Raw genomic sequence first — 69,463 nt, 5'->3', positions numbered from 1 at the left:
TCTCTGAGTAGCCTAGCACTCTCTGCCACGCACACCCTGCCCTGCCCTGTCATCCCTTAGCTCTGAGACATCTGGGCTCACCCAGGACTTTCTGCTCAGTAATCACGTAGACCAGGAGAAAGAGAAAGGACTACAGCAAAGCAAGAACAGCCCTCAAAATATGTGTCTTTTTTGTTTGTTTGTTTTGTTTTTTGTTTTTTGGTTTTTTTTTTTTTTTTTGAGACAGGGTTATCTCTGTAGCTTTGGAGCCTAACCTGGAACTAGCTCTTGTAGACCAGGCTGGACTCGAACTCACAGAGATCCCCCTGCTTCTGCCTCCCAAGTGCTGGGATTAAAGGTGTGCACCACCACCGCCTGGCGTGCCGTCTTAACCGGTGGCTAGCCTGGGGTTTGCCATCAGTCAGCAAGATCTCTTGATGCATCGCTCTGAACACACTTCTGGGAGAAACTTGCCCATTCTGAGATCTACACGGGTGTTTTCCATTATGGGATGTTAGATACGAATTACAGGCCACTGATTTTGCTGTTTTGGTTTGGTAGGTTTTGAATGAAGAGCTTCTCCAGTGCTAAGCACATGCTCTACCACTGAGCCACATTCAAGCCAGGGGTCCACAGTTTTGGACAAAGGGGCTCCAACAGGCCAGCCTAAAAGTTAAAATGGAGCAGGGAGGTGGTGGCGCACGCCTTTAATCCCAGCATTTGGGAGGCAGAGACAGGTAGATCTCTGTGAGTTCGAGGTCAGCCAGGTTTATAGAGTGAGTTCCAGGACAGGTTCCAACGCTAGACAGAGAAACCCTGTCTCCAAAAAAATAAATAAATAAATAAAAAATAAAAAAAAATATTAATTTACAAGCCACCCACACTAAAGTTCCACAGTCACCGAGTGAAACCCCATATGTTTATATGACTTTCCAAGAAATTAGGATTAGAGAGATTAGCTGATTTTCCAGACCAACAGGTTTCAATCAGTGTGGTAAGGAAGTTCCCTCTGTCTCAATCCTCTCACAGGAGTAGCCCTAGACAGCCTGCTGTTGGCTCAGCAGTTATTTCTCTGCTGTGTCACCCTGTCCCTGCCTTACGAGGAGCAGAGCTAAATGACCAATCCATTTCTTGGTTTGCTTGTTTTCCTCTGCTGTCTTCAGGCTTCTTCTGTTTACAAAACCAACTTTCTTTGTTTGGACCACACAAAACTTACACTGCGTTTTGAAGAATGAAGTCTTGTTTGTTTGTTTGTTTGGCTTTGGTTTTGTTATTGTTGTTTTGAGACACTGTTTCCCAGTAGCTGTGGAACACGTCCTGAAACTCTCTCTGCTGTCCTTGAACTCACAGAAATCCTGCCTTTGCCTCCTGAGTGCTGGGATAAAGGCGTGCGCCACCGCTGCCCAGCAGTTTGCTTGTTTTTATTTACTTTTTGATTTGTTTCAAGGCAGAGTCTCGTGCAGCATAGTCTGGCTCCTAACTAGTGGCTGAGGATGACGCTGAGTTCCCAATCCTCCAGTCTCTGTCTTGGTGTACACCACCGTGCCCTGCTTGCACCACCGCACCCTGTGGGCACCTGCTTTTGATGGTGGCAGTGTTACTTGAGTGAACCCAGGGCTTTGTGAATGCTGGAAGTGCTTTATGACTGAGCTTCCACCCAGTCCTCATTTTACTTTTTGTGACTCAGTTTCATCAAATTGCCTAACCTGGTCTTGAATTCTAGGCCAGCTGTGGGCTAGTTTCAAAAGAAAAAAAAAAAAGGCTGGGGGTGGCAGTGCACGTGTGAATTGCTGATAGTAGGGAACAGAGAAAAAAAACTTTCCCCAGTTCTGGATACAGGTTTTTATCAATATAAACACCAGGCCCTGCCCCCAGGACCTGTGAGAGTAAACACGTCTCTTCAGTTTATACACAGGCTGCACATTTGCGTGTTCCTAACCCCGTGTGGTCAGTGCACAAATCATACCTAGAACCAACATGCTAGGGTTACTAGATTGCAGGTGGCTTTCTCTACTCCAGAATGCTTAAGCCTATTGCAGAACAGGGCGGGGCAGGGCAGGGAGGGGGCAGACTATCCCCTGCAATTCTCCTGGTCCTTGAAGGCTGCCAGTCTCTGACTAAGGGTTCTGGATCTTCCCCTGCTGGTCCCAGTCCACAATGAGCCATCTGCTAGGAGACTGCAGTCAGAACATCCTGATACAATGGCTACCTAGAATTACGATTCTCCCTATGAGGTCCTGATACAACAGCTACCTAGAAATTACGCTACTCCCAATGAGGTGATTGTCTTTTTTTTTTTTTAGATGGATTTATTATGCATACACTGTTCTGTCTGTTTGTGTGCTTGTAGGCCAGAGGAGGACACCAGACCTGATTACAGATGGTTGTGAGCCACCATATGGTTGCTGGGAACTGAACTCAGGACTTCTGGAAGAGCAGGCAGTGCTCTCAATCACTGAGCCATCTCTCCAGCCCGAGATGATTGTTTTTTGAGATAGCATCTCAGTACGCAGCCTAGACCCTCTTTTCTTTTCAGTTTTTCAAGACAGGATTACACTGTGGAGCTCTGACTGTCCTAGAACTTGCTCTGTAGACCCAGTTGGCCTTAAAATCAGAGTAGCCCACTGTGTTCTGGAACTCACTATGTAGACCAGCCTGATCTTGAATTGAAAGAGGTCTACTTGCCTCTGTCTCCAGAGTGCTGGGATTAAAGACCTGCACCACCATGACCATTTCAAGTTGTCCAGACTCTGGATTCTTCTGTCTTAGTCTCTGAGGTGCTAGGGTCACAAGTGTGAACCATTGTATATTATTTACACTTGAACAATAAAAGAAAAATAGAAAACACGTAAGATTGTGCTTTTTAAGCTGTGACTTCAGCTGATGAAATTGGGGAGATAAAATTGTCTTTCATCTAAATCCCAGTTATATTGCTATAACAAATTCTTATTTGTGAATTGCTTTTGTAATTCTTTCAAATCTTAAGGAAACTTAAAAATAAATTGGCAAAGATTATAAAGGTTTATTTTGTTTGCTTGTCTATTTTGTTTTGTTTTTTGAGACAGGGTTTCTCTGTGTAGTTCTGACTATCCTGGAACTCCTGCTTTAGACCAGTTTGGCCTTGACCTCACAAAGATCTCCTGCCTCTTCCTCCTGAGTGCTAGGATCAAAGTGCACTACCACCACTGCCTGGTAAAGTTTGTTTATTTGTTTGTGTGTTTCTTTTTGAGATAGGGTGTTACCATGTAATCCGGGGTAGCCTGGAACTCACAATGTAAACCAGGCTATCCCCAACTCATAGAGCTCTGCATACCTATGTCTCCTATATCCTAGGACCACCTATGTCCAGCAAAAGGGATATTTTTATAATTTAAAATGGCAGAATCAAACTATTAAATTGCCAAGGTTGTGCGATGTCACACCTTCGGAGTCACAGCTCTTGTGAGGCAGAGACAGGCAGCAGATCCTCGGAGCTCGCTGGCCAGTCAGCCTAGCTGTATCAGTGCTAGGCCAGTGAACGAACTTCAGAAAGTAAGGTGGCTAACTCCTGAGGACCAACATCCATGGTTGCCCTCTGACCGCCACACACACATGAACATGCACACCCACTCACACACACAAGAGAAAGTTAAATAGAAAAGGAAATCTGAAGGTGGAGAGGACTGGTAACGAGAATCTTTTCATGATCCCTGGATAAGGGGTCTCAGGCTTGTACCTGCACTGTTACAGCTTTGTCAAAATGCATCCTCTGTAGGTGAGGTCTCATAGGGCGAGTCTGGGTTATCTAGCTCAATTATACTTTTCAAATTATAAAAATTCCCTTTTCTGCTTCACCTTTCCTTTCTTTGCTGTGTTAGGATGGACCCAGGGTCTCCTAGATGCTAAGCACAGAAACCTCCCTCTTTTAAACACGAGCTGATAGGCCATCCCTAAAACACATTCAGGCGAGCTGCTGACCTTTGGAAAGCAAAGCAAAGACTATATTGAGAAAGGACTGCAACCAGCCTTGGCTGCCATGGGAGCTGTTTAGAACACAACCGCTTGCACAGGGGCCACAGGGGTCATTGGGACATGCCGACAGCTGCTGTGTTCTGGGCACAGGAGGATGTGCACCAAGCTAGGGCCTGGGAAGGAAGCCATGGAACTTCCTCACAGGCTGCGCCAGGCAAGCACATGCCATTCAAATAGATCACTGCTCCATGCGGCTAAAAAGTAAAGCTGATGCTAAATGGGTTCACATCACCTGGCTCCAATTTCCAGAAGGTACAAAGAAACAAAATTCAAAATGCGACTGGCCGATGGTGGCGCACGCCTTTAATCCCAGCACTTGGGAGGCAGTGGCAGGTGGATCTCTGTGAGTTCGAGGACAACTTGGTCTACAGAGTGAGTTCCAGGACAGGCTCTAAAAGCTACAGAGAAACCCTGCTTCAAAAAACAAAAACAAACAAAAAAAATCAAATTGTGGTGTATTTTAAGAGTTTATTATGTTACTGTATTATTTTATTTTATTTTATTTGTTTTCAAGACAGGGTTTCTCTATGTATCTTTGACTGTCCTGGAACTCACTTTGTAGACTAGGTTGACTGGCCTCAAACTCAAAGAGATCTGCCTGCCTCTGCATCCCAAGTGCTGGGATTAAAGGCCTGCACCACCATGTCCGGCTATTTTTGAGATAGTCTCTCTATGTAGCACTGACTGGCCTGGAACTCAATACACACATACACACACACATACACGTACATATACATATGTGTATATACATATACCTATATATGCGTGTGTGTATTGAGTATATTGTATATACATATATACTTGTGTGCATATATATATATATTTTTTTTTCAAATGGGGGCAGCCTGTATATGGCGGTTCTATTGAACTTATCCATATTGGGTTTCATGATCTAAGGTGATGAGGACGACTGATTGACCAGACCTCTTCCTCAAGATCTCATTACAGATGGTTGCTGGGAATTGAACTCGGACCTTTGGAAGAGCAAGCAGTGCTCTTAACCACTGAGCCATCTCTCCAGCCCCCATACATATACATGCATACATATATACGTATATCAGGTTAGCCTCACTTGCAACAGTCCTCTTGCCTTTGTCTACTGAGTGCTGGGGTTACAGGTGAGACAGTTTCCATTGTCCTGGAGCTGACTCAATAGCCTGTCTGGCCGCAGAGCTCTAGAGAGCTGCTTGCCTCTGTCTCCCCAGCCTTGGGATCATAGATACTCAGCACTTGTGACTGGGAAGCAGAACTCAGGTCCTGGTGCTTGCATGGAGATCACCTTACTGACTGTGCCACCTGCCCAGCCCCAAGAGTGTTCTTCTAAAGAAAATCAATTTGATAAAGATAACCAATTTATATACATATATATATATTCCTTTTTGGAAATAAAATTAAGATGGGAGAGAAGATGAGATTATCTAGTTATATTTTTATCGGCAGATTTTTCACCTTGTGGTCCAGGCTGTCATTGCACTAAGAGCAATCCTCCGCCTCACCCTGCCAAGATCTAGTATTACAGGCATGAGCCACCGCATCTGACAAGCGTGTTTTTAAATAGTATATTAGCTATCGTTTCAAACAATACATTCCTTTTGGAGGGTGCTCAGTACTGAACAAAAGCTGCCAGGCACGTGCTCTGTCACTCACCTGCCTTCCCAGCACCGGGGATTTTTCTTTAATCTCTAGCCACCTTTCTAGTTAAAGCACATCAGATTTTAAGGGGATAGCACCGAGTAGTAGTTTAAAACATTACAATAAACACAGAATACAGTGTTTTATTATGGACTCTAGAGTTGCTATGTGCAGTATACACTAGGTGTCGGTTTGAAAAAAGAATGCAAATTCAAGGTAATATGAGAGGCATCTTCTTTGATAGTACTTTGAGTGAGTCCCTGACTCGCGAACACCCTTGTGTGGGGAGCATGATCTTAGAGAACACAGTCTGGCCACCTGCCCGCGGCAGCCCCTGCAGTGGGAAACTGGAGCTACAAGGAGCCAGTGGAGGCCGTGACTCATAACGAAAGGACCAGGTGGAAGCTGCAGTTGATGTGTTGTTTGGACTCTGAGCTATATCCTCCATAGCAGGTGGGAACAGTACTAAAGCCTTCCCAGGGCGGTGGAGGTTAGCCAAGTTAACGCATAGAAACGCCTTTAGCCTGGAGCGCTCCATGTGTGTGGCTCAGACGTTTGCGTTGTGGACTCTCTCCCCTGACTGGACTCTGGTGATTTTGGATGATGTTTGTGAAAAGACATGCTGATTATAATTGACAGTGGGTGACAGGCATCGTATCTCAGTCTTCTTAACTACTTTTTCCTTTAAGCAAGTGTTGGATAGAGCTTCTCAGAACAGGCCGGGAGAACAGAGCTGGACAAGCTTAGAGACAAGGAGCTAAGAGACAGGTCCTGACACGCAACACGTCAAGGCTTCATCCGAAGGTCAAATAGGCCACTACTCCTTCAGACTTTGCCCCTCTTTCCTTTCTTACACCGCCATATGACTTTCCTTCTGTTCCTAAGGGCCAAGTGGAGTCTTTGTCAAGGAGACCTTTCACCCCTTTTTGCCTTTGGACCCTCTTCCTAGACATTCCTCCCAGGCTGTCTGTGTGACTAACTTGCTCGCACCAGTTTGGTCTCCCCAGAGTTGTCTACTTGTGTTCCAGTGAGCTACCAGGGCCTTTTGCTTTACTTAAAGAGCAACTGTAGAGTCAGAAGAACTTTCCTAGTGAAGCAATGTGAGCCCTGGAGTGCTGAAATCTCATGAGCTGAACTGACAGCTCCAAGCTTGAAGGCTTAGAGACTTAATGCTTCAGCTGCTCTGGGTTTCACTGGTCTGCCGAGACCAGCAGTCAGTAGCTCATGAACCCCAAGTTGCTGTAAGCCGCAGCAGGTACAACTAGCATCTCAAATGTAGGACCCCGGAAATTTCTTCTCTCTCTCTCTCTCTCTCTCTCTCTCTCTTTCCTTCTCTTCTTCCTTCCTTCCTTCCTTCCTTCCTTCCTTCCTTCCTTCCTTCCTTCCTTCCTTCCTTTCTTTCTTTCTTTCTTTTTGAGACAGGTTTTCTCTGTTTAACAGTCCTAGCTGTCCTGTAACTCTCTTCATTGGGCCACCACCACTAGGCAGGACCCTGAATCTTAAAGGCTCCAGTGAACTCTCTCTGCTATTTGACCAATGCCTCTCTCTGCCCAGCTGAAAAGTCTTAGCATCGGCCTTCTCTATACTTCCGCTGTCCTTGGTCCTCGCTTCCTGCCACTTCCTGTCGCTGCCTTACAAGTTAAGGTAGCCTCTTACTCCGCATCTGCTCAAGCTGCTCCGATAATGTTACCAGTCCAGCCCGCTGTACTTAGGACTTTACAGTAAAACATTTGAAGAAGAAAGAAAACTGTTGTCTTAGTTAGGGTTTCTATTGCTGTGAAAAGACTTCGTGACCACGGTAACTCTTATAAAGGAAAATATTTCACTGGGCTCATTTTACAACTCTGAGGTTCAGTTCATTATCATCATGCTGGGAGCACGGAGGCCTGCAGGCACGCTGGAGAGGTAGTGCTACAGGTTGCTATGCAGGCAACAGGAAGTAGACTGAGGCGCTGGGTGTGACTTGGGCATATGAGACCTCAAAGCCCAACCCCACCGTGACACACTTCCTCCAACAAGGCCATACCTACTCTAACAAAGCCACTCCTCCTAATAGGGCTACTCCCTGTGAGTTTAATAGGCCAATTACATTCAAACTCCCATAACTCTTATTCAGTAATTCAAGAAAAGCCTTTTTATGGGTACAATGTTACAACACCAGAGAGGTAAGGCAGGCATGTGCCTCCAGGCTGATCCCAAAAGTGAGTTGACAAATTAACAACAGCAACAACAACAACAAAAAACAACTTAAGGCACACATACATAAAGGAGAAAACAAAAAATAAAAGTGGGTTGAACAGGGCACACAGACGTAGATGTATGCAAAAATGAACCTAGATATATAGCCAATACAAGGACATGTTATGTGTTTTCACCAATCACAACACACCTTCCAGTTTCACAATCGCTGGCTCCTTGCTGAGACCAGAAAAGGGCACTGGAACCCCTGGAGCTGAAGAAACTGTTGTGAACTGTGGGTGCTGGTAACTGAACTGAGGACCTCTACAAGAGCAGCAGAGGCTTTTGACCACGAGCTGTTTCTCTAGCCCCAGAGTGACTCTTAAAACAGTCCCCTTGGGTCCTCAATCACCTTGTAAAGAAGTCCAGCTGTTAACAATGAGTTGGCTGGGGTTCTTCCATGTGGCCCGCCAAGACTCGACCAGCGATGAAGTGAAGACCACCGACACAGGATTCTTCTCTATCACGCTTTATTGAAGTGCACTCAGTTACAGTTGACTGGTGGAAGTAGGGGGCCCCGAGTGGCGGAAAGCGGCTGAATATATACAGGGAGAATGGGCGTGTTCCGAACCAAAGAGACGGGGCCGCATGGGATTGGATGCAGCTGTTGCTGGGCAGATCAAGAGCAAGATCAGGCGGTAGAGACGTTGGTCTAACACGCCAAAACACACTTGTTTATCAGGCTCTCGGCGCAATCTTGTAATGGCGGCGATAGTTCGCCACACTTCCAATCTACCCAGACTGGAATTATGGGCAGGCACACAATTCTCACATGGCAGTGCTGGCAGCACTAGGCCCCTGAGTGCCCGAGGCCTTGGGTTTGGATGGGCAGAGCCAGAGGCTCATGGCTTAAGCCCCAAGATCCAATAGCATATTGCTCCAGAGACCTGCGGAAGTGGAACCAGCATCTGGGGCGGCAGCTGCAGCTGAAGTCTCTAGCTGGAGACGCTTCCACCTGTACACGAGGATCTTTGCAAACCTCTTCAAGGGTTTTTTTGTTTTGTTTTGTTTTGTTTTGTTTTTTTCCAAGACAGGGTTTCTCTGTAGCTTTGGAGCCTATCCTGGAACTCAATTTGTAGACAAGGCTGTCGTAGAACTCAACAGAGATCACCTGCTTCTGCCTCCCAAGTGCGGGAAGGCATTTTTTTTTTAAACAACAACAATAACAACAACAACAACAAAAAGGTGCCCATCTTTATAAGCATCCTTGGATGCCATCCGGAAGATGGCAATTCTGTCCAAACTAACCTGAGTAAAATTGTGACCACTATTTCTACCATGGTTTTCAAGATAGAGAGAGTGTTGCACATAAGAACATCATCCCGGGCTGGAGAGATGGCTCGGTGGTTAAGAGCACTGCTTGCTCTTCTAGAGGTCCTGAGCTCAATTCTCAGCAACCACATGGTCACTCAAAACTATCTGTAATAAGGTTTGGCACTCTCTCCTGATCAGCAGGCATACATGTAGACAGAACACTATATACCTATATACATAATAAATAAATATTAAAAAAAATAGAATGTCATCTCTGACCAGGCAGTGGTGGTGCACGCCTTTAATCACAGCATTTGGGAGGCAGGGGCAGGAGGATCTCTGTGAGTTCAAAGCTAGCCTGATCAGCAGAGCGAGTTCCAGGACAGGCTCCAAAGCTATACAGAGAAACCCTATCTTGAATAACCAAACCAAAAGAAGAAGGAGGAGGAGGAGGAGGAGAAGGAGGCCATCTCTTGTGTGGGACAGTTGTGTGGGACAGGACAAGATCCAGTCACCATGTGCTCTGCTTCTAGAACAACCAGCCAAAGTTTGGCTTTCACAGTGGACAGCAGTGACAGAAGGCATATGCCAAGGCCCATGGGAAGCTCCTGAAGATGTAGACTGAGGATGAGCTCCAAGACGCTGTCGTATTTTGGGGGGGGGGGGTTGATTGTCAACAAACATCATAAATATGGTTAGAAACACTGACAATCTGGGCCACCCTGTCTGTGCTGCAGAAGCTGCTACAGCCAGGCCACCAATGTCATCAGTAGGGATAGGTTCTGTCAAGGACCAGGCAGGCTAGTCAATGAACTCTAGAACCAAGAGTGAGCCAGTCCTCCTGCTCCTCTTGAACACCTCGGTTCTCTAATGCGGCAAACGTTGAACTTCTGAGGTCTGCGTGCAACGAGCCATCTTCACGTACGAGTTCAGGTGTGGAAGAATCACTGCACTGTGTGCCCATGTGCAGACACACAGCCTGCAGCCTGGTGGAGCAAGGTTGGCTTGAACTCATGATCTTCATACCTCTGCCTCTCAAGAGCTATCTTTCTCTTAAAGATTTGTTTCATGTTTATGTGCGTGTGTGTGTGTGCGTGCGTGTGTGTGTGTGCCAGCAGAGGCCAGAGAGAGGGTGTCAGAATCTTTGGATCTGGAGTTAAGGGGGTTGTGAGCCCCACATTGTGAGTGCTCTGGGGGCTGAAATTTTTTTTTTTTTTTTTTTTTTTTTGGTTTTTCGAGACAGGGTTTCTCTGTAGCTTTGGAGCCTGTCCTGGAACTAGCTCTTGTAGACTGGACTGGCCTCGAACTCACAGAGATCCGCCTGCCTCTGCCTCCCCAGTGTTGGGATTAAAGGCGTGTGCCACCACCACCCGGCCTGGGGGCTGAACTTGAGTCCTCTTTAAAAGCAACAGCAAGGGTCTGTTAACACTGAGTTGGCTCAGTGGTTAAGAGTTCTGATTCTTCTTGCAGAGGACCCAGGTTCAGTTCCCGGCATCCACAGGGCAGCTCACAACTGTTTGTAACTCCAGTTCTAGGGGACCCAACACTCTCACACAGAATATATATATAGGCAAAACACCAATGCACATAAGATAGATATATTGTTCTAGGCCCCTCCCCCCTTTTTCAACAGGTGTCATGTGACTTAAGCTGGCCTCAGACTCACTGTGTAACTGAGAATGACTTTTTAAAATGCATTTAATTTTATTTCAGTGAATTGGTATTTCCTGCATATATGTCTGTGTGAGGTTGTTGAATTCCCTGGAACTGGAGTTACAGACAGCTGTAAGCTGTCATGTGGGTGCTGGGAATTGAACCCTGGTCCTCTGCAAGAGTAACCAGTGCTTTTAACCACTGAGCCATCTCTCTAGTCACAAGACTTAAAGTTCTTGATCTCCTTCCTCCATAATCCCAGTTGCTGGGGTTATAGGTCTGTGCAAGCTGCCTTTTTTAAAAAAAAGAATTCTATAAACACTGAGGAAGTTGGAGTTGTTTTATTTGCTTTGTTAAATTTGAGACTGGGAAAACCAGTTTCAAAACTGTTTTGTTTATCTTACTGCTTTCTGTACCTGAAAATAATCACTTTCTCTACATGTTTTCAATGTTAATTTTGATAAGCATTGTACTTATAGCAATAGAATAAAGGATCTTTGTTTGTTTGAGACAGAGTGTCATGTAGCCCAGGCTGGCCTCAAACTGGGTAACCAGGGAGGACAACTGAAACCCTGATCCTCTTGCCTCCGCTTCCCAAGTGCTGGGATAACAGGCAGGCACTATCATACTTGGATACGGATAAAGCATGTCAATGGAAAAGCAGATGGAGGACGAGGAGCTACCAGACGCAGCTTCACATGCTCAGGTGGGAGACTCATTGCTCATGGGTTTCACCACCAGTGTTCCTGGCATTGGACAGCCGCTGCTGTCTTCAGAATCAGCAGTAGCAGCAGCAGCAGCAGAAAGAAAAGAGAGAGAGGCAGAGGCAGACAGATCTCTGGGTTTGAGGCCAACCTGATCTATGAGGGAGTTTCAGGACATCCAAGGCAACACAGAGAAACCATGACTCAAAAATAGAAAGAAAATGGATTATGTATGATAATGTAGTTTATATATTACATTCGCAAAACTTCTCTGTTGTCCTGTTTTAGGGTAGGCACTTCTTCAAGCACAGTGGTACACACCTGAAGTCTCAGCTCTTTGGAAGACTAAAGCAGGAGGATTGATGGAGGAGGGTCATCTTTCTATCTGTTGCTTTCATTGGTTAATTAATAAAGAAACTGCTTGGCCTTTAATAGGACAGAAAATTAGGTAGGCGGAGTAAACAGAACAGAATGCTGGGAGAAAGAAGCCGAGTCAGGCAGTCGCTATGATTCTCCCACTCCAGACAGACGCAGGTTAAGATCTTTCCTGGTAAGCTAGCTCGTGGTGCTACACAGAATATTAGAAATGGGTTAGATCAATATGTAAGAATTAGCCAATAAGAGGCTGGAGCTAATGGGTCTCCAACGTCTCAAAGACTGAAGCAGCAGACTACAGCATCTTGGAAGGATCTCTCTCCAGTAAGTCTCCTCCAAAGAGCAGCAGCTTCAGGTAGGCAACCTCAGCATGTTCTCCCTGCGGCTGAAGCAGCAGACTGCAGCGTCTCGGACCCTGACCAGAATCCTGCATGTCTCCAGAGCTTCAAAAAGCCTGCTTGTATAGGCTGGGTGTGTGTATGCAAGCTGAAATCAAAGGAGAGCCATCAAACACGGGGAGGATGCCCCAAGCCTACCCAGAGTTCCCAGCCAGGTCCTGGATTCTGCTTCTCTTCCCTCCAAGGCAGTACTGCAGAAACAAGTACTCTGTCCTCAGGACACCACAGCCTGCGCTGCGAGTCTGCACTAGGGCTGCTGCGGTGATCTTGGCTGGGAGCCATCCTGTTGCCGTAGCCCCTCCTAGACAGTCATCATCAGCGTGCTGTCCAAGACCGTCGTTGTGAGCAGTCAAACACAGTCTGTTCCTGGCTCCAATTGCAGCTGGGAAGTTTTCCATGTTTTTTTTTTCTTCTTTCCTGGTTTCTGCTTTGATGATAGCTGGGAGCTCCTCCCAGCCCTTATCACCAATCATGTGTCTCAACAAAGTCATTAAGTCCCATACTCTGCCAAATCAGTTACTTTATTTTTAAAATATTTCGTCTTTCTTTCTTTCATTTATACACACACACACACACATACACACACGCACATACATACACAGACACACACACAGACACACACATACACACATACAGACAGACACACACACATACACACACACATAGTTGAGATGAGATCTCACTATGTAGCTTTGGGTATTCTGCGGCTCACTATGTAGACCAGTCTAGCCTTGAATTCTTAGAGCTCTGCCTTCCTCTGTCTCTCCACTGCTAGGATTAAAGACGTGTGCCCCTATGCCCAGCTAATTATTTCATTTCTTCCTTCCTTCTTTCCTTCCTTTCTTCTTTCCTTCTTCCGAGACAGGGTTTCTCTGTGTAGCTCTGGCTGGCCTCAAACCCACAGATATCCTCCTGTTTTGCCTGCCAAGTGTTGGGATTAAAGACGTGCGCCACCATCACCTGCCTCTTTTTTTCTTAATGATGCATATATGTGTGGGCTTATGCACCTGAGTTCAAAGACCCACAGGGGCCAGAAGAGGGCATCAGATCCTCTACAGCGATAGTTAACAGGGGGGATGGGCAGTGACGGGGGGGATGGGCAGTGATAGGAGGGGGATGGGCAGTGACAGAAGAGGAGGGGGTGGGCAGTGACAGAAGAGGAGGGGGTGGGCAGTGACAGAAGAGAGGGGGATGGGCAGTGACAAGAGGAAGCGGCAGGAACAGGGGATAAGGACTTCTCAGGAACCAGATTTGTCATTTTCATGGATTGTCTTGGGTTCTTTCTGTAAGAAGCGTGTTGGGGGAACCATAAGGAGAGCTAACATTCTAACTGAGTGTGGTGGCAGACACCTGTAATCATTGTGATAACTAGACACACTGAGGCAGGGGGATCACTGCTAGTTTCAAACCAACCAAGGCTACTACCAAAGTGAGGCACTGTTCCAAAAACTTAATTAATTTTTAAAAATTAAGAGATAGAAAATAGCCAGTCGTGCTTAAAATCTTGTGGCGCCTGAACCTGTAACACCCCTCCCCCATCTAACAGATTCTAAGTTTATACAGCTAGCTACCCAAAATGCTTTGCTGGTTCCCCTAATTCTGAAGCAAATTTTAAACTAAGACTAGTAAATTCAGTATAATGGCGGCACTGCTTCTTAATGGCTAAGCAGTCACAGCCACTGGGGAGGCTGAACTAGGAGGTTCCTTTGAACTCAGAAGTTGGAGACAACATAGCAAGACCCCAACCAACTCTTTACAATAATTAAACTACTATTGGAACAGCTGGTTCCTGTTTTGGTCCCGAGGGTGCTTGCAGTGCCGACCTTCTAAGACTGAAGTGGTGTACAGAAAGGTGAACAGGCCAGGAAGACTTTTCGCATGGAGGTGACGCTCTATTAGAAAGGAGAAGCTCTGAACCCTCAGTAGTGGCTGACCCGAGATCGATGATGGCAGCTGTTACATTTCTGAGCTCACTGTGGGCCCCCAACGTTGGGGATCTGCAGCGGGAACAAGCTACCTGTGAAAGAAGCAGCAGCCGGGCGGTGGTGGCGCACGCCTTTAATCCCAGCACTCTGGAGGCAGAGACCGGTGGATCTCTGTGAGTTCGAGACCAGCCTGGTCTACAAGAGCTAGTTCCAGGACAGGAACCAAAGCCACAGAGAAACTCTGTCTCAAAGGGAAAAAAATAGAAGCAGATGCGGTAGGCACCTGTTCCCTGGTATAAGCAGCAGGTCTCAGCTGAGGCAGGGGTAACTTGCTTTACCCAGGAGTCTGGTTAGATTGGCCACACTGGGCTGGGCACTGGGTTTATACAGATTTCTTTTGGTCATTTCCTTTACGAGAAGGGTTTCTCTGTGTAGCCCTGGCTATCCTGGAACTTGCTCTGTAGGTTATGCTGGCCTCAAAACCAAAGATCCATCTACTTCTGTCTCTCTGAAAGGTCAGTTTCCAAGGTGATTTCATTTTCTTAGTCAAAAAATATCATGGGTGCCGACTGCTGAAGCAATGGCTTAACAGTTAAGAGCATTTACTGCTTTTCCAAAGGACCTTAGTTCGATTCCCAGCACCCACACGGCAGCTCACAACTGTCAGTAACTCCAGTTTCAGGGAATCTGTCACTCTCTCTGATCTCCAAAGGCACTGAGCACACAATAGTGCACATATATTCATGCAGGCAAAACACTCAGATGCATTAAAACACATACACTACCACCACCATCATCAGAGTGCTGGGATTAAAGGTGTGCACAGCCACGGCCTGGCATTATATTTGATGAACCCTGATTGGCTACCTGAATATGACAATATGAAGAATAATGACCAATCAGTGAGGTTGCCAAAACTAGAAAGGGATTGGGAGAGTGTACCCCACTATGAGTGAGCATAGACTCATGCGGATGGCAAGGCTTTCTCCTGGCCTGTGTATGAATGTTGATGAATAGTTGACCTTTAACTAAAACCAGTATGTGCAGAAAATGCCAACCTCAGCCTGTGCATCCCCATGTCTGTAACCTGAGATGCTCCCCTACAGATGAGTTAACCATTCATTTTTGTATATGTAATAAACTTGTTGAGTTTCTGGACTGCTGCTGGTGGCTCTATCCTGCTCTCAGCTTTACTTTGCTTATGGCTGTCATCAAGTCCCAAGGCCCTGTAGGTCCTAGCAGGGAGGGTTTCCCATCAGGGCTGCTGTTCTGTCCTCTTATCTCCCCTCCTTTGATGTTGGAAGTCAGGAAAAAAAAAAAAAACACCCTGCAGTTTTTCACCTTTATTTCCAGCCCCAAATTTTTATATCTGTTCCCTGCTACCACTCTGCTCACAGCCTGGACCCCTCCTTCCCCCTCCCAATATACCAGATAGTGATCCCCTCCCTTCTCTGCAGAACAGGTCCTCACTGAGGCCAAGGCGGCCTCAGCCTCCTGATGTTGGAATTGCAGGAATGTACCAGAATGGCTGGCTGCCTTCTTTTAATGGTTATATAAGTGAATAGCTCTCTCCCCTGCCCAGGATTTTCCCTCTTTCCTGCCCCTTCTTTCTCTTCCTTTTCCTCTTTCATGTGCCCTGTCTGGCTCATAGGCAGTCCACGTCTGGGTCGTCCCTCCAACCAACCCCATCAATTTATGTTTGGCTGTCATTAGAACCATAAACAATATGTAGAAGGTTCCTGGTGGTTGTGTGGTGGTGATGATGGTGTGTATGTGTGTGTGTATCAATGTGTATGTGTGTCTTAATGTGTATGAGTGTTTTGCCTACATGCACTATTTGTGTTTCCAGTACCCTTGGAAGTCAGAGAGGGTGCCAGAGGCCCTGAAACCAGAGTTACTGACAGCTGTGAGCTGCCATGTGGGTGCTGGGACTCAAACTCAGGTGCTTTGGAAGAGCAGTAAGGGCTTTTAACTGCTAAGCCATTGCTTCAGCAGCCAGCACCCCTTATATTTTTTGACTAAGAAAATGGAATCGCCTGGAGACTGACCTTTCACAGTGTTTCCAAGCCCACTGCAGAAACATCAGTGTCTCCCAGGAAGCCGATGGAACTGCGTCTTTGATGATGAAATGTGTGTGCTCATGTATGTCTGTGTACACCCCACAGCATCCTGTATTAAGGTGGGGACTATCATGGGAAAGGCAGACTTGTTCCTGGGGATCTTTTAACTATAATACCTATGGACTCAGGAAAACCCAGTGTTGACAGTCCTCATGCATGGTGGCCTTGGTGGGGAGCAGCCTGGGGGACACAGTCAGACACTCCTATTAGTTTTAGCCGGTGCCCTAATTCTTCAGTTTGCTGTGGGTGGAGATGTGCCGAGCCCTTTCTACTTCACTGTCGCCAGCTCCTGGTGAGTCACTGGCAGCCCTTCCTACACCACCCCTCCTGCAGGGCAGAGGATCTTGCAGATGATGCTTCTCCTCTGGTGGGTGCCATAGTAACAGGAAAGCAGCTCCCAGTAGCCTGCACATAGAAGCTAACCAACACATAGAAGAGGATGATGGGGGTGAGCTTCACCGCTAAGATCTGAGGGCCCACAAAACGCCCGGTTCAGGGTTCTTTCAGCTTCATCACATGAAAGGAAAGTCACCATTTACAGAGACTAATCTTTCTTCTATGCTTTTTCTCCTCCATGAGTGGCCAACATGAGAGAATTTTCTGTTCCCCTTCCTTTTCCTCTCCATCCTTTCCTTAGCCCCTTTCCTTCCTCCCTCTCTCCTTCCCTTCTCCCTTCCTTCCCTCTTTCTCCTCCTCCTTTCTTCCTGAGCTCCATCCCCAGCCTGAGAGAAGCTCTTGCTCCTTTGCTTCTTGCAATGCTAGGGCTCGAACCCAGGGTCTTCCACATGCCAGGCAAGCACTCTACTACCAAGCTAGCCCTCCAACCAGAGGGAATTTATTTTTTGTAGAAAACAGAGATTTGTTCATTTTATGGTTTTTTTTTTTTTTTTGTGTGTGTGTGTGTGTGTGTGTGTGTGTGTGTGTGTGTATGCATGATGCCCTTGGAAGTCAGAGAAGGATATGAGATCTCTTGGATCATGCCACATGGGTGCTGGGACTCGAACCTGGGTCCTTTGTAAGAGCAGCCAGTGCTCTTAATCTCTCAGCCATCTCTTCAGCCACCTGAAGGAATTTCTTATTACAAAAACAAATGGATAGGGGTCTGGAGAGATGGCTCAGTGGTTAAGGGCACCAGCTGCTCTTCCAGAGATCCTGAGTTCAATTCCCAGCAACCATATGGTGGCTCACAACCATCTGTAATGAGATCTGGTGCCCCCTTCTGGCGTGTGGGCATACATGCAGGCAGAATGTTGTATACATAATAAATAAATAAATCTTTAAAAACAAACAAAAAACAAATGGATAAATAAACCTGGAGTTGTTTGTATTAGTGCTGGAATCTGGGTCCTGCCATTTAACTGTTATTTTCAGAAGACCTACTGTGTGCCAGGCACCAGCTGCAGCAAGGACTCTGAAGGTGGAGAGATGACTTGTAATCACTTATTTTAGATGTCAACTTAACTGAGCCTCAAGTGTCAGATCTTTGGATAAACATGATTCTGGGTGTTTCTATGTCTGTTTCAGGATGAGGCTACTATTAACTCAGGATACTGAGGAAATGGGGTGGGCTTCCCCAGCGTGAGTTGGTTTCATCCCCTCTGCTGAGCACAAAGTATTATGGTTGTACAGCAAGCAGATGAATGATTTTCCACTTTGGAAAAACAAATCAGACTCCACTGAGATAATATATATTATATGAAATATATAATGTCTATCTATCTATCTAGCCTGCTGGAGGAGAACATATAGACCCTTGGTGGTATTTAAATTGGGAGAAGCACTTAGGGAAACTGTCAGTGCTATCAGGAAGGGTTGTGTGTCCCCAGCAACCCATCCTTGGCGTGAGAATCCAGGAGGCACATCAGAAGACGGGCTCTCATAGTAGCTTTTTTTTTTTTTTTTTTTTTTTTTTTTTTTTTAAATAAAAAGCTGGAAACAGTGAATTCCCAGCAGAAAGGCGATAGATGAGGAATTTTGTGCTATCAATTGTAATTTTTCATTTGCTTGTTTTGACTTAATTTTAGAGTCCTGATATGTGGTCCTGGCTACATATCATGGAACTTACTGTAGCAGCCATGCTGGCCTTGAACTCATGGCAATCTGCCTGTGCTTCAATCTTCCAAGTTTCTGGTACTATAGCTATGTATGACTACACCCAACTCGTCTGTCTGTCTGTCTGTGTTTGTATGTGTGTGTGTGTTCTGTTTTAGTCTGTTTTAGAAAGAGATTCATGTATCCCAGGTTAGCCTCAAAGTCATTACATAGCCAATGATGACCTTTTTTGGCTTTTTGTTGTTGTTGTTTTGTTTTGATTTTCAAGACAAAAGACAAAGAGCCAGTCCTGGAACTCACTCTGTAGACCAAACTGGTCTTGAACACATAGGGATCCGCCTGCCTCTGCCTCCTAAGTACTGGGATTAAAGGGGTGAGCCACCACTGCCTGGTGATGACCTTGAACTTCCAGGCTTGCCTTTCCCTCCTGAGAGCTGGGGTTACAAGTGTGTGTCAAGCACAGTTTATGTGATAATGTGATAAACAAACCCAAGATTTCGTGCATGCTAAACAAGCATTCTTTTTACGGGCTTGGAGTCTTATCCTGAAGCAAGGGGTGACCCTGAGCCTTCTCTAAATCACACTGAGACATTTAGACTTTCCCCAAGTCGTTTTGCTGGACTGGCAGTCCCTAGCTTCCTATCTCACTTTTTGGCTTCTGCAAAACAAGACAGAAAAGAGTTGGTGATGTCAGAGGAAGACCTGAAATCCATATTATATACTTTAGATTTTCTTTTTAAGCTGGGGACTGTGGTGATAAAATGTTATAACAATAACCACTCCTTTTTCCAGAATTAATTTTACTTTTTATTTATGTTGTCTGTGTGTATACATGTGCACAAATGTGTGTAGGTGCCCTGAAGGCCAGAAGAGGGCATTACATCCCCTGGAGTTGGAGTTACGGTCAGTTGTGAGCCTATGATATTTGTTCTGAAAACTGGCCTCTTGGTCCTCTGGAAGAGTGACAGGCGCTTGCTCTGAGCCATCTCTATAGCTCCTAATTTTCTTTATTTGTTTTTTTTTGACAATTTATACATGTAAGCAATGTATTTTGATCATACCCAATCTTAATACCCTCCTCCCACTTCTTGGTCCCTCTAATATTTCCCTGCACCTCATATCATACATCAAAACTAATAAAAGTGGCTCAAAGAGCTAAATGTAAGAGGAAAACCTATAATACTATTTGAAGAAAACAGGGGTGAGATTTATCTTGGTTTAAACAATGATTCTTGGATATGACTCCAAAAGCTCTGCAATGAAAGAAGACAAATAGGCTGGAGAGATGGCTCAGCGGTTAAGAACACTGACTGCTCTTCCAGAGGTCCTGGGTTCAAGTCCCAGTACCCACATGGCAGCTCAAAACTGCCTGTATCTGTAGTCCTGTGATAGCCAATACTCTCTTCTGGTATGCAGAAGACAAAACACTCATATACATAAAATAAATAAATCTTAAGAAAGAAAGACAGATAATTCACAAACTTCTTTCTTTAAAAAACCTTTTATAAAAAATTAACTTTTAATTTATTAGAACTTATAATTAATTAGAAAATTAAGCGCTGATTTTTAAAATCAGAGTTCCCGTCAAATTAACACGTACTTCAGGGCAAAAAATACATTTAAAAAACAAAATCTTTTTTTTTTTTTTTTTTTTTTGATTTTTCGAGATAGGGTTTCTCCGTAGCTTTTGGTTCCTGTCCTGGAACTAGCTCTTGTAGACCAGGCTGGCCTCGAACTCACAGAGATCCGCCTACCTCTGCCTCCCGAGTGCTGGGATTAAAGGCGGGCGCCACCACAGCCCGGCTAAAAAACAAAATCTTAAGGCAGAAGAAAAACATTGGAAAAAAAAAAAACCCAGCATGTCTAATCCAGACTGTAGAATGTCATAATCCAGAGAGTCTACGAAGTCACAGATACAGACTGTAGAATGTCACAATCTAGAGAGTCTAGAGAGTCACAGATACAGACTGTAGAATGTCACAATCTAGAGAGTCTAGGAAGTCACAGACACAGACTGTAGAATGTCACAATCTAGAGAGTCTAGGAAGTCACAGATACAGACTGTAGAATGTCACAATCTAGAGAGTCTAGGAAGTCACAGATACAGACTGTAGAATGTCACAAATTCAGAGTCTAGAAAGTCACAGAGTATTTTGCAGGACTAAACTGTTAATAAAATCAGAAGTATTATTGATTGGTCCAAGATTCCTCAATTTATAATATGTCTAGTCTGTTAATTGAAGTTTTTCCCATCTTTTTTATTCTTTGTGAATTTCACATCATGCGCCTCAATACCACTCATTTTCCAGTGCTTCCATATCTGCCCTCCGACTTTGCAACTTCCCTTCAAGAAGAAAGTAAAAAAAGAAAAAAAGTCTCACCGAGGAAGCCGCAGTGTGTCACCCAATCTCCCTTTTTGTCCAACCAGCTTTCCTTGCAAATGTTCATTGCCATGAGTCATTGGTCTGGTTCCAGTCCTCTTTCTTCTGCCACACCATTGATATTGAATCCTCACGGAGATTCCTCTGATATTCTTCTGTTGCCGAGTCATGGAGATCCTGGGGCTTTGGTTCTGTAGGACCCGCCCCTTCAGGAGCTCCAGAAGCTCATAGATGGGGAAGATAGCTACTGTATAACAAGCTGTTTTTATGACAATGGAATCAGCAGGCAACTTTAGTTCCATCTGGACAGCTCTACAATAGTAGGTAATCTTAAGTAATGTGAAGCATCACTAGTCGTGTGTAGACTCAGCTCCCCATGCTATCACCCATGCATGTGCATCGCTCCCCTTCTTTAAAAAATTTTTTATTCCATGCATGGGTGCAAACCTTTAATCCCAGCACTCTGGGAGCAAAGGCATGAGGATCTTTGAGTTCAAGGCCAGCTTCGTCTACAGAGTGACATACAGGACAGCCAGATCTATAGAGAGAAACTCTAAGTTTTTATTACTAAAAAAAAAAAAAATACTGTTGTGGGGTGGTGGTGGCACATGCCTTTAATCCCAGCACTTGGGAGACAAAAGCAGGCGGATCTCTGTGAGTTCAAGGCCAGACTGGTCTACAAAGAAAGTTCCAGGACAGTCAGAGATGTTACACAGAGAAACCCTGTCTTGAACACCCTCTCCAAAAAAAAAAAAAAAAAAAGAAAAAGAAAAAAGAAAAAAGTAAACAAACAAAACAACCCATTTTTTTTCCCCTCTGTATACCAGGCTAGCCTCGAACTCACAGAGATCAACTTGCCTCTGCCTCTGGAGTGTTGGGATTAAAGGCATGAGCTGCCAACACCACCAACAGGATGGTAGGCTGGCTGGCCTCTTTCTCCCTCCCTCCCTCCCTCCCTCCCTCCCTCCCTCCCTCCCTCCCTCCCTCCCTCCCTCTGTCCCTTCCTCTCTCTTTCCGTCCCTCCCTCCCTCCTTCCTGACAGGTTTTCTCTGGCTTTAACCAACCACCAAGACCAGTTCAAAGGATCCCTTCTAAAGGAGGTGGATGTGCCACAATTTCTTTTTTCAGTCCTCAGACCTGAACAATTTTGATTAAGTTTTTTGGGTGTTTTCCACTAGATAAGGAATGAGGTCTGGATTAAAGATGGTAAATGGGTTTCTGGCCTGTTGATGTTGGATGATTTCACCTTGGCATCAGATGGACCACCCAGCCTCAGTCTCTGCCAGTCACCGTACCCTGCCACCCTAATCCACCCGTGGCCTGTGTTATCATCGTGGAGTAGTGTGGACCTTCGTTTCACTGGAGTTTCCCCGAGTCCACAGGAAGGAGCAGTTAAACACTCAAAGTCCAAAAGCAGCAGCGCGGTGTAATCCTGATCCTCCTCCCACGGCTAGCCAAGTACAGCAGTCTGCACAGGACGGGCAGATGTGAGCAATTCCAAGCATGAATTCACTCAACAAGAACTTACTGAGCAACCACTAGACACAACATTATCTACGGTAGTGCATGAAAATCAATAAAGCAAGAAATTAAAATACAAGATGTTGGACGGTGATTCAGAAAGGAAGGACAAACAGGAGAGAGGGACTGACAAAGAAGAGCAGTTAGTGAGGCTTCCGGAAAAAGACTACAAACAATAACAGGGTACATTCATGGGGCCAACGTGCTGTGCTGTAACTCCCACGCCAGAACGCCCTTTAAAATTCAGCCAGGGCAACTGCAAGCACTGGGAACGCACGGGGGCGCCGAGGTGGAGCGCCTTCAACTTCAGGGCCAGGGCCCCGCCCCCAGTGACAAGCCACGCCCAGTTGATCAGCATTCTCAGCCCTCCCCTTCCGCCCTCCTCTACGCGGCGAGGTCTCGGTCGTCCCTGCTGTCCCAGTGCCTAAAGAGTAAGGTGGGCGCGGTCGTGCGCAGGCGCAAAGCACCCAGCGCGCAGGCGCATTCCACAGCGCAGTGCTCAGGGCTACGTGGCGGGCGGGAGTACGGAAGCCGCTGGGAGAAGCTGCACTTACCGCTTCTCTGAGCATCTCCCTGCTGCGTGGAGCTTCCGCTGGCACCATGTTGAAGAAATTCGACAAGAAGGACGAGGAGTCGGGTGAGGGATCCTTGAAAGCCTGGGGAGGCCAGATCTTCGCCCAGATTCCTGGGACCTTCCTGGGCGCCCTTTTCCGGGCCGCTGTCAGAACCAGCGCCGGGGCCCAAAAGGGGCAGGGGCTTGTGCGCAGGTCCGTAGCTGTCCTCGGAGGGGACGTGCTGTTCGCACTAGCCAGCTCTGGCCAGGATTGCTGCGTGACCTTGTGCGGATCACGCTCCTCTCTGGGCCTCAGTTTCCCCATCTGATAAGAGGAGGGTCCCGGCCTGGATGCTCCCTTGTATTTCCATCCGACTTTTTGGTATTTGCCAGAGCTGCGTTGGTACCAGCCAGTCTGGGCGTAACCAGTCCTGCAGCTAAGAACCCTGTTTCATTCATTCAATAAACTACATATACTAAACATCAGGCACCTCACGGATCTTGCCATAGCTAAAACCAGTGGGACGCTTGGTGCCTGCAGTAGGAATGTTAGAATGGTCATATAGTGGAGGGACCAGATAGCAACCATAGAATCACACACATAATTAATTAGAAATGTAGCGTCTGTTGTCAGGGATACTCACGCCACAGATTAGTTAGTGTTGGTTGTCACTGGCACATAGGCTCACTCAGGTTCTGGTTGCATGAATGAATGCAAAATGTGGCATCATGAGAGGCCCAGAAACGGTGCCGGGTGACTGTGAGGGGAGTTCCCTTAACAGGATTTATAGACATAGTGGAACCTGGATTGCTGTTGGTAGACAATAGAGACTTCTTCCCCTTCCCCGTGTTTGGCAGAGTCTTGAAGTTGAGGGTCACATTTTGGGAACGTAAGTCAGTTGGTAGAGTGCTTGCCTAGCATGCATGAAGCCCTGTGTTTGATCCACAGCACTACATAAACCAGGATGTGGAGGCAGGAAGATCAGAAGCTTAAGATTGTCCTCCGCTACATTCAAGGCCAGCATGGGACTCGGTCTCAAAAAAGAAAAGGAAGAAATTAATTGAGGATCACAACCTGTAATCAGTCTTCTCTGTTCACTGTAGGTGGAGGCTCCAACCCCCTTCAGCACCTGGAGAAGAGTGCAGTACTCCAAGAGGCAAGTTCATCACACCTGCCTGTCTGGTCAGATACAGCTGCCACACTGTCACAATACTACCGTGTAGAGTGCTGGTTGTTCATTATATTCGCTAAGTGTCTGTAGTCAGTACGGTGGCACAAAGACTTGTTTGTATGCTTAATAGATGAATTAAGACAAATGAACTTGGAGCTGGAAAGGCAGCTCAGTGGTTAGAGCACTGACTGCTCTTCCAGAGGACCTGGGTTCAATTCCCAGCACCCAGATCACATCTCACAACTGTCTGTAACTCCATTTCCAGGACTTCTGACATCCTCACAGAGATATCCATGCAGGCAAAACACCAATAAACATAAAATAAAAAAGAAAGGAAGAAAAATAAACTCTTACTATTTGGAGAATACATTTATCTGGACTAATGAGTTATATACACCCTGTGGTTCTCCAGGTCCTTCATGAACTGAGGGTTGCCGAAGGAAGGAAAGTATAATAGGCTAGAGGTAACAGTTGCTTTCTCACAGGCTCGGGTCTTTAACGAAACTCCTATCAACCCTCGGAAATGTGCCCACATCCTCACCAAGATCCTTTACCTCATAAACCAGGTAACAAGATGAGGGTGGCAGGGAATATGGGTATGGGGGGTGGGCATGGGAGATTATAAATGGGGATGTACCCTAAGCTTCTGACAACTCTGTGGTTGGAACCAAAAGTCCAGTCCTGGGTCCTCTGAGTTTCCAGCTCTCATTTGTTGCCTGGAGTCCCTCCGCAGGCTCTAGAGGTCTACCCTGACTGATCTGTCTAAAACTGAGGCTTCCTTTATGCTTACTACAGGGGGAGCACCTGGGGACCACAGAAGCAACCGAGGCTTTCTTCGCCATGACGAAGCTCTTTCAGTCCAATGATGTAAGTATATCAGTCCCTGCTTCTCTGAACATGTGACACCTATGCTGGTGGTGGGAGGGCCACCCATCAGCATGACTGCCATCCACGGACGGCGGGTTCCTCCTGACTCTGACCTTCTCGCTGAGCAGGATTGACAGGGCAAACTCTATCTTTTCAGCCCACACTCCGCCGCATGTGCTACTTGACCATCAAGGAGATGTCCTGCATTGCAGAGGATGTCATCATTGTTACCAGCAGGCAAGTCTTGGGCAGAAGACGGCTCCTCTGATGGCCAGGGCCCTTTGCTCCTAGACCCACCCCATGCCAGCTTTGAGAGTGTTCTGGCCCTGTTTCCCTTCCTCCTACCTAGGCAGCTCAGCCAGATGGGCTCTCAGAAAGTCTGTAATGAACTCAAGGAAAGAAATACAGTGCAAGGAGTTTATGAAGACGTCTGCTTGCCAAGCACTGGTGTCTGCATTAGGCCGAGTAATTTAGGGACAGATGACACTAATACAGGTGTCCTTGAGAACTGGGAGTCAAAGCTGGACATGATCATGCATACTTGTAATCATGGCACTTGGTCTACATAGCAAGATGTCTCAAAAAAAAAAAAAAACCCAAACAAAACACAGAACAATCACACAAAATACAACAAATCTCCTATTTCTTCTTGACACTGCTATGCAAGGAGGGGGCCACACAGCCATGGTCAGTTGCATTATGTTGATATTTACTGGGGCAGGAGAGATGGCTCAGTGGTTAAGAACACTTGCTGCCTTTTCAAAGGACCTGGGTTCAGTTCCTAGCACGCACATCAGAAGGTGTAGAACCATCTGTAACTCCGGCTTCGGAGGAATCTGATGTGCTGAAGGGTACCTGCTCTCATTTACCCACAATCACATGCAGACACAGGCGCCTGCACATTACTAAAACTAATAAAAATAAATCTTAATTTTTTTTTTGAAAGATTATTCTGAATGTTTATCAGTCCCTGTGTGGTTCTGGGAGTATAGTAGCAAACAAGAAAGCCATGGTGTATGTGGCAAAGCTTTTCCTGGAGCAACGCAACACACTTATCTACTCAGTCAAGATAGGAAACCCAAAACATCCAAAGTCCAGTTTGGCGAACCAATGAGTTTTATTGGGGTTGCTTACAGGAGCAGAAATGACTCAGAGACAGTTTTACCACCAAAGCCACCCCAGCATGGGTGACAGCTCCCAAAGCTGGGAACCCAGAGCACACTGCATAGTCTGTAGGCAGGTCAGCAGGTTGGAGTATGTCTTCCAGGGGCCTCAGTTGGTTTACCTCTTCCGGGCAGTTGGGCGGGTTTCTGCTTCTTCCAGGCAGCTGGTCTGCTCTGAGCGTCTTCTGTGCAGTTCAGCTCTTGGTCTGAGAGGGACTCTCAGTTTTTATCGCTTACTCTGGCAGGGAGGGGCCTAGTGAATCTGGTCAGTTTCAGGGACTTCATAAATATATTCTGGGTTGTTTCCCTTCCTGCTTGAGAAGCTTCCTTGCAAGATGGAGTGTTTCAGTCTTGGGGGAAACTTAGGCAAAACATAGCCTCTGCAGCCTCAGGGTTTACAAGCAAATAACCAGGCAGCCAGGCTGATAAGATGGACTTCAGCATGGTTTGTGGAACTGTAATGGGCTATGAAGGCAGAACAGAAGACACCAGCTTGGCTTTGACTCCAAAAGGCCTCCAGAATGGTCTGGATTCTGCAGGACTGAGGTCCAGGCTGAACAACCCCACATGAAAAGGCCTGAGAAGAGAGGACAGCTCACTGGGAAGCTGCACAGTTTGATGTTTTAGGAAGCCTTGAGCTTGTGGTGATCCTGCTGCCTGTACTTCCGGAGTGCCGGGATCACAAGTGTGTGCCACCCTGCCCAGCTCTGTTTTGAGTTCTGTAACTTTCCCTGGAGCTTGGCTTGGAGGGGTGAGAACAGAAGGGAGCAGTACTTAGGAGGCTGGTGTGGTAAATCCAGGCGGGGATGGGGTAGACTAGAGGAGGATGGCCCAGGACCCCACGTGTCAACAGTGCTTCCTTTCCACGGCAGCCTGACAAAAGACATGACCGGGAAGGAAGATAATTACCGTGGCCCTGCGGTGCGAGCCCTCTGCCAGATCACTGACGTGAGTTCCTCCACCCTCTTCCCAGGCTCTCAAGTGAGGCCTTGTCCCAAGCACACCCTTGGTCATCTGCAGCTGTCTGTAGTGGAGGAGCGGGGTGGGAGTGTCTCATAGGAGCTTCTGAATGTGTTTACTTTGCTCTGCATTTCACGGCTTCCATGCCTGAGCTCCATCACCTTCTCCTATTACAGAGTACCATGCTGCAGGCTGTTGAGCGCTACATGAAACAAGCGATTGTGGACAAGGTACCCAGCGTCTCCAGCTCTGCCCTCGTGTCTTCCCTGGTATGTAGCTGTGACTGGATCTGCAGGGGTGTGGATTGAAGGTAGAATAAACTGAGAGTCTTGTTAGAAGAGATCCAGAAACTCTGGGTCCACTGGGAAGAGCTGGGATGAGTGTCTTTGACACCCCCACCCCCTTAGATGGCAGATTGTTAGGACCAGGATTGGGAAGGAAGTCTGCCAAGCAGGGAGAATGAGGGTGGCAGCTGTGCTGTTTGTCCATGGGATCAGGACAGTGAGGAGGCTCTGACTACATCTCAGAGGGGACATGGGCGTGACAAGAAGGGCACCCTCCCTTTTGACCCTTTAACAAGTCCCATTGCCCCCAGCATCTGCTGAAATGCAGCTTCGATGTGGTCAAGCGTTGGGTGAATGAGGCCCAGGAGGCAGCGTCCAGTGATAACATCATGGTCCAGGTGAGAATGGTGCTGGACAAGCAGATGCATCACACTATCGTCCCCGCTCCACAAGTACTGGTGGCCTCTGGCCGGGACAGGCTTTCATCCTTTTGTCACTGAGTGTTGGGGAAGGAATGGGAACTTGGGAGAAGCAGCTGGGCAGCACATGGGTGTTTGGAAAACAGTTCCTCCCTGGAGCTGCCGTAATAGCCAGGTGCACTACAGGAAGATGAGATGTTTTGGAACACAGGCTGCTACAGCCCACCTGACCCAGGTAAGCCAATGGCCATCCAAACCATTGCTGAGCAGTCTCAGTGACGTGAGGTTCCCGTCTGAAAAACTTTCCTTAGTAACCTAACCTGGTATGCCTCCCTCCGGGTCTCAGTTTCTTTGGAATGTTGCAAGAGCAAGACTTAAATAAGAAAACACACATCATGAGGGATGGGAAGGCTGGTTTGTCCCTTTCCTTCAGTGATTGTCATTCTCTTTGTTCTTTGTGTGGCTCTTGCCTTTGGGGTCAGCACTGACCCTTCAGCCCATCTCTAAGGGTCAGAGACACTTACCCATACCTTGGCCCTCAAATGCCACTTGGCTAAGAGTGCACAGAAAGAACAGGAAGTGACCTTGGTACCATACTTCTCTACAAGTGGCATTCTTGGGTTTCTAGTCCCCAAAGCCAGCTTAGCCATGAGTGGTACCGATAAGCAGGGACAAGCAGGCCAGCCCTCTGGGTGTTGGGAGGTTTTGTGTTCCGTGTCCCACAGAACCACGCTCAGGTCCTGCCCCCAGATCTCTGGGGCAGCACATTAAGTTCTGGTGTCTTGTCTCACATCGTCAGGATGCCTGCGGGGTTCTTGCCAAAACCAGTGCAAATGAGAACATCATGTGTGCGGTGTGTTGAGCATTTTGCTGGAGTTAGTTTTGCAGAGTGCCTGGGGAAGTTGCTGCAGCCCCTCTGTGTGGATGTGATTGCTGTACTTAAACAAGAAGCGTGAAGCCGGAGACATAGGGTAGCCTCGGTGCTGCACAGCAGCAGGCCTGGCCTGATGTGCTCGTTTCCTGTGCCGCCTCTGTCCTGTAGTACCACGCGCTAGGACTGCTGTACCATGTGCGGAAGAATGACCGCCTGGCTGTGAGTAAGATGATCAGTAAGTTCACCCGGCACGGCCTGAAGTCCCCCTTCGCCTACTGCATGATGATCCGAGTGGCCAGCAAGCAACTGGAGGAAGAAGATGGCAGGTGAGAGTGCTGCCCTCCTGCCAGCCAGATGGTACCTCCCGCGTTGCTGGATTGTCCCCAGCTTCCCGTTGCTGTGTTCCTTTGTAGCCGTGACAGCCCACTGTTTGACTTCATCGAGAGCTGCCTGCGGAACAAGCATGAAATGGTCGTGTATGAAGCCGCCTCAGCCATCGTTAACCTGCCTGGCTGCAGTGCTAAAGAGCTGGCCCCTGCTGTATCAGGTGTCTATGTGTCCCCGTGCCTGCTGCGTAGTGTGCCTGCTAGGCCTGGCCCTGAGCGAGAGCTTGTCTCCAGACAGACCATGCTGTAGGGGTGTCACAGACATTGCTTTTGAGGTGGACTGTTCAGTTCCATCTCTGCTGAAGAGATAAGTATGTGGTCCATACTAGTACTGCTAGGCATGCTGGCTCCAGAGGAGGAGCTGGGAGTGGGGCCCAGGACCCCTAAAGCCCCGTGTGCTCACGGGGTAGCACTGGAGCTCACAGCTGGACTTGCTGGCCCTGCTCTCAGCAGGTGGGCAAGCCCCTGTCCTCTGACCTTCCTCTCCAGGCCTCACTTCCCTCTGAAACATGACCAGCTCTCTTTCCTGTAGTAGTGAAGGCAGGGTCTGTACAAGCCTCCCAGCCCAGAATGAGACACTAGCGTGGATGCAGTGTGTTCCTAAGGAGAATCCAGCAGCTTTGTGTTGTTTCTGCTCTAGCTGTCAAGTCAGTGCCATGTCCACCTGCTCTGAGCTGGTGTTGGGATGGGAGTAGAGAATATGCACCCAGAGCGTGAAGAGCCAAGGGGCTTGTGCAGAACAGCGCCTATGTTGAGAGTTCAGAAGGGGTCTATGCTGGATCCCAAGAGTCGGAGAGAGGGATGAGCGCCTAACTAGGACCAGCCCGGAGGCAAAGCATGACAGGAAAGTTGGAATGATTGAGCTCTTTTTTCAGCGTTCCCCACAGTGGTGGTATAAACCTGGTGGAAAGATGGGGTTCCAGTATGGAAGGAGCAGTCTCCCTTCCTCCTCGGGGACAAACCAAAGAGCAGGTGCAATCCGAGTCACGGCACCAAAAAAAAAAAAAGAAAAGAACAAAGAGCAGGTGCATCCACTCACTGACTAATATTCTCCTATGATAGCCCCATATTTCCAGAATAATGGAGGACATAAAGTAGAGGCTTTAAAAAGATATGTTACCCTATTTTAAGACAAATGTTAGTTCTAAACAAATGACGAGACTAAAAGCTAAGCAATAAAGAAAGGAACTCAGCTATTCCAGAATTCAGTCCCATCCAAGACTATACTTTTACATGAACTTTAACTGTAAGCTTTGGGTGGCCAGGGTTGAGGAAAATGTGTCCTTGATATACTCAGTAGGGGTCAACTCTTTGGGACTGTCCCAGAGAGAGAGAAATAAACTTGGTCTTTGAGGGAGGACTGAACTCCCTGGCTCGGTGCTGAGGGATGTTCCACTGGGTCTGTGAGTATAAGGAGAAAGGTGGCTAACTGCTTGGGCAGCCCTTGGCTTCAACCCTGCACCTGCCAGGTGGATGCTAACTCAAAGTCACTTTAATTGCTCTGCTGCCATTCCCTGGGAGTTGGGAGAATCAGGCATGTCATGCACAGCGAGGACCTAACACATGGCAGGTGCTTAGTACATACCAACCAGTGATGACTGTGGAGCCCTTGCTAACAAAGTTCAGGGCAAGGCAGTTCTGCTGGTCTCTGCTGAGCAGAGGGCTTGTGTCTGACAGGCCTGAGAGCTTGTTCATCTTTGATCCCATGCTGTTGCCCCAGGCCCCAAGTATTCCACTGCCTGGCATCAAGGGCAGCCTGATGCGTGTGTCTGTCTCCCTGCAGTTCTCCAGCTTTTCTGTAGCTCGCCCAAGGCCGCTCTCCGCTATGCTGCTGTCCGCACACTCAATAAGGTAAGAGGACGGGGAGGGGCTGGCCTAGCTGATAGCAGGTCTCCTCCTTCTGAATGATCGGGGAGAGGAGTTGGCGTGGTCCCCAAAGGACCTCTGGCCAGGCTTACCCTGTAGGTAGAATCAGAATTGAGTACTGCCCGGGTCTCTGTGCTCCCTCTGCAGGTGGCCATGAAGCACCCGTCGGCAGTGACTGCCTGCAATCTGGATCTGGAAAACCTGGTCACAGACTCCAACCGTAGCATTGCCACATTGGCCATCACCACCCTCCTTAAGACCGGGAGTGAGAGCAGCATTGACCGCCTGATGAAGCAGATTTCTTCCTTCATGTCGGAGATCTCAGATGAGTTCAAGGTACCAAGTGCCATCACAGCTTGTAGTCCCCAAGCAACGGAGATGTTCTCAACCTGCTGTCCACGCCACTGGGTTGGGGTGTACAGGCCTACCTTTAAGTCTTTGGCCTTCTGTTCCTTTTAGCCCTAAGCACAGTACTTTTTAGGTTAGGATGGAGTTTGTTTATTGATTCTTGAAGTTTTTATTGCGTTCCTGCTGCCTGTTCTAGAGTTTTATGAGAGGGGGCAGTGATAGACGAGACAGATGCCTTCTGTTGGGAAAGATGAGCTTTATCAATGAACAAACATGTAGACAAGCCATAGCGGGGGATGTGGCGGCGAGGAGATGACACTGCGGGGGAGGCAGGGACAAGGGCGGGAGTGGCTGTTTGGAAAGTTCCAAGGAGACAGGGCAGCTGGGGTCAGAAGCTTGGGGATGGCAAAGGCGATGATGTCAGTGCAGACTGGGCTGCTCTCTGACAGACCTGCAGCTTGTGATCACTTTAATTGTTAAAAAAGACATTTGGAAAGGTTGTGGTTTGGGATTTGTTTTCTTTCTGTTTTTCAAATTAAGACAGGGTCTTTCTATGTAGCCCATGCTGGCCTCTAACTCAAGTTTCTCCTGCGTTAGCTTCTTCATTGCTACTGGGATTGCTGGGTGTGTCACCCATCCCCTACCTGGCTTTTACTGGTTTTTTGTTTGTTTGTTTTGGATTTGATTTTTCTAGAAAGGGTTCTTACTCTGTAGCTCGGGATGACTTGCAACTCAGTGGAACCCAGGATAGCCTCAATCTTGGAGCAGGTTCTCCTTCTGTTGTCTCCCAAGTGCTTGAGATTATGGTGCCTGCCTCCATATCTGGCTTGTAGTATTGTTTTGTTTTGCTTTTTTGAGACAAGGTTTCTCTGTGTAGCCCTGGCTGTCTTGGAACTTGCTCCATAGATCAGACTGTCCTGGAACTCACAGCAATCTGCCTTCCTCTGCCTCCTTAGTGCTGGGATTAGTGCTTAGATGCGCACCACCACTACCTGAAGTATTTTTTAAACTTTCACTTTTAAATAATTCACAGGGCCTTGCAAATAAATAAGAGGAAAGGTCCTAGGTATTTCTCTAAACTCCAATGCCCATGTCCCACATAGTCGAGTGCGGTGTCAGTGAAGAAACCAGCAGTTGTATAGTCTAGAGCACTTACTCAGATTTCATTGGTTACATGGGGCACATGTGATGCCTTCAAGACCACTGCCACAGTCAGAGCTCCCGTCACTAGACAGGGCTCGTGCCCTCCATTCCCAGCCCCTCATCCTAATTCCTGACAGTCACTAATCTATTCTTATTTTCCATAGTTAGATTGTTTCAGTGTTACGTAAACAGTCATGAAGCGTGTCACTGAGGAGTTTTCATCAGAGCAGAGAGTGGTAGGAACAGTTTTCAATATAGCAGGATAAATTCTAGAGTGTGGGTTGTGAAGAGTGGACAGAAATGTCCTCTGCCTGTGGGCTGTATGAAGGCGAATCGGCCGATGATGCAATGAGATCTGCACACGAGAATAACCCTTCGGACAGTACGAGGAGTTTGAAGAGACTCGCATCTCAGAAGACGGACACAAGAGCAAGCAAGAGGGCTGGAGTAAGAGTGTGAGATCTTGAGCCAGTTAAAGAAAGAAACAGGGTCAAGCAGAGGGGAGAAATAGCATGCAGAGACCTCAGGAAGAAAGCAGTGAAGCGTTGAGTGAAAGTGCAAGGCAGGAGGGAGCAGGCCAGGCACGCTTTGGGGACCCAGACCCTCTTTTGGGCTACTGACACTGCCGCGTTTTCCTGCCCTGGGTGACCTGAGGACCATGTGCGTCAGCATGGAGTGTTCTTGCTCTTGTGTTGGGCCTAGGGCATGATATTGCATAAGGAGGGACTCTATGACATTTAGTGAGCAAGTCACTAGCCCTGTCAGGTTCTGCTATTCATGTGTGTCTCTTTACCTCAGGTGGTGGTTGTCCAGGCCATCAGTGCCCTGTGCCAGAAGTATCCTCGCAAACATGCCGTACTCATGAACTTCCTGTTCACCATGCTAAGGGAAGAGGTAAGAGTGGGGCGATTGGGGTCCTGCTAGCTCTTTTGGTGCAGAGAATGGCCTGGCTGCCGAGATCCTTTGCTTGGTTTAAGCTCAGAACGCCGTTAAACAGCTAGTTCCTGGAGCCTGCGGCCCTTTAAACTCCTGTGCACAGATGCTGCAACGGCACCAGCTGCTGTAATTACAGTAGTAATGTGTGACTCACCAGCGTGGCACCAAGTCCAGTAGGTGCCCTGAGGCAGGGCTTGTGCACAAAGGAGGACGTGTCTAAGCTGTTACAAAGTCAAGCTTAGAAGGCTGTGTCCCTTTCAGGAACTCTGGGGAAATTAGAGCTTAAAACATGACATTGGTTCTGGGGTTTGTTATTTTGTTTTGAGACAGGGTCTCTACCTAGCTCTGGCTGGCTTGGAACTCACTAAGTAGACAAGGCTAGCCATGAACTGAGAGATTCACCTGTCTCTGCCTTCAGAGTGCTGGAATTAAAGGCGTGTTCCACTGTGCCTGGCTGGTTCTGTTTTTGTGCTTGACATGAATCCATGTTTTTGTTTTTTTTTTTTTTTTTTTTTTTTTTGCGACAGGGTTTCTCTGTGTAGCCCTGGCTGCCCTAGAATTCACTCTGCAGACCAGGTTGGCATCAGACTCAAAGATCCTCCTGCCTCTGCCTCCCAAGTGCTGGCATTAAAGGCGTGCACCACTTCCAGGATTGTTTGTTTTTGTCTCAACAAAACCAACTAATTTCACAGGATCAGAAACAAATGTGTATTGGGGGCTTGAGGGACAACTCAGTAATTAAGAGCGCTGGCTGCTTTTCCAGAGGATCTGGGTTCAATTCCTAGCACCCATGTGACATTTCACAACACTCTGTAACTCTAGTTCCAGGGGATCTGATGCGGGTGGTGCACAGATATACATGCAGGTGATGCACAGATATACTTGCAGGCACCGAGCATGTGGGTGGTGCGCAGATATACTTGCAGGCACTGAGCATGCAGGTGGGCATGCAGGTGATGCACAGATATACTTGCAGGCACCGAGCATGCGGGTGGTACACAGATATACTTGCAGGTACTGAGCATGCGGGTGGTGCACAGATATACTTGCAGGCACCGAGCATGCGGGTGATGCACAGATATACTTGCAGGCACCGAGCATGCGGGTGGTGCACAGATATACTTGCAGGCACCGAGCATGCGGGTGGTGCACAGATATACTTGCGGGCACTGAGCCTGCGGGTGATGCACAGATATACTTGCGGGCACCGAGCATACGGGTGGTGCACAGATATACTTGCAGGCAAAACAGCTATACAAATAAAATAATTTTTAAAAAACAAACTTTTTTTTGTTCTACAAAAAGTGGAACAGATTTGGCCCACAAACTCTACAGATCCCTTTGCTCCAGTCCAAGGTGAACCAAGGGCCAACAAGAGAGCAGCTTTTGCATTGGTTCCTTGGTCTTTCTCAAAGGCATATGGATAAGGCGTTAATGCCCTAAGTGCCTTCAGCTGCAAGCCCAGTATATTAGAGACTATAATGTGGGATGTGAGGTCTCCTGATTACTGTCCTTGTCACTAATGTTTTAAGAATGAGGAATCTGGAGCCGGTGAGGTGGTTCAGCTGGTAAAAGTGCTTACCACACCAACCTGTTGACTTGACTTTAATCCCTGGATTCCATGGTGGAAGCAGAGAACCAGCTCCTGAAAGCTGTCCTCTGACCTCTGTGTTTGTGATGGGGTGCATATAGGCCTGCACTCACACACGGTGTATTATACATGCATGCAAAATGATTGTGTGTGTGTGTGTGTGTGTTTTAAAAGAAGTACTAGAGAGAGTTTAGTACTTAAGAATACATACTATTCTTGCTGGGCGGTGGTGGTGCATGCCTTTAATCCCAGCACTCAGGAGGCAGAGGCAGGTGAATCTCTGAGTTCGAGGCCAGCCTGGGCTACAGAGTTCCAGGACAGGCTACAGAGAAACTCTGCGTCCAAAAAAACAAACAAACAAACAAAAAAACAAAATAAAAAAAAAAACCCATATTGTTCTTGCAGAGAAGCTAATTTTGGACTCATATTTAGCAGTTCATAACTGCCTATAAGACCATCAGTAAGGGGGCTGGAGAGATGGCTCAGTGGTTAAGAGCACCGCCTGCTCATCTAAAGATTCTGAGTTCAATTCCCAGCAACCACATGGTGGCTTACAACCATCTGTAATGAGATCTGGTGCCCTCTTCTGGCCTGCAGGCATGCATGTAGACAGAATACTGTAATACAATAAATAAATCTTAAAAAAAAAAAAAACAAAAACAACAACAACAAAAAAAAACACCATCAGGAAGGAAGAGAATTCTGGGAACTAGAAGTGTAACTCGGTTGGTAGCATGCACCAAACCCTGATTTTGATTTCAGCGCTGTATAAACCGGGTAGCTGATACATACCTACAATCCCAGCACTTGAAAGATAGAAATGAGGTCAGGAGCTCAGGGTTATCCTCGGGTGCATAGTGATTTTGAAGTTAGCCTGAGATACACTAGTCCCATCTAAAAGACCCTGAATCTGAGGCTAGTGTGACCTGAGTACAATGACTTGCCTTCCAGATTGTTCTGAAGAGCAAGGAAAACTTAGCTGCATCTGAGCCCAGGTGCCTCTGGCCCTGAAACCCTTGCTTTTCTCCCTGAAAAAGCCCGGGCTTTGTCTCCTCAGCTTTCTGGCTGCTTCCCAGAAAGCTACTTGCTTCCCACAGCAGTCAGGGTAATGAATGGCTTCACCGAGGGGCTGCAGCACCCAGACCTGAGAACTTACCTCACTTCTGCTGACATCTGTCATCTACTTAGAGCCAGTGGCTGGCTGCAGCCGTGAGATTGAAACAGCATTTGAGGGTTTGTAGTGGACAATATATAACTGACCGTAGCTCACACACTGAGCAGACAGTACTTTTTTCTTCTTTTCCCCTTGAGATTAGTCCTTATTATATAGTCCTGACTAGCCTTAAATTTAGGTTGTCCTGCCTCAGCATCTTGAGTTCCTGAATTACAGGCATGCACCATGCCTGGTTCAGATTGAATTTTGTTTGCTCTTCAGAACACCCTGTGAGGCAGGCACACCAGTGGCTGAATCCCTTAGACTTTAAGTGAGGGGCTGGTGAGGTGGCTAAAGGCACCAGCCACCAAGCCTGATGGCCGGAGATCAGAGTCCACCACTGAAACTCATAAAGCAGAGAGAGCCATGGCTGAAGGAGACATGTTGTCTTCTGACGTCCGCTTGCTCTGCTGCATGCTTGTGAGCACACAGGCTGGATGACACTTCTCACCAGCAGCCCAGCAGCCCCTTCCTGCGTCATCACAGTCCGCAAAACACAACGTTGGGATGGGAAGCGTGCTGGGGATCAGATCACCTACACCCTACCCTCACCTGGGATCTTCTTTTTTTAAGATTTAGTTTATATATATATATATATATATATATATATATATATATATATATTTATATTTATATATATATATATATATATATGGGGGGGGGCTATTGGGATGTGTGCTTGTAAGTCGGAATCACAGGCTTGCACAATTGTGTCTTGATTTGTAATTTTTAATTTTTTAAAAAATTTATGTTGTGTTTAGTTCTGTGGGATGTGTGTGCATGTCAGGCCAGTAGGGAGTGTTAGGTCCACTGGAGCTGGATTACTGGCAGCTGTGAGCTGCCTGCTGGGGGTGCTGGGAACTGAACTCTAGTTCTCTAGAAGAATATCAGGTGCTCTTAGCCACTGAGCCGTCTCTCCAGCCCACCCCCATGTTAAATTTTTTTCAGTTAGACTTGTGAGTGTTTTGCATGTGTCTGCTTGTCGCCCCCAGAGGTCAGAAGAGGCCATGAGGTCCCCTGGAACTGGAGTTAGGGATGGTTGTGAGTCAGCCTGTGGGGACTGGGAACCAAACCTGAGTCCTTTGTGCAAACAAGTGCTCTTCCCTGCTGAGGCTCTCCAGCTCCAGCTCTTGAGCTAAGCTTTTAGCTAAGACTGTACCTATTAGACACTGCCTCCCCATCTGCCCCGTCCAGCCTCTCACCCACGTTTCGTGTGCTTAGGAATCTGACTGCTCCAGTTACCTTGAGGGGGTCATGAAGTGTTCTTTCCCTGCCTCCCTCATTCACTTAGAGATGTTCTCAGGTTTCATATATGTTATAGCGTGCATTATTTTCTTCTTTTTTTATTTTTTTAAAGATTTATTTATTATGTATACAATATTCTGCCTCCATGTATGCCGCACGCCAGAAGAGGGCGCCATATTTCATTACAGATGGTTGTGAGCCACCATTTGGTTGCTGGGAATTGAACTCAGGACCTCTGGAAGAGCAGCCAGTGCTCTTAACCACTGAGCCATCTCTCCAGCCCCATTTTCTACACTCTGTTTACCCACTCATCCACCTGTGAGCACTTGGGATGCTCCTGTGCTGCCCCTGTTGTGACAGGTGCTTCTGAGACCATGAGTGTAGGGAGCTGTTTTTGACACCCAGGGCTGGAGTTACCGGATTAGATGGTAATTCTCTGCTCAATGCCCCGAGGAACCACCATACTGTTTTTCACATGGGGTGTGCCACCCATTCTGCCTTTTTCATGTCTCGGTGGCACGTGGAGAACGATCTCCCATAGCCAGGCTTTCCATTTGAGTGAGGCTGTGAGGTCTACAGCGAGTAGGCAGTAGACACCATCCTGCAGGAGTCTAGGAAAGCCATGGGAGAAAGAGTCATCGGAGGTCCTTGCTGACAGAGGGTTCCTGCAGACTTTCCTGTTAGGTGACCAGGTGTTTGCTGTGAGTCTTTCTCTCTGGGAAGGAGCCTGGGAATGAGTTGCTCGGCTGTCTTCAGGGCCGCGGTGTTTTTACTTCACTGATTTCCTCTCCTGTTCTCAGCGGTGCTGTTTCCACTCAGTCTGTATTGCTGTTCTCCTTTGTCTTCTCATAGGGCAGATGACAATCATCCCTGGACAAGGGTCTTGGGAGACAAAATCATGCTTGGGTCTGCGGCTGGGGTCGGGGTAGGGAGCAGCGCTTCCTCCAGAAAGGAAAAAAAGCTCATATTCTTCATCAGTGAGCTTTAAAGCACGTGGCAGTTCACTCAGAGTGTATCTTTCTCCCTGCAAGAGAATTGGGGTCCAAAATGTTCCCCCCATTAAACTGTTCTGCTGTTAGACTTAAAGGCCCTAGTGGGCTTCCAGGCCAAGCCTTTGTTTTAGGCAACAAAGATACAGAAGCCTAGGCTCCCGCTTCTGGGCTGTGGAGCAGTGTCTCGGCCTGGCTACGCTCTGGGCGTGAGCTGGTCTCCAGAGGATGTGAGCTGTTTGCCCAGCTAGACGTCTGTCTCTGCAGGGAGGCTTCGAGTACAAGCGCGCCATTGTGGACTGCATCATCAGCATCATTGAGGAGAATTCAGAGAGCAAGGAGACGGGACTGTCGCACCTGTGCGAGTTCATTGAGGACTGCGAGTTCACTGTGTTGGCCACCCGGATCCTGCATTTGTTGGGCCAGGAGGGGCCCAAGACCAACAACCCCTCCAAGTACATTCGTTTTATCTATAACCGTGTGGTCTTGGAACATGAAGAGGTTCGGGCAGGTAGGTCTGAGCTGCGGTGGTCCTGGACTTCTAAGGGTGGTCATGGACTCCTAAGGGTGGTCCTGGGGTGGTCCTAGGTCTGAGCTGCGGTGGTCCTGGACTCCTAGATCTGAGCTGCAGTGGTCCTGGACTCCTAAGGGTGGTCCTGGACTCCTAACTTCTTTTGCAGTGGATTTGCCAGCAAAGGGACTTAAACTGTTTCCCCAGGGGACATGGCCTCATGAGCTGTTTTTCATATTGTCAGAAGGACTTTAGATGTCATCTGGATAAGTGACTTTCTTCTTTCCATTCTCTTTTCTTTTCTTCCTTTTCTTTTTTTCTTCCCTCCCTCCCTCCCTCCCTCCCTCTCTCCCTCTTTTTCTTTCTTTCTTTCTTTCTTTCTTTCTTTCTTTCTTTCTTTCTTTCTTTCTTTCTTTCTTTCTTTCTTTCTTTTTCTGAGACGGGGTTTTTCTGTGAAACAGTCCTGGTTATCCTGGAACTAGCTCTGTAGACCAGGCTGGTCTTGAACTCACAGAGATCCACTGCCTCTGCCTCCTGAGTGCTGGGATTAAAGGTTTTAGGCATGCACTCTACTGTACAGCTTGGATAAGTGACTTTCTACAATTTAATTTTTTTTAAATTCACTGTATATTAGTGGTTAGAATGTTTTTGGTTTGTTTGTTTGGTTGTTTGAGATAGGGTCTTGCTATATAGCCAGGCTGGCTCATACTTGAAAGCCTCCTGTTTCAACCTTCTGATTGCTGGGATCACAAGCATGTACCACCGTACCTGTCTTTAAAAAAAACAACTCGAGATATAATGTACACCATGAAATTGACCTTTTATACTTTTATATGAGGCAGTGATTTAACAGTCTACCATCTTGTTCTAAATTTCATCTTATTTTCCATTTTCTGCTTCTGTGCCTCTTTTAGGAAGATTTTCTTCTCTTAGCAGTTGATATTCACTAAGTGATGGTTTATTTTCTCATGTTTATTCTCAGACCTAGCTACAAATGAAACTGTTCTGAAGTGAATAGCTGGCAGTGTTGATAGCATCTGTGGCCTTATCATTTGAGATCAGCCTGTAGAGCCCTAGAACAGAAGCCACCGGTCTATCACCCCCTTTCTCCAGCAACTGGCAGAGGAAGTAGGGGCTGAGTAGCGCCAGGACCTGCCAGGATTGCACAGGAGCTATTCCATGATCATGGTGGGCTGCCACCTACTAGCTCTTGCGCTGGAATTCCCTGAGCACTAAGGACACCCTCAGCTCTCTGGCAGGTGGGCCTCAGGGGCTGTTGGTGATGCTGATTTACCTTGGAACTAGGTGCAGTGAGTGCTCTGGCCAAGTTTGGAGCCCAGAACGAAGAGATGTTACCAAGCATATTGGTGTTGCTGAAGAGGTGAGTCTAGGCCCAGGAGCCTCCGTGCCCAACAGTGTTCCCTTGGTTTTTTTTTTCTGTCTTTTCCTTTGTTGTTTGTTGTTTTCGTTTTTTGTGGCAGGGTTTCTCTATATAGCCCTGGCTGTCTTGGAACTTGACATGTAGACCAGGCTGGCCTCAAACTCACAGAGACCCATCTGCCTCTGCCTCCCAAGTGCTGGAATTAAAGGTATGCACCACCATGCCCAGCAAAGATTTAATTATTTTATCTTATTTGTGTGGGTGTTTTGCCTCCGTGTATATTTATGCACTCTGTGTGGTATCTAGTACCTGCTCAGTCCAGAAGAGGTTGTAAACAGTCTCTGAGCTCCAAGGTACCTCTGTGTATTTGTCTCTTGGTTTGTCCTGTTTGCTGGGTGAGGTCTTTACTAGAGAGCTGTATATTACTGTCTGTCAGCTCCTGGTGTTTGGGGTTTTTTTGATTGTTTGTTTGTTTCTTCTTTTTTGTTGTTGTTGTTGTTTTGTTTTGTTTTGTTTTTTGAGGCGGAGGTTTTTCTGTGTAACAGTCCCGGCTGTCCTGGAACTCACTTTGTAAACCATGCTTGCCTCAAATTCACTGAAGTCCACCCATCTCTTCCTCCCAAATACTGGGATTAAAGGAGTGCCACAACTGCACGGCACCCCTAGTGTTTTATGCTTTCATTTAAAGCCTCCACTCATGACAGCTCAGCTTTAAGAGCTCTGCATTTCCCCGCCACCTGCATACAACCTACGGGGTCCCTTTGACACCCTTGCATCCTGGGCACAGGTGTGTGATGGACGACGACAACGAAGTGAGAGACAGAGCTACCTTCTATTTGAATGTTCTGGAGCAGAAGCAAAAGGCCCTCAACGCGGGTTACATACTAAATGGTGAGTCTTCTTGGCTGCCCAGGACCCGGTCCCCCCTTGGAGCTTTTGGCCCTTCCTGTGGCCTTAGAGCAGGTGTGCCATCTCTGAGCCAAGACAGCCAAGACCACACAATGCTTCTTTGGCCTTGTATAGCAACCCTTTGGATTGATATGACCTCAGAAGCCCTAGGGTCACGTGGCTTGAACCCGTGTCTGGGGAAATGACCAGGTAAATTAAAGTACTCTTTGTGTGTGTTCTCTGGCTTGAACCCAGGGCCTTACACATGTCTCCACCATTGTGCTGTATCCTCAGTCCAAAACTTTTGTTGTTGTTTTGAGATAGTTTCTCATTATACAGCTTAGGTTGGCCTGGAATTGATGACAGTCCTCTTGGCTCAATGTCCAGAGTTGAAAACACTCATTAATAAAACCTTCTCAGCCTGGTCTGATGGCGTATGCCTTTATCCCATCCCTCCAAGGAGGCTAGGCTGGGCTGGAGGATAGGGAGCTCCAAGTCAGCCTCAGCTACACAACAAAGTGACATTTCAAGCAAAACAAAGCAGTAAGTGGAAACTTCTGTTGCCTGAGTGATTTTTTTTTCTTGACTTTTTAAAAATTATTATGTATACATTATTGTTCTCTGCCTGCATGTATTCCTGCAGGCCAGGAGAGGGCACCAGATCTTATTACAGATGGTTGTGAGCCATCGTGTGGTTGCTGCAAATTGAACTCAGGACCTCTGGAAAAAGTCAGTGCTCTTAACCTCTGAGCCATCTCTCCAGCCCCATCTTAGTAATTTTTTAAGTCCCTTTGTATTTACCTACGCAGCAACCCTCTGGAAAGGAGAATAAGGAGTAAGACTTAGAGGTTCCATGATTTTCTCAGCTTCGGCACACCTAGCATTGATACTGGGGATCCGGGCCTCGGTCCTCCCTAGGTGTGCGTACCTAATGATCTCTCCACTGGCTTTAGGTCTCACTGTGTCTATCCCTGGTCTGGAGAGAGCCCTGCAGCAGTATACATTAGAACCATCAGAAAAGCCATTTGACCTCAAGTCTGTGCCTCTGGCCACCACCCCTATGGCAGAGCAGAGACCAGGTAAGGCCCTGCTCATGCCCAAGGCCCATGTGTCTCCCTTGGCTGCAGAGTAACCAGGATTGGGGGTGTGCTGAGAAGAGGGAGCAGCCCTTGCACCTCTTGCTTCAGGCAGCGGGGACAGCCATGCTGCACGCTTGCTCTTCTCCTTGCATGCTTCTCTCTCAGGAGAGTTGGCATTCACAGTGTCTGAGTAATAACGCGGGGTCAGCAGCACCATGCTGCTTGTGACTGGAGCCGTGGGTCACCAGCTGTGCTTGCTCTTGCAGAAAGCACTGCCACCGCAACAGTCAAACAGCCAGAGAAAGTGGCAGCCACTCGGCAGGAGATCTTCCAGGGTGAGTAATGGTCAGTATGGTCAGAAGTTAGGTGACTGCAGAGCCTGCCAGCTCACATCGACCCGGTTGCCACCTCTGATTAAGATTTAGAACTTCAGAGGATGTGTGTGCCTCGGTGGAAGAGTACCCTGCATTTCAGCCCAGTACCGATAATTTTTAAAGAGAGCTAGAACTTTATTGGTTCCCCGGCGTGACAGGTGATTGACAGTACTGGGGCTTCTTTCGTGTTTGGCTGTGCGTGCTTGTGGCCTGGGTTCCGGGATGCCTGGTGGAGTGGAGCTAGAGCTCAGAGACGCTGGTGCCGTGTTTCTGATTCCTTATGTGTCCAGTCCATGCTGCCTTACAAGTGTGTCTGCTGTTAGGCACTGGTTTCGAAACAGAGAGTATTGTCAAGGAACTTGAGCTCAGCCCACGTCCAAACCCTCTGCCCTGTTCTGTTCCTCATGGCTGCACTAACAGTTCCTCAAGCATCATGGCGCACGTAGCCAACCAGTGACTTCCGGGAAGAAATCTGGCCTTAGAGAAGGGAAGAGAGCAGGATCTGAAGCTGTTGGAGGCAGACATATTTTCCAGACACCTGGCATGTGCCTCTTCACCTGCTTTCAGCCTGGGAGGATTAGCAGAATTAGCCTGGTGGAGTCAGGGTAACCCGGGGCTCCTAGGACCTGGTCATGGTACATAGTAGGAGTCTTACCCATAGACCCTAAAAGTTTTACTTATTTACTTATTTATTGGTGCTGGGATCAAACTTAGGGTCTCAAGCATGCTAGGTATAGTGTTCCAGACTGCACTAGGGCCTTGTTATCTTCGTTAGGTTAGACAACACCTTAATGAGGTACACAGACTAGCCTTGAGTCACACTGTCCAGCTGCCTGTTGGCCTTGAACTGGTCCCGCCTGCTTTGACCTCCTGAGTAACTGGGATTGCAAGCCTGTGCTACATGTCCGGTGTGTCTGCAGCATTCTGAAGTAGCTCGTCATTAGCCATAATAGCTCTCACTTGTGATCTCAAGACCCAGCAAGCTGAGTTGAAGCTAGTCTGGGCTAAAGAGTTAGACCTTCCAAAGAAGTAGTAGCTAATCATTGGCCATATGCTTTAACTGATCAGTGCATGGGTGGATTTGTCCTTCACCCAAGTTTTTAAGTTAACAGTACGGGCCCCATCCTTGTATTTATTTATTATGTATACAGTATTCTCAGTACTTTGCCTGCAGGGCAGAAGAAGGCACCAGATCTCATTACAGATGGTTGTGAGCCACCATGTGGTTGCTGGGAATTGAACTCAGGACCTTTGGAAGAGCAAGCGGTGCTCTTAACCACTGAGCCATCTCTCCAGCCCTCGTAGTCTTCTCCTAATCACCACCCTTTAGCATCCTTGTTGAGGCTGAGAGGTGGCTCAGCAGTACATGCTGTTCATACAGAGGACCCAAGTTCACTTCCTAACATCTGTCACCTCCAATCCTGAGAGAAAAGGATTGAGAGGGAGGGAGGGAGGGAGGGAGGAGGGAGGGAGGACCATAGATGAACTAAAAGTAAGGGTTTTCAGATAGATCAGGCCCAGCACATTGGGGTCTTACATGGTGAATTGCTTAGAGGTCTTGCATAAGACAGAGAGGCTTCTTCCTGGAGGGCTTGAACCAGACAGAGAAGTGTGCCAGTGTGCCAAGGAAGAGTGAACAGCCAGGTGGTCATGCGTGTATCCTCCCTCTGTGGGAGGGGTATGAGGCCTGGGGGCTCAACACAGATTGGTGTGGAGATCCAGAAATCAAGTGAATATGGTCTGGATTTCAGAGCAGTTAGCGGCGGTGCCTGAGTTCCAGGGGCTCGGGCCCCTCTTCAAGTCCTCACCCGAGCCAGTGGCCCTCACCGAATCCGAGACCGAGTATGTCATCCGATGCACCAAACACACCTTCTCTGACCACTTGGTGTTTCAGGTAAGCGCGGTGGCCCGAGACCCTGCTGCTGCCTGTGCCAGGAGCAGTCCCAGATCAGATGGGTCCATACGTGGTTGGGAGCACAGCTTGATGACCATGCCTGTCACCAGCCAGTGCGTCTCATCACTCCTTGCCCAGGACTCCTCTAGCCTGTGAACGTCAACCAGACAGAGGGCTGGGATTGGGGGGTATATCCTGGCTCTTCCCGTAGCAACACCTGAGCCCCGCTCCTCTTTCTCCAGTTTGACTGCACAAACACCCTCAATGACCAGACCCTGGAGAATGTCACAGTGCAGATGGAGCCCACCGAGGCATATGAAGTACTCTCCTATGTCCCTGCCCGGAGTTTGCCCTACAATCAGCCTGGGACCTGCTACACACTAGTGGCTCTGCCTAAGGAAGACCCTACAGCTGGTGAGCTCTCTGTAGATGCCACCCAGGCTCCATGGGAGTCCGTGCATTGAGGATGGTGCAGAAACTGCTTGATTCAGACATGAGACTTGCTCAGGCCCAAGTTCTTTTCATGTATTCTCATAGCAGCTCTGTGAGGATAAGCACTATTCTTGCTCATAGATGAGGAAACCGAGGCCTAAGCCAAGTGGGTTGTATTAAGTTTAAAATCAAAGCCTGTTTGGTCTTCAGATGAGTTAGTGCTCCTTCCTTATACCACAGTATCTCTCAAAGACAGGCGGAAATACCCAAACATCGCAAATTCATTTTTCCAAAGATATTACCAGCTTCTTTTTCTACCATGAACAGTGACCTGCAGCTGTGGCACAGTCTTAGCCACACTGCATTGTTTCTGTTTCTTTGGCCTTTTCTTTGGACCTGTGACTTAATCCTGTCCTATGAGGTGTTGCCTTCTCTGTCCAGCGTGCTGGGGTTAATGGCATGTTAGCTGTTATTAGTGCTGCCTGAAGGGCAGGCCATGTCTACCCAATCATGAGGAGCTTGGTGTCATCCAGCCCTTCTTCCCCACAGTGGCATGCACGTTCAGCTGTGTGATGAAGTTCACTGTTAAAGACTGTGACCCCAACACTGGAGAGATTGATGAAGAGGGCTACGAGGATGAGTATGTGGTAAGAGGACGGCGCCAGGGACTGAAGACATGGCTCAGAGGTTAAGAACGCTGGCGCTCTCTCAGGACCGAGTTTAATTCCCAGCATCCACATAGTGAATAGCAACTGTCTGCAACTTCAGTTACGGGGGCTCTGATGGCCTCTTCTGGTCTCTGTAAGCACTGCATAACTGTGGTGCACAGACATACACACACACGCACTCACACACATATACATGTATACAAATTTTTACATGCATTTCTGATTGTTTTCTTAGGATGAATTCCTATTGGCTCAAAAGGAAAGCATGAAGACTTTAATGGCTATAGTCAAATTGCTTTCTAGATAAACTGGGCTCCTTCACTCTGGACCAGAGTTCCGTGGTGTGTATTGTAGCAACTGTAGAAGAGAAGGGCCATTCCTGAGCCTTGAGGCTTTTCTCCTCTGGAAGCCATAGCTGAGGCACTCCTCACTGTAGCAGTGGCCGTGTGTACTATAACACCGGCAAGAACGTTTCTGTGAGGGTCTGTTGGGAGAATGCACAGAGGAGCCTCCGTGTGGACACAGTCTGAGCTGGCTGAATGGGAATACTAAGTGCCAAGTTCACAGTTGAGGTGACAATAGGGTCCAGCCTATGTTGGGCCTAGAGGAAACAGCTAAAGTACAGAATCTGCTGGGGATATGGCTGCTGCCTGTTGAACAGGAGTGTTTTTACTGAGTACCTTGGGATGGGTCCGACGTAACTTGTTCTCTGTCCAGAAGCCACCATGTCCCTACATTGGCAGGTATCTGCTAAGTGAGCTGAGGAGCAGGAAGGCAGGGATAAACAGATGAGTTCAGAGCAGGGGCCTGGAAAGTGGAACAGGAAGTCTCTTCCTGAAGTCTAACTTCTGTCCCCCATCTCCAGCTGGAGGATCTAGAAGTTACTGTGGCTGATCACATCCAGAAAGTCATGAAAGTGAACTTTGAAGCAGCCTGGGATGAGGTTGGGGATGAGTTTGAGAAGGAGGAAACATTCACCCTGTCTACCGTCAAGACACTTGAAGGTAAATGCTGGTGGCTCCGTCTCTGACCTGGCTGCCTTTCAGAACCCCTCTTCCCACCAAGAATCCAGGGCCACATCTAGAGCACACATGCTGAGTGCCGGGGCACAGAGTCTTGGGAGCGGGCTTGTGGCTCAGTGGGAAAGTGCACTTGGCATGTAGGAGGCCTGGGATTTAACTAGCACTCAACAAAATAAACACACAAACACACATCCCCCGTGACTTGATGTGCTGGGGTTTCTTCCTACAGAGGCTGTGGGCAATATTGTGAAGTTCTTGGGCATGCATCCTTGTGAGAGGTCAGACAAAGTGCCGGAAAACAAGAACACTCACACGCTGCTGCTAGCTGGTAAGAAACGTCTGTGGGGAGGGTCTGGGTGCTTTACAGGTGGTACTGGCACTGGGTTTTATTGCCCCATCTGCCCTACACACCCGTGTGCTCTAGTAGTCCTGGCTGGGGCTAGTCCTTTATCCTGTGAGAAGGGCTGCAGTGGGCGTGCATGATGGCCCAGCATTTCTCCCTACCGCTGGTCTCTTAAAGCAACAGGTCTGTGATCTAACAGTGGGGATTCAAATGCCATCTCCCCAGCCCCCAGTGTAGTTTTAATGTAAGTTTTTGCATTTTGAAGGAAGTGTCTTCCATTCATATTTCTTTTTCGGTGACTTGTCTGATGTTTCTTTGTCTAATTATCAACTTTATTGGTTGTTGCTTGTTTTTGTTTTTTCTAAGAAGAACGGGTATGGGGCCTGGCCTGGTAGCTCACTGTGTAATTTCAGCATTTAAGAGGCAGAGACAGGACCTTTTGTGTATGTAAGTTTAAGGCCAAGGGCTTAAATGCCTAAGCAAAGCAAAGCAAAAGAATGGACGCTTAAGCTTTCTTTCATTTCTGAAATTTTCAAACAGACACAGAATTTAAATAGTGCGTATAGTGCACTAACTGTCACCGCACACTCGGAGCACCTGTGCCACTCATCCCTGGAGTGTTTCATGCAAATCATTTGTGTAATTCATGTGTAAATACTTGATATCCTATGTTTAACTCAAAAAGGGCCATGAATCGTTTGCCCTGAGACAGGTGTGGATATGGAGCTGGACATTGAGGGGACTGAGGCTAGGGGAAACTCGGGGATTGAGGCTAGGCAGATTCTTGGTGCACAATCTTGCTGCGTAGCCCAAGATTCCTTGAATTTGTAAGTAATCTTCCTGCTCATGGTTCGTTATTTGGGGGCGTGAGATGAATGAGTTTACAAACAGGGTTGGGAAGATGTTCTGCTTCAGTGCGTCCTCACAGCTCACCGCCACAGTCCCTTGGGTCTGACAAACATCTGCTTTGTGGGTTTTCTTGTTGGGGCTCTCCCCCTCATCAGGACTCTCAGATTCTGCCGCTGTGTGTGAGCCTCTAATGTGAGGTTTAAGCCTTTCCTATCTATGTGCTCACTTGAGCCTGGCAGGAACGTGAAATAGTTAACATTGTTACTGCCATACTTTGTTGTTAAGGGTTCTAGAGATTCAAAGAAGCAGTGAGGTTTGCCCAGGCCTCCCAACTGTGCCTCAGCAGAGCGGCTGCCTTGGTCATCTGCTGCCTGTGTTACCCTTAGTATGACACCCACAGCCCCTTCAGCCCTACAAACTCTGCTTCTGCTTTCTTCCAGGGGTCTTCCGGGGTGGTCATGACATCCTCGTGCGCTCCCGACTTCTGCTTCTGGACACAGTGACGATGCAGGTGACAGCCAGAAGCTCAGAGGAACTGCCAGTAGACATCATCTTGGCTTCAGTGGGCTAAAGTCCGGCCTGTGTAGGCCCTACTCCTTTTTCCACCACTACATTGAAGTAGCTTCTTTCCCGTCAAGCCAGTGGAAACCCTTTCCCACACCTCTGTATTCAGAAACAATCACGAATCAATACAGATTTTTTTTTTTTTAAATTCCATCCTATAACACAGGAATGCTAGGGTAAATTTTTTTCACCCTGCCTGCAAGGAGACATCACAAATGAATAAAATGTTCAGACTTTCTTGCATATTTATCCCCAAAGAAACTGTCTTACCCTATATTAAGTCAGCATGTATTTCTTACAGCTGCATCTGCAGGCTTGTGCTGAGGGCCTCCCCCCTCCTTGAGGCCTCCCTTCCCCAAGCGGAGTGTGTAGGTACCCGCTGGGGCTGTGTCAGTGCCAGGCTTAGGATGGGGATAAAGGCTAGCTGAGTGACAGCGCTAGCAGGCCCGATGAGCCACTCATCTTTGGGCATTTGTAGATGGGTAGTCTCCAGAGGGCTGGCGTCCTTCACCAGGGTGTTACCTGAGGAGCTCTGAACCGGGGTCTCTAGAGTGTCTGCTCTGGGTCAGTCTGTGAGTGGGAAGACCAGTCTCTTTTGGCTGGAGTGAAAAAATCCTAGGGTATGCCCCAAGGATCATGGACCTTAAACTGAAGTCGGGTGTTTTTAAACGATTGGAAACAGCAGTAGAACTTTCTGAGTGGACCTCCTCTGGGGCCCACTGAGATGGTGCAGCAGGTACAGGCACTTGCCAAGACTGACTGCCCATGTGGTGAAGGAGAGAACCATTTCCCAAAAGTAGTCCTTTGACCTCCTCATGCGTAGCTTGTATGTAGTATGCCCATACACATACACGTGTGCATGTTAGAACATAGGCCTGCCCCTTTAGGCCGAATCCCGTTACCTGAAGAGATCAGGCTACACCTGAGCATAGCTAAGAAGCTGTGCTGTGGCCTAACAGTAACTCGTGATTTATGGTGGTAGCTTTTCCTTGTGCTTGGTCTTGCCTGCTGTTTTGAACTAAATCATGTGATGTGAAATTTTCTGTCACCCTTAAAAGGTTTAGAGTCAGATTTCTCATTTGTTTGGAGGGATTTGCTCATGGAGGTTGCTGAAGGCTGCGCCCCTTCTTCTGCCCCCACCCTCCTTCATCCCTCTGCCAGGGACGCTCTAGAGCAGCTGCTCTTGCCTGCTACCCCCCCTTCCCTCCTTTCTCCCTCCAGCCATTATGGAGGGCCTCTCCAGGCTTTAAAGGAAAGCCTTCCCTTTAAGGCCCGACATGCTTAGACCTTCATTCATTATTGTATGTATTCTTTCTGCTAATACCCTCCCCTCCCACCCCTCTCGGCCTGATCATAGCCTGGATGCCATTTCATTCTAATAAACCTCACTAAAGAGAATTGTGTGTCAGCTTCCTTTTGTGAAGACACACACACACACACCATAAAACAAATGTCAAAAGGAAACCAAGTGGGACTTCCTGACCCTGGGGAGCTAGCAAGTCTCATCTGGTGGCCATCTATGTTTGAGGGTGACTTGAATGACTGGGAAGCAGACAGGTTTCCTGGTTTCAGGTTCTGGTCTGGGAAGGAGGAAAGATAGGGTCGCCTTGAGTGCTTGTCTCGGGTACGTGTATTTTGTTTTGCTTTATGAGGGCGCATCAAAGGAACTTAGTGTCTTCCTGAGCTGAGTTCCATGGCTCAGCTCAGGAAGGAGCCGCAGCCCCCCCGTGGGGAGGGAACCCCTACGGCGCCTACGTCACGGCGGGGGCGGGGCCGGGTTATCGCAGGGGGCGGGGCGGATGTCCCTTAGGAGGACGCGGGACGCGCTGAAGCGTGGCTTCTACCAGCTGGCGGTGAGGGGACGCGGGCGAGCGCGGGACGGGCTCTCCGAGGGGGACGCGAGCGAGGGACGGACCCTTCGAGGGGGACGCGAGCGGGGGACGGGCCCTCCGAGAGCGGGCGGGGGACCCGGTTCCCGCTCAGGAAAGTCTGGCCCTGAGGAAGAGAGGGCCTCGCTGAGGGGACGCGGGCGGGCGGAGGAGAGGAGAGGGCCTCGCTAAGGGGACGCGGGCGGGCGGAGGACCCGGTCCTATTGGAGGGAAACGGACGGGCGCCTGCGAGGGCCTCGCCGAGGGGACGCGGGCGGGAGGGCGAGCGCAGGGCCGTCCAGGTTCGTCGCCGGGCTCGGCGTCGACCAGGCCCCGCCCCCGGAGCCGAGCGGGTGCGCGCAGGGCAGTAGTGCGGTCTCTGCGGCGAGCGAGGGTTGCTGGCGTGAACACGGAGAGCTCTCTCCTTTCTTTGCCGAATTATTAATCCATCGAGATGAACCCCGGAGGGCACGGCTTTCTCGCCTAACACCCGAAGCCTTTCAGCTGGCCTGTGGACCCTGCCATGGCAGCGACAGGGTAACCCTGCGCTAATGGGCCCTCCGTGAAAGCTGTGGCGTCGGAGGATCCAGTGGGAATGGCAGGGAGGACGCTGTGGCCTAGGGAGTAAAAACCTCACGTTTTGTGGCTGTAGGTCTGAGGTGGTGCTGCAGAATGTGCGGGCGAACATCCTGTCACTTGCCTAGAGATGTTCTCACAAGGGCCTGTGCCTACCACGATCGTCAGGGCAGGCGGCGGCTCCCCGAGTGGAGGGACCCCGATAAATACTGCCCCTCGTACAACAAGAGCCCCCAGTCGAGCAGCCCAGTGCTTCTCTCCCGGCTGCACTTTGAGAAGGTAAGGACTGTGTCAGCTCGGTTCTGGCCCCGCATTGCGATGGTCCTCCAACTCCTGGTCCCTTTGATGTCTGTCCAGCCTCCGCAGTGACCATGAAAGTAGCCAAGTAGCCTTACAGATAGATCCAGACCCTAATTGAACATCACTCTGGGCCTTGGTAAGGAGTAAGTCTCAAACTGTTGGAATGCTTGCCCAATTCATATGAACCTCATATTTGAATACATTGAAAAAATTTTGAGACAGAATCTCACTATATATGTAGTCTGGCTGTCTGCAGAATTCTGCATTACAGGTGTGTGTTACTCTACCCAGCTTGGATTTTTTTTTTTTTTTTTAGATAGCAGCCTTCAAGTATTACTGATTTATCAGCGCCATCTGAGTGTCTTTAAAAAACAAACAGCAACAACAAAAGACCTCCCAAGTGTGGTGGCGCACACCATTAATTCCAGCACTAAGCAGACAGGCAGGCAGATCTCTGAGTTGAAGGCCAGCCTGCCTGGTCTACACAGTGAGTTCCAGGCCAGTCAAGGTTGTGTAGAGAAACTCTAAAAGGGCTCAGTGGGTGGAAGTGCTGGCAAACTTGACAGCCTGAATTGGATCCCTGAATGCTACCTGGTAGGAGAGCACCAGCTCCTACAGGTTATCCTCTGAGCTCCACTCCTACTCTGTGGTAGAGAGTGGACATATAACACACATAAATGTAAGGAAAAAAGAATTTAATGTAATTGAGGCTGGTAATGTTGCTTGGGGATATGAAGCCTATTTCATATTCTCAGAGCCTTTGGCTCAGTACTAGCACATGAAAAGTTTTTTTTTAAAAAATATTTGAACTATTTTTTTTTATTCATATGCTTTGCCTGCCTACATGTATGTATGTGGAGCAAGTGTGTGCCTGGTGCCCTCGGAAGTCAGGGCTTCAGATCCCCTGGAACTGAAGTTACAAAAGACCACTTGTGTGAGTACTTGGAGTTGAATCCAGGTCCTCTCCAAGAGGTTAAGTGGCCTTAACTGCTGAACAGACCACGGTCCCTGTTCCAGTGGATGGATCTTGGGGAGCAGGAATGGGAAAATGGAGCCCCTAGCAAACATAGCCCTCCTTTGGGTCATTTGAGTTTGCCCATGTAGTGCTTGACTACACCATCTATAATATGATTTGCTTAGATTGCTAGGGTTTCTTATTTTGGTAAATATTTGATACTTTATTTTCCTCAAACCTATAAATTCTAAAACAGAATTAGCATTTCAGCAGTCCAACTGCCAGTGTGTATGTATAGGTAGCAATATTTGTATTTGAAACCACTGATTTGCAAAATACTTCCTCTTTCTTTTTTTTCATCTACCACAGTGCGACCAGCTGTTCTATTCCAAAGTCACAACTTGTAGAGGAGAAGATGACTAATACTGAGCAATAATACTTGTGCAGTATTTTGACTTTTCAGCCTCTTCGTATCCGCTGCGCTAGTGTTTGCACTGGTTTGTGCAATGATGTAAACCCTCACAAGGGGACCAGTAGAATTTGTGAGAACAAGATTTTTCAACCAAGACGTCACTGACATTTTAAAATTTTCATATTTATTTTGATATGAATAGGTGTTTGTCCTGAATGAATGACTATACCACATGCATACAGTGTCTGTGGAGGCCAGAAGAAGGCACCAGAATTGGAGTTAACATACACTTGTGAGCCACCATGCCGGTGCTGGGAATAAAACTAGAATCGCAGCCAGTGGTTTTACCCACTGAACAATCTCCCAGACCCAGGGCTGAAGTTTTAATGGATGGGATAATTCTTTGTTGTAGAGAGCTGTCCAGTACATTGTAAAATGTTTAGCAGCCCCCTGGCCTCTACCCACTAGATATATGTAGCTATCTCAAGCCAGAAAAACTAAACGTCCCCAAACATTACCTGAGGTGTCTTAAGGGTTTATACGTGTTGAGCATTGACTTCATTGTTTGATTAAAGCCCCCTTATCAGCTAGGGGAAGGAAAACCACTCAGAATAATCCCAAAATGCCAATCAGAGATCAGCCTTAGAAGCCGACCTCCTAAAAATAATAGTCTCTGGCCTGCTATATTAACCTCTGTGCAAAACGAATGCTCTGGGCATTCCTGCTGTGGACCCGTTACTCATTCTGTGTCTGCTGTTCGTTCCTGCTGTGGACCCGTTACTCATTCTGTGTCTGCTGTCCATTCTCTTGTCGGTATCTAGCACCTGTAATGAGACCCAGGTTAAGATTCTCCACCCTCCTCCTCTGCTCTCTCTCACACACCACACTTCACTGTACTTTTTTTTAATACACGAATCACATATTTGGGAATCTTACATGATGACTCAATTTCATTTTTATATTAGTGTGGCGGTGGTGGCGCACGCCTTTAATTCCAGCATGCAGGAGGCAGAGGCAGGCAGATCTCTGTGAGTTTAGACCAGCCTGGTCTACAAGAGCTAGTTCCTGGACAGGCTCCAAAGCTACAAAGAAACCCTGTCTCAAAAAAACAAAAATAAATAAATAAATAAATAAGTCATTATTCTCAGTACTTTGAGCCTCTTGAGTCTCTGCATTAACCATAAGCCCTTGCATATGGAAGCTTCTCTGACCAAGGCCGAAACAGCACTGATCTTTGGGTATAAATGTAAATATTGGTGCTGGAGAGATGGCTCAGCGGTTAAGCGTAGTGGCTGCTCTTTCAGAGGGTCTGGGTTCAACTCCCAGCACCCACATGGCAGCTCACAACTGTCTGTAATGCCAAGATCTAACACCCTCACACAGACATACAGGCAGGCAAAACACCAATGCAAATAAAAATAAATACATATTTTTAAAATAAATATTTAGCTTGACACCGGTCCATTTATCAAAAAGAAGACTAATGGTATCCCTCTCTGGACCTATGACCTTTTCAGACAGGGTTTGCAATGTAGCCCAGGTTGGCTTGAAATTTACAGTGCATCTGTATTAGCTTCCCAGGTATTAATTAGGATTACAGGTGTTTTTCTCACACTTGGTCTACCTTTTCCCTTCTATCTATCTATCTATCTATCTATCTATCTATCTATCTATCTATCTATCTATCTATCTATCATCTATCTATCTATCTATCTATCTAATCTATCGAGACGGGGTCTTATTATGTAGACCAGGCCAGCCTTGAACTCACAGAGATCTGCCTGCCTCTGCTTCCCAGGTACCAGGACTAAAAACCTGTACTACCATGTCCAGCTGACTTTCTCTCTCTTTTTTTTTTTTTTGACTTTTTCTCTCTTAATAACCTTATATTGTTTGTATTTCCTTAGCTTACAGTAATGTATATAATGATTATGGTCTTCCTGATGTATCTGAGCCTGTATTTGTATTTTTATATAAATACAATATATAATATGAATATGTAATATCAAAACAATTTTTTGTATTAATATATAATATAAAGAATAATTTATGTAGAAATACAATATATAATATAAAATAATTGCATTTTTTATCTTGTCAGCCTTTTTAAAAAATCTCTGTGTTTCTGCATCTGTTTGAGTGTATGCCAGCGGAAAGAGGGCCTCAGATTTCCCACAGCTGGGGTTATGTGTAGTTGGATCTGCCAGACATGGGTGCTAAAAACTTAATTCAGGTCCTCCATAAAAGCAGCAAGTGCTCCTAACCACGGCATCATCTCTAGCACTTGAACCAGGATTTCTATATGTAGTCCAGACTTGCCTAGAACTTGCTGTGTAGCCCAAGATGGCCTTAAATTAGCGGTAATCCTCCTGCCTCAGCCTTTTGAATGCTGGGATTACAAGTTTACACCACGAATCCAGGTGCTGAATCTGAACCTTTTTTCTCTGATAGGGTGCAGACTCATCAGAGCAGATAATTATTCCCATGCGATGGGGCCTGGTTCCATCTTGGTTCAAAGAAAGTGATCCTTCCAAGCTGCAGTTCAACACTACCAACTGTCGTAGTGATACCATCCTGGAAAAGCAGTCATTCAAGGTAGGTAGCCCATCTAGGGAAAAGGCACTTCTCTCTAACTGTTTCATATTTTGTATACCTGATAAATAAGGTTTCTAAGGCTATTCCCAACTGTTAATGTCGAGTCCTGTTCAATTTATTGCTGTGTTTCAGACCAACAATGCCCAAACTTATTGGTTATTGTGGTTTGAAGGAGAGTGGTTCCTATAGGCTCATAATACTTGGTTCTAGTTGGTAAAACTGATTGAGAAGGATTAGGAGGTATGGAGGAGGTGTGTCATTGTGGGGTGAGCTTTGAGGTTTCAAATGCCTATGACATTCCCAGTTGTCTCTCTTACTTTTTCTGTCTGGTGATTGTGCCTCAAGATATAATAAGCTCTCAGATACTACTCCAGCACCCTGCCTGTTGCCGTGTTCCCCACCATGGTGGTCATGAACTCACCCTCTGAAACTAAGCCTCCAATAAAACCCTTTCTTCAAGTTGTTTTAGCCATGGTGCCTTACCACAGCAATTGAAAAGTAACTAAGACAAACATTTTTTTTTAAAATAGGTTGCCTTGGTCCCGATGTTTTATCACAGCAGTAGAAATGTTTAAAACATAAACAATTGGCCCAGTGTGGTGGCACACACCTTTAATTCCAGACTTGGGAGGTTGAGGCCAACAGGTTTCTGTGAGTTCAAGGCCAGCCTGGTCTAGTATACCAAGCAGAGGTATATAATGAGACCTTAATCCCAAAATGGGGATGAAGGTAACAGATATAAATTTCCCTGGTTAAAGTACCTGCTACCAAAGCTAATCACCTTCAGCCCCCAGAACATAATGGTAGAAGGACAGCACCAGTTCCCACAAGTTGTCTTCTAACTTCCACTTGCCCACTGTGGCATGATCAGCCCCTTCCCACCAAAAGTTAAATAAAAGTAATACAATTATCTCTTATATACTGTGGACTAATTGTGCTCAGGGAGGTGGGGTTTTTTGTTTGTTTGTTTTGTTTTTCAAGAAAGGGTTTCTCTGTGTAGCTATAGCTGTCCTGAAAGTCGCTTTGTAGACCAGGCTGACTTCGAACTCACAGAGATTCTCCTGTCTCTGCCTCCTGAGTACTGGGATTAAAGGTGTGTGCCACCCCGCCCGGCCTCAGGGAGGTGGTTTTTACTGGGAATGTCTGTTGTACTTACCAGGCTGTGGTAGTTGTGCTGGTTACTTTTTTGTCAAGTTGATAGAAGCTGGGGTCAGCTGGGAAGAAGGAACCTTGATTGAGACAATACTCCCCTCAAATTAACCTGAGGGCATGCACGTCTGTGGGGCATTTTCTTGATCAATGATTGGCGTGAAAGGACCCAGCTCACTGTTGTCAGTTCTACTCTTAGACAGGTGGTCCTAGGTTATATGGGAAAATAAATAAATAAACAGATTGAGCCATGTCAAGCAGGCCAGTAAACATTCCTCCATGGCCTCTGCTTTGATTATTTTTATTGCTGATTTTGAGACAGGGTCTCTCTATGTAGCCTTGGCTGTCCTGGAACTCACTATATACGCCAGGCTGGTCTCAAACTCACAGAGATCTGCCTGCCTCTGCATCTGCCTTGCAAGTGCTCGAATTAAAGTTGTGCACCACAACACTGAAATCATGTACTTCAGTTCTTTCCTTGAGTTCCTGCTCTTGACTTCCCTTCATGATAAATTATAAACACATAAAACCTTTCCTCCCCAAATTGCTTTTGGTCTTAGTGTTTTGCAATATCAATAGAAAGCAAAGTAAGACAGATAAATGGTTTCTTCACTCATGGCTGTTACCATGGCTAGCTTAGCTGGAACAACTAGAAGTCTTTCGGCATTCCTAGCATGAAGAAGTCTTAGCCAAGCTTCTAATGTGGTACCTCATTTACTACAATGCTCACGATTCAAGAAGGCATAACAGAAACTACAAACCTGGTCTTGCCAGTCATATAGCAGTGCTTCAGAGCCAGCCTAATTCAGTTTGGGAAAGGATGAGATATTCGTGAACACTAGAAAGCATGGTCCAGTTGAAGCAAACCGTAACTGGGGAGGTGGCAGTACACACATCTGTTTACCCCTGAAAGGGAACCCAAGACAGAGAAAAGTACAACTTGGTAAACTGGTGAATTTTTATTGGGGTTACTAAGAGGAGTATGGGTATGGGGTCACTTATAGGAGCAGGGATTGTTGTCGGGGTTTCTGCCCTGCCTGGTTCCCGCAATTGTTAAGTTCAAAAGAAATCACACAGAAGTCTACATTAGTTATAAACTGATTGGCTCATTAGCTCAGGCTTCTTATTAACTCTTATAACTTATATTAACCCATTATTCTTGTCTATGTTAGCCATGTGGCTCGGTATCTTATTCGGTGGGGCAGTCACATCTTGCTTCTTCTGTGGCTGGGACAGGATTGCGGAATAGGACTTCCTTCTTCCCAGAATTTTTCTGTTCTCATTGACCCACCTCTACTTCCTGTCTGGTTGTCCCACCTATACTTCCTGCCTGGCTACTGACCAATCAGCATTATTTAAAATATAATTGACAGAATACAGACCATTGTCCCACACCACTAGGGATGACTCAAAAAGCAGCTTCATCACTGAAAACCACCTCAGCTCTTACAAGCTGCCATCCTAGATCTCCTTCCCCAGGAGAACTGTTGCCTTTTCTTACAAAGCTGAGGAGAGGCCTTCTAGAATCTTGCAAGTTTCTACTCCCTCAGGTATGTTGTTTAGTTTGCTCCTGGAGTCTCCTCTTCGCTCCTGAAGGAAACTGCCCTACAACACTAGCTGCCATGTGTACCTGTTGTACCTGTTCAGGGGGAAGGTGCTTTTTGCCTTTATGTATGTTATTTAATCTTTATAACATCTGTTCAGTTGAGTGGTAACTTGATACAGAAGACAAATGATACGGGGGCCTATTCGATGGCTCAGGAGGTAAAGGCATTTTCCACCAGCATAAGAACCAAAGTTTGATCCCTGGAGCCCACATGGAAGGAGGAGAGAACTGACTCCCACAAATTGTCCTTTTACTTACAAACATGTTTTTCTGCCAGCACAATGACCGCACCTGAATCTTCTGTTTTTTCAGCCAGTAACTGCTGCTACCAAATGTAGTTTTTAGCTAAATCTCTGTCATTCCATTTGCCAATAAAGACTCAGGAGTAGTCAGGGGCTAGGGTGAAACTTGCTAGCTCAGAGAAGTTGAGGAACAGCTAGCTGACCTTCCATCTTCGCCAGAGTCTCAGAAAGAGAGTCTCTTCCATTGCTCCAAACCAAAAAGTACTGCCACACTCAAAGTCCCTTCCTTCTGCTTCCGGTGCATATCTTTGTTATCTGTTTTCCAGGCTCCTTCTGGCTCTCCATTATTACTTTACACTACTAGTTGCTGGCTCCTGACTCAAAGTTGATTTTATTTAATTAATGAAAACACAAACTCATGTTTCACAGTGTGATCATATATTTCACAACACAAACATATACCGTGACACACAGAAATAAATAAATGTACTTTTTAAAAAATGAATGTCTATGGCCAGGTGTATTGGTACATGCCTTTAGTCCCAGAACTTGGGAGGTAGAGACAGGCACATCTCTGTGAATTCAAGGCCAGCCTGGACTACATAGTGAGTTCCAGAACATCCAGAGCTACATAGTGAGATCCTGTCTCTTAAAAAAAAAAACAAGTCTTGAGATTTGAGGGGCAGATAAATTTAAATCTTCTGGGTATGTAGCTCTGTGGTAGCGTACTTGCCTGAGTTCAGTCCCTACCAAACACTTTAAAAAAGATAAAGGGGGGCTGGGCAGTGGTGGTGCACGCCTTTAATCCCAGCACTCGGGAGGCAGAGGCAGGCTGATCGCTGTGAGTTCGAGACCAGCCTAGTCTACAAGAGCTAGTTCCAGGACAGGCTCCAAAACCACAGAGAAACCCTGTCTCGAAAAACAAAAAAAACAAAACAAAAAAAAAGATAAAGGGTATCTCCTCTAGGGTCACACATGAGACCTGAGTGTTTTGGTTTATGTGTATACACACACAACATTAGATGTTGTTCTGACTTTGTACAAGCCGGGTAAGCCCTCTACTACCAAAGTACAGTGCTGAACCTGAAAGGCCATGTAGTGGACTCCTGTCACTGACCATATCCTGTTTATTCTCTCTCAGGTTCCTCTGGGAAAAGGAAGACGTTGTGTTGTTTTAGCTGATGGATTCTACGAGTGGCAGCGGTGTCAGGGAACAAACCAGAGGCAACCATATTTCATCTATTTTCCTCAAATCAAGACAGAGAAGGTATTAGCAGTTGCGCGAACAACAGGCTTAGGAGAGATCAACAAACTGACTCAAGGTCATGTACCTATAGCAATGTTTGTATACTAGGGCACATGTATTGATAGCAACCCTACTCATTGCTATTTAATCTAGGGTGTGTTAAGTACAGTCCATTGTTAGCACAACAAAATTCTTAATGCCACATTTCTCAGAACTATCTCAAGTTGCTACATGTCTGTAATTTTATTTTATTTTTTTTTTGATTTTCGAGACAGGGTTTCTCTGTAGCTTTTTGGTTCCTGTCCTGGAACTAGCTCTTGTAGACCAGGCTGGCCTCAAACTCAGAGATCCGCCTGCCTCTGCCTCCTGAGTGCTGGGATTAAAGGCGTGCACCACCACCGCCCGGCTGTAATTTATTTTTGAGATAATAATATAATTACATTTCTCCTTTTCTCCCATCCACACTCTCCCATATAAGCCCTCCATTTTTCATGACCTCTTTTTCATTTTTATTGCATGCATATATGTATATATGTGTTTACATACATGCATATATACACACACACATTCCTAAGTCTAATCTGCTCAGTCCTTACGTTATTTAATATGTGTTCAGTGCTGACCACCTGGCACTAGACCACCAGTTGCTGTGCTCCTCCCTGGGAATGATTATTTCTCCATTCCCAGCATTCCCCAGTTGCTGTTCTGTTTGTGTAGGGTTGAGGCCTTGTTGACTTTTCCCCCATCTTCTTTGTCATGTCCATTGGTGTCCTTGTTCAGCTCACATTTGAGCAGTCATGTTGCTGAGACTTTATGGGTTTAGCTTAAGACATCTTTAGGATATACAGTCTCATAGCCAACTCCCAATTCTCTGGCTCTTTTAATCTTCTCACCCTGTCTTCTGCAGTGTTCTCTGAGCCTCAGGTGCAGAAATGTTTTATAGATGTACCCATTGAAACTGGGCTCCACAGCTCTTCATTTTGATTGGCTGTGGTTTGCTATAATGGTCTCTGTTGCAAAAAGAAGTTTCCCCGATGAGGGGTGAAGACTACACTTATCTGTGGGTATGAGGACAAATGCTTAGATTGTTGTTAGGGATTATGCTGGTTTAGTAAGGTAGTAGTTGTAGATTGTCCTCTGGTATTCATGACTTTACTAGTACTGAGTTAACTAGGTTCACAGTACCAGGCATGATTTCCCTCTTGTTGAGTGGGTCTTAAGTCTATTAAAGAGCTGTTGGTTACCACCAAGGTCTGTGTCTCACTACTGTATCCTTAGGGTTATCTTTCCGTGATAGTCATTGATGTGGTTCATATAGCTGTGTAGATTATTGGTTGCCTCCCTCCTTTGGAAGCTTGCATAGTGCCTTTTCATCCCATAAAAACTAGTCCTAAAGGAATGGGCATTGAATCAGTTCCAGCTCAGGAATCTTTGGGCTTTGTTTCTGAATTGTGTGGTGTCTTCAGCAGTAGGGATTTACCTTCCACTTCTAAGTCTCATTTTGTGGCTCTGTTCAGACTGGAATTTGTTATGAAGACCAGGCTAGCTGCAAACTCAAGACATCTACCCAACTCTACCTCTTAAGTGCTGGAATTAAATTCATGTACCAGCCAGGCATAGTGGTGAATGTCTTTGGTCCCTGTATTTGGGAAGCAGAGGAGGGCAAATCTCTGGGCTGGAGGCCAGCCTATCCTACAGATAGGTTCCAGAACAGCCAAGGCTACACATAGAAACCCTGTCTTGAAAAAAACAAACAAAATAAGTCATGTATCATCATGCCAGGCGAACTGCTTTATATTAAAATGCTAAGCTTCCACCTTTCGGTTAGGTTAGTGCTATGAGCACTCACATGCAGGGAGGCCTTTATGTGGATGTATATACTTAGTACAATTGCTTAGTCACATGGTAATTCTGTATGTAACATTTCCCTCATTGAACTTTCGTTGTAAGACACATAATATAAAAGGCTCACATCCTAACATTAGAAAGTTGAAAATAAACCAGACATGCCAGCATTATGTTTTCTTTCTAGTTAGATTTAATAGTTTGCACTGGCTAAAATTCTGTTTTACTGGGAAAACTTGAGGCAAAAAAGAGCTAAAAGTGAGGATGGGCAGAGTGTTGTTGGGTTCTAAGATGATGTGTATTGTTTTGTTTACTTTTTTGAGACAGGCTTTTTCTCTGTACCTTTGGTTGTCATGGGACTTGATATATAGACCAGGCTGGCCATAAACTTGCAGAGATCCAACTGCCTTTGCCTCTGGAATGCTGGAATTAAAGGCACACACCACATGCCCAGCAAGATGGTGTGTATCGGCAGGCCAGTGTTGAAGATTGATTTTTTTTTTTTTTTTTAGGATTGGAGTAGGTAGGCAAGAAAAACAGATTAGGATGCTCAGTTGCTGATTGATCTGGCTTTGTTTGTCTGTTAGCTATAAATAAAAATTTAACTATTTCTCCTTGCATTTCAAAACCAAATTGAACTGAATACTTTCACTTTTTTCCTTACAGTTATTTTCTTTCTGCCACCAGCCTTACTATTTTCCTTCTTTATTTATTTGGGTTTTTCAGCTAGCCTCTTTCTTTACCCAGTCACTCTTGATAAGCTTGGATTTTTCTTTGTAGGTGTATAGTACTGCATTCTTCAGTGTGTTCGCGTTCATGAGGGTTCTTCCTTGGTAGCAAAGAAGCTTTAAAAGGTGAAGCCATTTTCAGCTCTTTTGATATCCAGGCAGTTCCTTAGCCATATGTTATCCCTCTTCCAAGGAAAATGAAGAAAGCCCCTGTCCGCTCAAATAAACCTCACTGCTAGAGATCTGAGATACCATTTCACTGCTGTCCCTTCACAGACAGTTCCAGCTCCCTGAAAGACTCCCCAGGCTGTTTTCTGATCTCTTAAGGGGCCACTAATGCCAGGATTGGTCCTAGACCTCACTACTAGCTCATATTTGTGCACCAAGCCAGTATGCTTGCCCTACTATTGTGTTATTTCAGGGATGAGGTTGAAGCTTGCATTTAGATCTTCTAAATGCAATTACAGTTAAGTGTAATTCAGCCCTTCTAGTATCTCTTCCCTTTTTTCTCCCTCTACTTTCTCCTGTTCACCACCAATACCGGTAGCCTTACCTCCATGGTTTTTTTTTTTCTCCCTTTTTTAGAGGGGTAGTGGAGGAGAAAGAGAAGAGAACATGAAGGAATGTAGTAATGAACACTCGTGGAAGGCACCTGTACAATTGCAAGGACTCAAACTCAGCATCAAACTCAGACTAGGGCATCATGGCAGGCTTTCCAGAGGAAGTAATACATGGACTTTCCACTTAGCTTGTCTTTCTTTCTCAAATAATCTGACACAACAAGTCTTTTATGTTTGGAACTTATCCCTTGACTTTAATTATTGAAATAATTGGGTTAAAATATTTGCTAATTGTCTTTTATTTATCTCAGTAACTTTATAGGTTTTCTGTTACTTACCTTATTTTTTTTTTTTTGGTGTGTATGTGTGTGTGTTCAGAAGTGGACACACTGTTACTTGCAGTTAGTTGCACATGACCATGTGTGCTTATGCAGAGAGAGGCCAGAGTTTGACGTTGCATGTCTCCCTCAGTTGTTCTTCAGCCTTGTTGTTTTGAGACAGGGTCTCTCATTGAACTGGAAACTCACTTATTTCCCTGGGCCAGTGGCTGGCTAGCAAGCTCCCAAGTGGTGATGTGCACATGCCATCATGTCCAACATTAATGTGGGTGCTGGGGATGAGAACTCGGGTCTTCATGCTTATGTGGGAAGCACTTTACTGACTGAGCCATCTCTCTAGCTGCTTTTTAATTGAGCATTTTTTGTTTTACTTTTCTGGGGTTTTATTTCATTTTGTTTTTGAGACAGCGTTTCTCTGTCATGTAGCTCTGGCTGTCCTAGATCAGGTTGACCTCAGATTTATAGAAACCTGCCTACCTCTGCTTCCTGAGTTTTGGGATTAAAGGAATGTGCCACTAATCCAAGCTTGAACTCTGGTATTATTTGTCTAAAAAAGCATTTATATATGTATTATATATGTGAAATTATCTGATATTATTCCACAGTTCTTGAACAATATCTTGTGAATTTTCTGTGTTTCAGTTTGGGTAATCTTCATTGGTTTCAAGAGCCTTTAGTGGCTTAACTAAGCTATCTAGAATCATGCCTTGAGTCTGGTTCTGACAATTTCTCTTGGCAGTAGATTCTTTCTTCTAGCTTTTGCTTTGTTTTGTTTTTTGAGACAGGGTTCTCTGGGTAGCTTTGGAGCCTATCCTGGTACTTGCTCTGTAGCACAGGCTGGCCTCAAACTCACAGAGATCCACCTGCCTTTGCCTCCCGAGTGCTGGGATTAAAGGCATGCACCACCACTCAGCTCTTCTAGCTTTTTTTTTTTTTATGTTTCTTCCAATTTTTGCTTGTTGTTAGCCATAGGCAGAGACCAAAATAAATAATAGTTATTCCTGGGAACTCTTCTATTATGGTTTTAAATATGAGATCAAGTCACTATCATAGGGATAGAACTGGGTTGTATTTGCTGTTTTCATTATCTTTATTCCTCACAGGCTTGTATTATTTCCTTGTGCTTTAGGTGAGCAGTCACACCAGAGGGTTGTTCCAATAGCCAAGCTCTCCCTGGCTGTAGGCCCTTCCTGAGCTAGATATTTTTGAAAGCTTGAAACCAAGTGAAGGTATTAAATTCTGAAAGTGTTAAGAAGCCGAAATCTGGAGCTTCAGTAGACATTTGCTGTGAAGCCTGTTGGTGTTAATGATAGTGGGTCAAATAGGTTCAGTAATGGGTTGAACTGCTGTTTCCAGTTAGGTGGGAATGATGCCTCAGACAGCCCCGACAGCAAGGAAAAGGTCTGGGACAATTGGAGGCTGCTGACCATGGCAGGGATCTTTGACTGCTGGGAACCCCCGGAGGGAGAGCGCCTATATTCCTACAGCATCATCACAGTGGATTCCTGCAAAGGCTTGAGTGACATCCACAACAGGCAAGTCACTATCTTTTTCTGGGGAGTAGGAAATTAACTTGTACAGATTATAATTCGTTTTCCCAAAACATGATATATAGTTCTAAAATTGTTACAGACATGCTTTCAAAATTACATAGTAAAAACCACATGAAATCATTTGGATTTCTGAGATTTTAAAATATTTTTAGGGGCTGATGGTGTAGCTCATAGTTGAATATGTACTTAATACGACTCACTAGACCAGTGGTATTTCACTGAGATTTACTCACAACTCACTGATTTTTAAAGTACACATTGAAGGACAGGAGAGATGGTTCAGTGGGTCCTCTTCCAAAGGATCTAGCTCACAATTGTTTGTAGCTGCAGTTCCTGGGGATCTACTGACTCTGGCCTTTACAAACACTTGCAGCCACATGCACATTCCTACATGTAGACACACATCTATATGTAATTTCAAATAATAAAAGTAAATCTTAAAATAATATAACATGTTGATTTGTTGAAGTTAAAGCATTTATCGGTTAATATAAATATTTATACATTTGTCTCCTAAAATTAGCTGTGTCAAACAACCAATAAAATATGAGCGTGGGCTATAAAACTGGAAGCTAGCTGGGCTGTGGTGGCACACACCTTTAATCCTAGCACTCAGGATGCAGAGGCAGCTGGATCTCTGTGAGTTTGAAGCCAGCTGAGTCTACAAAGCAATTGATAGCCAGAGCTACACAGAGAAACCCTCTTTCAAGAAACAAAACAAACAAAAAACCAAAAAAAACCCCAAAACAGTTGTCTGTTATTTCTAACTAAGATGTAATATAGCCCAAGTGGTATGAATGCATCCAGATTTCAGAGACTTTAAGGATCTTTTGTTCTCTCATGTTTTTGAGGCAGAGTCTCACTCTGTATCCAAGTTTGACTGGGAACTCGCTGTGTGAATCCAGGTTGGCCTGAAACTCTTGTTGCTCTTCCTTCTTCATTCTCTTCATTCTCCTGAGTGCTGGGATTATGTACATGGGCCATCCTGACTGTCTTTTTTTTTTTTTTCTTTAAAGAAATGTGTCTTAAAGCCTGTTTTAAATCCTAGCACAGAGGCAGGTGGGTCTCTGAGTTCAAGGACAGCCAGGGCTACACAGAGAAACCCTGTCTTGGAAAACCAAAAAGAAAAAGAGAAATGTGTCTCCCCTGGTGGCAACACTGAGTTTGTAATCCCAATACCCAGAGAGTGAAAGGAGAGGCAAGACAATCATGAGTTTGAGGCCAGACTGGGCTTCAGCAAGAATTTATCTCAAAAACAAAACAAAAGATGGGTCTTGCTGTGTTGCCCAGTCTAGCCTGTACTCCTGGGCTCAAATGAGCCACTCACCTCAGCATCCTGTATAGCTGTGACTACTGGCTCACTTCAGTGCCTGGCCAGCCCTTTCTTGCTGGAGGGCTTTCACAGTTGATGTCTGGAGAGAGGCACCAACTTTCTAGGGGTACACTGCATACCCTAGAGTCGCCCTTAGTGTTATTCACTGCCTGTGCCATGAAGTTTCATAACTTAACTGAATGTTGACTCTAGTGCAGGTGAGGTAAGAGTAAGGACCAGGAACCCTGTGGTGCCTCAACTATCAACTGACTCAGTTTCTTTCCTTTCCCTACCCTCATCAACCTCTCCATCTGATCCCCGACCAGGATGCCTGCCATACTAGATGGAGAAGAGGCAGTCTCCAAATGGCTTGACTTTGGTGAGGTCACCACTCAGGAAGCTCTGAAGTTAATCCATCCCATAGACAATATCACCTTCCATCCAGTTTCTCTAGTGGTGAACAACTCCCGAAACAACACTCCTGAATGTCTGGCCCCTGCTGACTTGGTGACTAAGAAGGTAGGTGACTAAGAAGATAGTCCATTCTGAGACTCCTGTTGTTCAGAGTATGCCCTTGTCTTGCCTTTAATGTTTATTTCATTTGAGTTTATGTAATTTGAATTTTAGACAAGGTATCCCTGTGTAGCTATGACTAGCCTGGAACTGGGCTATATAGACTAGGTTGGCCACAAACTCACAGAGATCCATCTGCATCAGCCTCCTATTGCTGGTATTAAAGGTATGTACTACCATGTCTGGATTTTTTCTCCTATTTTTTAAAGATTTATTTAATTTTTATTTATGTATATGTGTGTTTGTTGACTGAGGTTTCTATACTGCCTGGTCTAACAGCTGTTCAATCCCAAGTAAACACACAGAGGTCTATATTAATTATAAACTGGTTGGCCTAGTAGCTCAGGCTTCTTATTAACTAATTCTTACATCTTACATTAATCCATTCTTGTCTGTGTTAGCCACATGGCTTGGTACCTTTTCGGAGAGGCAGTCACATCTTGCTTGCACTGTGTCTGGGTGACTGACTGCAAAATGAAACTTCCTTCCTAAATGATATGACTAGGATTAAAGCCGTGGCTTTGATGGCTGGATCCAGCCCTTTCTTTAGCTTTCTGAGAATCCAGCCTCATGGTGGAAGTACTGGCTGGAGTTGTGTTTATTGCCCCAAGCTATGGAGTTTCAAGGTCCTTGCCACCACCAAAAAGCATGTGGTTGACTATTCATCAACACCATTTAAGTGTTTCGTGAAGGGCCTCTTAAAAGACCTGCAAGTTTTTGCAGCTAAAGCTGAGTCAGGAAGCCTCTCTTAAATGAGATGCACTTGCCTCTAGCAAAGAGAGGAAACCCGAGAAATTGTTGCTACCAAGAATCCATGCTTAACACTGTTATTTTGTGCCTAGAATTACTTCCTAATCTCAGGTTTTCTGTGGATGCAGTTGTCCACACATTGGGTACCATTTATTGACTGAGGTTTCTGTCCTGCCCGATCCAACAGCCATTCAATCCCAAATAAACACACAGAGGTCTATGTTAATTATAAACTGGTTGGCTTAGCAGCTCAGTCTTCTTATTAATTAATTCTTACGTCTTATATTAACCCATTATTCTTGTCTATGTTAGCCATGTGGCTTGGTACTTTTTTCGGGGAGGCAATCACATCTTGCTTGCTCTGTGTCTGGCTTCCTCTCTGTCTGGGTGACAACTGCAGACTGAAACTTCCCTCTTCCCAGAATTCTCATTGCCCTGCCTCTACTTCCTGTCTGGTTGCCCTGCCTCTGCTTTCTGCCTGGCTACTGGCCAATCAGCGTTTCTTTAAAATAAAGTGACAGAGTACAGACCATTGTCCCACAGCATGTGTTAGTTTGTGGGTGGGTTTGTACGCATGAGTACAGTGGCTGCAGAGTTCAGAAGAGGTCATCTGATCTCCTGGAGCTGGAGTTGCAGGCAGTTGTGAGCTGCCCGGTATGAATGCTTGGGAATGAACCTGGGTCCTCCTCAGAGTGACGAAGTGCTCTTAGCTGCTGAGCCATCTATCTAGCACCCACAGAATGATTTTGTTTTGAGACAGGGTCTCACTGTGTAGCTCCGGCTAGCCTAGAACATGCCATGCAAACCAGGCTGGCCTCAAACCACAGAGATCTGCCTGCCTCTGCCTCCCAAGTGCTAGGATTAAAGGTGTGGGCCACCATGCCCAGCTGGCACAGGATCTCTTAGTGAACTCAGAGCTAGTCTGGCAGTTAAGACATCTGAGGGACACTCCTACCCACTGCTGAGATTATAGCTTTGCCCGCCTTTTATGTGGGTTCTGGGATCCGTGAACCAGGCTGACCTTGAATTCAGAGGTCCTTTGCCTCCCAAGTTCAGGGATTAAAGGCAAGCCCCACCGTTATCACTTACAGAACTCTTTTTCTGTCTTGGTCCATATTCTGTGCTGTTTGCTCACAGAGAACCTCTCATTTCAGGGCTGGGTGTGGCACACAGGCAGCAGAGGAAGTAGTGACAGTCAAGACATACTGGGTGGGGAACTGCTGAGCCTCACTTCTAGCATCCCATCGCCAGCCATTGAGTCACTGAATTTCCCAGAAGGCACTTCATTCCCTGCATGTTTGGGAGACTCCAGCTTCACCCAGACTCTTGTCCTCTGATTTTTAAGTGTTCCTCCCCTATTCTGGGAGCACTCTTGGCCCTCTTTTCCTTGCACCCTTAGTAACACTATGCAAGTGTAGGTTGGTGGTTGGGGTGCATGTTTTTTCCTATCTGCATTTTGGTCTTTCCTGTGAAGCTCAAACCTGGATGTTCAGAGATTTCTCTCTCCCGTAGGAGCCCAAGACAAGTGGCAGCAGTCAAAGAATGATGCAGTGGCTGGCTACAAAGTCACCCAAAAAAGAAGCCCCTGGATCACCCAAAAAGGATGAGTCAGGTGTACCCCAGTGGTCCAGCCAGTTTCTACAGAAGAGCCCATTGCCTGCTAAAAGAGGTGCCACCAGCAGCCTCCTGGACCGGTGGCTGAAGCAGGAGAAGGAGGAAGAGCCCATGGCCAAGCGGCCTCACAGCTAGGCCACACTAAATTACTGTTATCACCAGCTGACTGGAATTGTGTCCAAGTGCTTGGGAAAGTGGTAACACCATGTCAGTTTGGGGCCTAGGAGGACCATGGCTGCCATGACCAGCCCTGTGGGGCCTCTACCCGTCCTGGCTCAGCTGGTAGTCTTGCCTCCTGCTGGGCACTTTACTTCTGCTCTGGTGGTCTTGGAAGGAGGCTCTTCTCTATCTCTGAGCTCTCTTTGTATTTTGTTGTAAATAAATTATGTTTGATAAACCTTGGCTGGCAAGAGTTCTGTTCTTACACAGTTTCCCCTGGTATTTTTTTTTTTTTTTAAGAATGGGTTTTACCACAAAGGGGTGGGTCACCGGGGCCCTCTGACGGAAAAATCTATCAGAGTCAGTTTAGTAGCATGGCAGCCCCTTGTTGATGTTTTCACTGTTAATATTTAAAAGTCCTCTGTGTATAGTTAAAATCCAGCCTGAGGTGGCTGTCACACTCAGCTGAGTGATTTGGGGACAGTTGGGTTCAGAGGTCTTCAGGGCCCTGCCTTTAGCACAGAGGGAAGGATCTGGTGAGAGCTGGACCTGTGCAGGTTCCCAGCCTCCAGCATTGTGCAGGAATCAGGGCAGCAGGTGAGTCTGCACTAGGCGGCTGGAGGAATGCTGGAGAAATGGCTCCCCTACCACACCCTGAGTAGCCATCTGCTGTGTGCCTTTCCTGACACCATACCTTCATAGTGGCTTGGAATGCTATGTCCCTTCGCAAGTAGATTCCTGCAAGCAGGGATTCTCCACTCTTGTTTTCTCCTATTAACAAAAAGTCAGTGTTTTCCCGAGTGTCCATGTGTTTGTTGTGTTGGT

General features: G+C 46.6%; 2 protein-coding genes across 3 annotated transcripts; both read left to right on the top strand.

The window, feature by feature from the left end:
- Positions 1-22,749: 22,749 nt before the first annotated feature.
- Positions 22,750-49,647, top strand: Copg1 (COPI coat complex subunit gamma 1). Its single transcript, XM_057770786.1, has 24 exons — positions 22,750-22,880; positions 23,901-23,953; positions 24,454-24,534; positions 24,764-24,835; positions 24,993-25,072; positions 26,871-26,946; positions 27,135-27,227; positions 27,554-27,640; positions 28,704-28,861; positions 28,949-29,082; positions 30,705-30,772; positions 30,935-31,123; positions 33,077-33,172; positions 38,520-38,763; positions 40,069-40,144; positions 40,932-41,035; positions 41,986-42,111; positions 42,378-42,446; positions 44,237-44,379; positions 44,622-44,793; positions 45,361-45,458; positions 46,345-46,483; positions 46,731-46,829; positions 48,134-49,647. Exons 1-24 carry the CDS (start codon positions 22,844-22,846, stop codon positions 48,262-48,264), a joined length of 2,625 nt encoding a protein of 874 aa, XP_057626769.1. The 5' UTR covers positions 22,750-22,843; the 3' UTR covers positions 48,265-49,647.
- A 386-nt stretch (positions 49,648-50,033) lies between these two features.
- On the top strand, positions 50,034-68,876 carry Hmces (5-hydroxymethylcytosine binding, ES cell specific). Of its 2 annotated transcripts, none has more exons than XM_057773158.1 (7): positions 50,034-50,110; positions 50,778-50,980; positions 54,820-54,963; positions 59,102-59,227; positions 64,034-64,212; positions 65,869-66,061; positions 68,378-68,876. In XM_057773158.1, the coding sequence occupies exons 2-7, from the start codon at positions 50,798-50,800 to the stop codon at positions 68,612-68,614; spliced, it is 1,062 nt and encodes a 353-aa protein (XP_057629141.1). In that variant the 5' UTR covers positions 50,034-50,110; positions 50,778-50,797; the 3' UTR covers positions 68,615-68,876. The 2 variants fall into 2 exon arrangements, with proteins under 2 accessions (XP_057629141.1, XP_057629151.1); XM_057773168.1 differs by lacking the exon at positions 50,034-50,110 and adding an exon at positions 50,361-50,662.
- The last annotated feature ends 587 nt before the right edge of the window (positions 68,877-69,463 follow it).

The sequence above is a fragment of the Chionomys nivalis genome, chromosome 1 (genome assembly GCF_950005125.1).
Source record: "Chionomys nivalis chromosome 1, mChiNiv1.1, whole genome shotgun sequence".
Classification (NCBI taxonomy): domain Eukaryota; kingdom Metazoa; phylum Chordata; class Mammalia; order Rodentia; family Cricetidae; genus Chionomys; species Chionomys nivalis.
Note: the sequence above shows the minus strand (reverse complement) of the source record. Positions and strands in the feature narration are given on the sequence as shown.

What these genes read in the sequence shown, in the direction of transcription:
- Hmces (XM_057773158.1), top strand. Translation starts at nt 50,798, where the DNA reads ATGTGCGGGCGAACATCCTGTCACTTGCCTAGAGATGTTCTCACAAGG. An exon ending in TGGAAAAGCAGTCATTCAAG is followed by an intron (nt 54,964 to 59,101) that starts GTAGGTAGCCCA and finishes ATTCTCTCTCAG; the next exon opens with GTTCCTCTGGGAAAAGGAAG. An exon ending in CTCAAATCAAGACAGAGAAG is followed by an intron (nt 59,228 to 64,033) that starts GTATTAGCAGTT and finishes TGCTGTTTCCAG; the next exon opens with TTAGGTGGGAATGATGCCTC.
- Copg1 (XM_057770786.1), top strand. Translation starts at nt 22,844, where the DNA reads ATGTTGAAGAAATTCGACAAGAAGGACGAGGAGTCGG. An exon ending in CTGTCCGCACACTCAATAAG is followed by an intron (nt 30,773 to 30,934) that starts GTAAGAGGACGG and finishes CTCCCTCTGCAG; the next exon opens with GTGGCCATGAAGCACCCGTC. An exon ending in CTGACCACTTGGTGTTTCAG is followed by an intron (nt 44,380 to 44,621) that starts GTAAGCGCGGTG and finishes CTCTTTCTCCAG; the next exon opens with TTTGACTGCACAAACACCCT.